At 46.2% G+C, this 60948-nt stretch overlaps 2 protein-coding genes and 3 long non-coding RNA genes across 10 annotated transcripts in view; 3 read left to right on the top strand and 2 right to left on the bottom strand.

Annotated features, from left to right (window-relative positions):
• Positions 1–1914: 1914 nt before the first annotated feature.
• Positions 1915–3702, top strand: LOC144383444 (uncharacterized). Of its 2 annotated transcripts, none has more exons than XR_013450843.1 (2): positions 1915–3060; positions 3137–3702. It is a non-coding gene; the product is annotated as an uncharacterized LOC144383444 (long non-coding RNA). The 2 variants fall into 2 exon arrangements; XR_013450844.1 differs by having other exon boundaries at positions 1915–3082.
• erf (Ets2 repressor factor) lies at positions 2999–31050 on the bottom strand. The gene is made up of 5 exons (XM_040188733.2): positions 30283–31050; positions 14165–14399; positions 7661–7773; positions 5809–6683; positions 2999–5696 (listed from the first exon to the last, which is right to left on the bottom strand). Exons 1-5 carry the CDS (start codon positions 30302–30304, stop codon positions 5076–5078), a joined length of 1866 nt encoding a protein of 621 aa, XP_040044667.2. The 5' UTR covers positions 30305–31050; the 3' UTR covers positions 2999–5075.
• Positions 31039–33367, top strand: LOC144383445 (uncharacterized). Its single transcript, XR_013450845.1, has 2 exons — positions 31039–31099; positions 31495–33367. It is a non-coding gene; the product is annotated as an uncharacterized LOC144383445 (long non-coding RNA).
• Positions 33368–45267: 11900 nt separating this feature from the next.
• Positions 45268–60948, top strand: part of LOC120826863 (H-2 class I histocompatibility antigen, K-D alpha chain) — a 233836-nt gene continuing 218155 nt past the window's right edge. For 3 of the 4 annotated variants that reach the window (XR_013450816.1, XR_013450817.1, XM_078080731.1), the window contains exons 1-4: positions 45269–45427; positions 48084–48350; positions 51110–51388; positions 51863–52159. Coding sequence is in view for 1 of the 4 variants with exons in the window: in XM_078080731.1 (XP_077936857.1) it covers positions 45358–45427; positions 48084–48350; positions 51110–51388; positions 51863–52159 (913 nt within the window). In the remaining 3 variants the exon portion in view is untranslated. Of the gene's footprint in view, positions 45428–48083; positions 48351–51109; positions 51389–51862; positions 52160–60948 lie in introns of all 4 variants that reach the window. The other variant, XR_013450815.1, reaches the window with a different exon arrangement.
• LOC144383439 (uncharacterized) overlaps positions 60240–60948 on the bottom strand; it is a 3889-nt gene continuing 3180 nt past the window's right edge. For both annotated transcript variants that reach the window (XR_013450837.1, XR_013450838.1), the window contains exon 3: positions 60240–60948. This exon is cut by the window's right edge and continues 305 nt beyond it. This is a non-coding gene — a long non-coding RNA (uncharacterized LOC144383439).

The following is a 60948-nucleotide window of genomic DNA, read 5'->3' as shown; positions in this document are numbered from 1 at the left end:
GTCTAATATCAGTGTATTATAAACTAATGATCCTGTGTCTAATATCAGTGTATTATAAACTAATGATCCTGTGTCTAATATCAGTGTATTATAAACTAATGATCCTGTGTCTAATATCAGTGTACTATAAACTAATGATCCTGTGTCTAATATCAGTGTATTATAAACTAATGATCCTGTGTCTAATATCAGTGTATTATAAATTAATGGTGCACTGATCCTGTGTCTCACCCCCTTGTGAACGTTGGAGGTCTCCAGTTTCCACCGTAACCTGAAAGTGAAGGCGGACCCCCAGCAGGAGCCCAGCAACAATGCATGATAATTAGCCCTCTGTTGTGATCTGGTTTCTGTCTCGGCCTCTTTGGACTGTGACCTTTGACCTCGTCCCACAACCAGACAACAATCCCTCTCGGCTGGTGGTCAAACAGCCCGTCAATCAGCCTCCTAATAATATGGCCCGGCCCCTGTTGAGATTAGCAGCTGGTGAATGCTTCAAAAGAGAGGGCAGGGGGAGCGACGCGGGAGGGGGGGAGGAGGGAGGGAGGGGGGAGGAGGGCTGCCGGTTAGAGACATGAAACAAATACTGGAATGATTAACGTGACCGGGAGAACAGTGAGATTGTGAAAGTAAAGGATGCATAGTAAAACGTGTAGGTAGAGGGGGGTCAAATGGCTGCTACATGAATACCTTTTAGCCAGTGAGCAAATGTAACGGAGTACTTTTATGTGAGTACTTCAGTACATCTTCCTTGTAAAATATTGACTGTAAAAGTTGTCAATCAAATGTTGTAGAGAATATTACTAATATTTCCTTCTGAAATGTAGTGAAATGTAACTAAAAAGTGGCTTGAGAAGAACTGACCAAAGTGAATTACAAGAACTAGAGTAAATATACTTTTACAACAATACTGTGGATATATAAAGTTTCTTATTTGAACTTTGCTGCTGCAAAGTAAACTGTTTCAAAGCTGAGCTAACCGCCTGCTAGCTTCATATTTAGCATGTAGTTATTCAAGAAGACAATTCAGCGTCACAGATTGTCGTTTTATCAATAATTGTACAGTAAATTGTGTTAGTCCAAAAATAGATCGTATTATCTTTGTCAATAACATCTTTTTCAGTTGACCAACCAAACTCAGCGGCCTACTTCCACTTTACCTTCCACAACAGACCGGACGGATCAGTCTAGATATATTACTGTGCATTTGTATTTTTATATAAACAAACTTCAGTTAAAATCTCAATCATCAAACAATTCAAGTCTCCAATATCCACGTCGCTCTACTAGAACCTGTCAGCAGGGGGCGCCAGAGGCGAGATACCAGGAGAGAGCTCAGATTATTCCACATGAACATGAACAGTCATGTGCCCACGTCAACTTCTTGGAACTTGGGATGAAAAAGCAGCTTTGATTGCAATCACTACAAAATATCGCATCCATTATCAGTACTTTTAGTAACACGATTAGTCTCATACAGACTCCGTCGGGGTCAACGGAGACGGTTGAATCAGTAGCGGCGTGATGCTGCACTCAGTATCAGCTAAGCAGTTCTAAATGGTACAAAATGTAAAGGGATAGCGAATAAAGTAAACAGATGATTCTAATTTGAGCCTTTACCAAACTACTATAGACTTATTTAAAAAAAAGAGAGCCGCCCAAATACTTTCCTGGGTTTGAAGTCTGTCTCACAAACGTTGCTGTTGAGTCGTTCCCTTTGTGATTATATATTGTTGATTCTGTCACAGCGCAGACAGACATGTGCATCACTCAACTGGGTTCAACTATCATACATGTTGTGCTAATAATGAACAACACTGCATTGTATAGCAAGTCAGCTAATAATAGATAATTAGTGCAATATCAGTATGGCTTTTTGTAAGTACTCTACTGCATTAAGTAACAAAGACACTCGGACATCATCTGTTTTTTATTAACCTTTTTTTAATGAACCCTGATTATTGTTTAATTACAAATGAAGAGGGACAGAGAAGAGAAACTCTAGTACAGGTGGTTCCTCTATGATAAAAACAAAAAATAAAAGTCTCCGTCTCCCCTCTGGAGTGACAGCTCCTTGTTAAGGTCCAAACGAGGGTAGAGACAGGACAGGAGACCGGGGGACACATTTAAAATACAATGCTTAAACAGTACAAAGCTTTTTTTTCTTACACAATCCACCATAAGGGGAAGAAAATATATATGTACAACATCAAATAAAAATGGTTTATTTCCCCCTGCTGTATATCATTTAGGGATTATATGACCCTCTTCTTTTTCATGGTAACGTGGGTATAAAATCAACATAAGTATAAAAAAAGAAGAAATCATTAAAAATAAAATGCACTGAAGCCCACTAAGTTGAAGTTCCTGGGAGAGTGCAAAACAAGAACGGACAGGAAACCAGGAAAAGAGCAGAATAATCAAAAACAGTCACGTTAATAATAGAATTACAAGAGTAACAGTAAATAAGTCAGGAAAAAATACAGAAGAAAATGCCAATGACAAGCGGGGCGCGGCGGGGAACGGTTCTTTCTCACCGCACACTCTGAAGCGGCTACATCGGCCCCTAAAAGTTCATTTGTTGATCTTTTACTGGCACTTGTAGCAATTTGCTGACAGTAAATGACCCTTATTCAACGGTGATAATGTAAAACAACCCAATCAGAAGTAAGAGATGTGTGTGTGTGTGTGTGTGTGTGTTATTCTATGATGGAGGAGCTGAGATGTGAGTGACGGCATAACCATAGAAACCACACATGCAAAAGTGCACGTACACACACACACACACACACACACACACACACACACACACACACACACACACACAGCGAGGAAAATGAGCTGGGTCGGCTTTGGGAAGTCCCTCTTTCTCCAATCTGCAGATGCTTTATGATGCCGTTTCCGTTCCACTGTGTGTGTGTGTGTGTGTGTGTGTGTGTGTGTGGCAGCGATTGTCTGCCTCCTCCTCCAGAGAGACCGTGGGGGCGTGTGATGTCACATGTGATGTCATGTTTCCCTTTATTCTAGGCTCACTGTAACCAGGGTGTGTGTGTGTGTGTGTGTGTGTGTGTGTGTGTGTGTGTGTGTGTGTGTGTGTGTGTGTGTATGTGTGTGTGTGTGTGTGTGTGTGTGTGTGTAGGGTTCAGAGCAGCCCGTGCACACGCCTATCACACAAAGCCGACCCGGCACAGAGTCCAGAGTCCGCGCTTGAAGCAGGGTCCGTTTGCACCGGCAGCAGGCTGTGAGGTGACCGGCCAGCTTTCACCCAATCACAATCACCCGGTCCACTCTGAAGGTGCGTGTCGGCGGCGGCGGCTCACCGCTTCAGGTACTTGGTGAAGCCCCGCCTGTCGGGTAGAACACGCCCACAGAGTGTGACTCGGCTCCCAAGACTCTCCTGGGGGTCAAGTCGCTGATTTGTCCTCGTGCCGTCACGCCCTCCATTGCCTGACTACGCAACAACTACAAACAGTACAATATAAATACAAAACGGATGCCGGCGGCCTTCGGCGCTGCAGCTCAGCGATGGAGAGAAGGCAAGAGTGAGAAGGCAAAGGCTGAATGATGCTGGAAATAATATGCCCGCTGAATACATACATATCTTTAACATTAAAAATAGTAGGATTTTCCTGATTTGTATCAAATGACCATATTGAAATATACTATTTGAATTCAATATATATTTGAATAAAATATATATGTGTAGTTTTACTTTTTCTGCATCTCTCTTTTACAAAAAACAGAAGGCATGGTGGTGCTGTGTGTGTGTGTGTGTGTGTGTGTGTGTGTGTTAAAACATGCTGGGGGCAACGTGACAAAACTCTTGTTGGCTCGTAAAAAGGCACAATCTTATTTGGAATTGTTCGCTAAAATGGGAAATGGTTGTTTTTCCACTTAAAAAAAAAAGAAAAGAAGAACTTCTTTCTTTCTGATGTCTCAGCGAAAGTTGGCCTGAGTTGAACTCGACGTGGGGGGCACCCCCCCCCCTCCCCGAGGGGCAAACCGGTTCGCTCCGAACGAGTCCTCGGATCACTGCGAATGCCCTAAAATACTGTCCCGTGTCAGCGAGAGGCACAAAGAATACTTTAAAACGCTCAAACTAAATAAATGGTGCCACAGAGCGCTGTTGATCCGTCAGAGGGAGCAAAACAAACCACGGCGCCACGCACACGGGATCAAGTGGGACTAAGAGAAGGAGGGGGGGGGGGGTTCGTCCTGGTGACGTAGGACTCCTCCGTCGCCTTGTGTCTTTGTACACTGTAGTGAACGATCGCTTGGTGTCCCAGCGGTTTCCTGGTGGTGGGGGGGGGGGGGGGGGCTCCTTCTAGTCACCCCCTCGTTCTTTGTTTTCTCCACCCTCACCGCCCTCCACCATGTAAACGGCTGCTTGGCGATGCTCGCAGGTTGAGGGGTAAAAGTTTTTCAGGATCTGTTAGTCTGTTGCTGCTGAGCAGAAATGTTTGGGGAGCAGTACCGATGTGGAGGGGCACTGGTGGGATTAAACAGGGACTAATGATCCTGTGTACAGGGGCGTTTCCATGGTAAAGATTTGTTATCTCTTAATGTTGTCGGTCACAGGAGAAATACTGCTGAGTTGGCGTTTGATGGGCCTGACGGGCCGAGCCTTGTAGACCACCAGAGGAACATCTATGTTCTTCTGCTTCTGCCGGCTCTGATGCCTCACGGCGGCGTGCTGACAGACCTGATCATGGGAGGGGGGATAATGGCGTAATCTCGTTCTGCGCTACATTGTGGACCTGTGTGGGGTGGGGGTGGGGGGGGGGGGGTATTTGGCGTCCCGTGGAGTCCTTTGAGGAGCCTGCGAGGTCAGTGTAAAATACCCTGCTCCTTTACATGATGCTCCTTTACATTTCCTACATATGAAACATGTTCTGACATCAAAAGTGTGCTTACATTACTTTTCACTTACTGCAGCTAAAGCACACAGAACCCCCCATGTACACAAGTCGCAAGGCATTATGGTCTAAAACGATTACGTTTGTAGACACGACTCGGAGCCTTTTGTTTCCAAGCAGAATGTGTGTGTGTGTGTGAGTGTGTGTGTGCGCATGTGATGCTCAGCAGCCAGTGTTCTCCAGAGACAGCTGCGCTGTGGCCCTCTGCAGCTCAGAGCTCGCTCTGCGCTGGGTGGGGGGCGGCGGCAGCATCAAGCCCAGAATGACCCCTGCCGCTGCTCCTCCTCCTCCGCCGCTCGCCACCTCTCCCGCCCCCCCTTTCCTCCCCTGACGCTCCTCCCCCTCAGCCCGGACTTTCTTGTCCTCGGCCTCTTCCCGCTCGCCGTCCGCCTCCATCCTTTGGTCCTCGCTCCAGCGGCGCTTGAATCGCAGTTTGAGCGGGATGCAGAGCGTGCCCCCGGGGCTGATGGGAGCCGCCTGACCCGGCTCGCTCTTCAGGTTGACTGGCGGGAGGAGGAGGGCGGGGCCGACGGCAGGGGTGGCGGGGGTCTTGAAGACCTCCTCGTCGTCGTCGAGGTCATCTTCGGGGTTACCGTGGGGCGGGGCGGAGAGGCTGCTCCCGCTCCCGTTGCCTTGGTGATGGCTGTTGAGCAGATGGTGATAGTGGCGAGCTGATGGGCTGAAGATGTCGTCATCCCGGTCGTTCTGATTGAGCTCATCTTCCTCACTGATGTCAGTCACCTCCACCTCTTCCTCTGACTCGATGTCAGATATGGGCTCCACCTGCAGAGGAGGAAGATTTGACGGGATGTTAAAATGTTTTAGGGGCATTTCAGAAACCCCTGAACCATCACATGCAGTGTGTGTGTGCGTGTGTGTGTGTGTGTGTCCTCACCTTGATCTTAGGGGGCCCAGCAGAGCTGATTATCTGGCTGGACCCTAAGTATGAGGAGGACTGGCTTGAGGAGGAGGCGGACGCCAATGAGCTCCCAGAATCCCTCTGCTTGCGCCCGAGCGGCGGCGGCTGCAGCTTGAACTTGAACGGCGACGGGTGCAGCGGCCCGTCCTCCCCGCCCCCTTGCTGGTGGCCGAGCGAGTGAGCGAGCGGCAGGGGCGGGCCGTGGAGGTGGTGGGCGGCCGGCTTCTCGAGGGTGGGGCGGTGGGGCTGGGGGATGATGATGTTGGGGTAGTGGAAGAAGGCCCGGGGACTGAGGTGGTAGTTGTAGACGGACTGGGTGTGGGCCTGCAGGTAGTGCTTCATGTCCTCCGGGTTGAAGGAGAAATGGGAGCCCAGCATGGGGGAGGACATAGAGGGAGACGGTGTGTAGGGCATGTGCGGGGTGGGGGTCATGGACAGGGCCGGGGACAAAGTAGGGCCCAGAAGCCCCCCGGGGCCCGGCAGCGGGGAGACGGGGAACGGAGACAGAGACTCCGGGTGGTGCCTGGGGCCGTGTCTGCCCAGCCCCGGGTTGGGGTAGATCCTGAAGAGGGAGTCGTGCGTCAGACGCGGAGGGAGCAAGCCCCTGTAGGCCCGGTCGGGCCCCGCGCCCCGCTCGTCGGCCCCCACGGCCTCCTCCAGCTCCGAGTTGGTGGAGGTGCCGTCGCTGCAGTCGCTCACGGAGCCGCGGGCCATGCGGCGCGCCACGCTGCTGAACATGCCCGGACTACGCAGCTCCTCGCTGGAGGAGAGGACATCCGACGGCGTGGAGGGGGGGAAGCGGAAGTGGCTGCCGCCGGTTGGCACCGGGGGGGCGCTCTGAGGGACGCGGCCTGTGAGGAGGAGAAGATCCACGATGTAAATTAGCAGTAAAAAGATGAGGACGACAGGAGAAAGCAGGCAAAGCGGCCGTTTAAAGTGAGGAGAAAAGGGGAAAGTGGGCAATGAGTGGGTCACATGTCTCCCATAACTCAGACACAGAAAGAAAACACTGGGTTACTCAAAGCCACAAGTTCCCTTCTCTTTCTAACCCCCCCCCCCCCCTCTTTCTTCTGCCAGAGAGACTGTGGGACGGCAATAAATTCTTGGCATCCGCGCACGTGCCAGAATTAAATATTGGAAAAGTTGCTCTTACTGCCATCACAAACATGGGTTGGGCTCCTAGATTTTTTCCAGTACCGCCGAGTGTCTCACAGCCATGTGTGTTAGCGACGATGAGAAGTGTGTGTGCGTCGGTCTGTGAGCCCATCGATCCAGATTGACGTGGGCATGTGACCGTCGTACCAAACCATCGTATCACAACATGTCATGTGTGTGGGCCACATCACACGCAGGCTATAATTAAAGTTTCGTGCCGCACTTATGTCACCCAGTATCCAACGCTCCCAGATGGGCCTTGTTTACACTGGGTGGCCGAGACCAGAACGGGAGTCGGCTTTACAGGGGGGAGGAGAGGGATAATCTGGGACGTGGCACACTGATGTCTTAGAAGGCAGATACACGCACGCACATTGCACCCAGGATTTGTGTACGTGATTTGTACTTCTATCATGATCTTATCGGATTGTGGTAAAGGTTTAACTTTCTGTATATGAATATAAAGTATATAGAGTATAGAGTATAAAACTCTAGATAGACTTTTTACTCCTTGATCTGCGGTTATTGCTTTTCACGTCTCCCAATTTTGTTTACATTTTAAAAATCATAAAAGTGTTTCATTTGTGAAATATTTGTCATTGGCTACAGAAATGTGTGTGTGTGTGTGTGTGTGTGTGTGTGTGTGTGTGTGTGTGTGTGCGTGTGTGCGTACCGGAGCCCATGTCGATGAAGGGGTAGTTGACCAGCACTAGTTTGTTGAAGTTGAACTTGTAGGTGAACCTCTTCCCTTTGGTCTTGTGGAGGATCCTCTTGTTGTAGTAGTATCTAAAAGGGCAAAGGGCAAAGGTCAAAGGACAGGTAAGAGCATTATCTCCCAGCGAGTTACCGGCTGTAAATACGGATCTCATCAGCAGCGGGCCGGATAACACCAGATCCACCGCACTGTATCATGCAGACTATGGACTGAAGTGACAGAACAACTCACAGTTCATCAATCAAAATCACCAAAGTCCACTATTTTTCCCCAAACCGGAATGAGCTGTGATACGGGGGCTCGTGTGGTGACAATTATGGCGCGTTTCCACCGAGCGGTACGGTACGGGTCCCTTTTATTTGTGTCTCCACTGCCAAAAGTTGAGAATGGTATCAGAAATCCGAACCGTACCACTTTTTGGGTACCCTTCCGTTGGGGTACCTGGCACAGTTGTTTGGTACTAAAGGGCGGAGCTAGACTCACTGCAGAGCGTCGATTGGTTGAAAGAGTGTCGTCATTTGCGCGTGCAGCAAGGGGAAAGACAACACACGAGGCGCCATTTTTAAACAACAACACCGTCGCACCGTTCCCGAATTCGCCTGTATTTTTCCGCTGTGTTTTTCCTTGCAGCGTGTAGCCTTTGCTCAAACAAAGATGGTCGTCTCCTTGTGACAAACAGCCACATATCGAGAAGCAAGAACAGGATCGGCTGTCTGTCCTCCATTATTGTTTGCGGTTAGCTTTCAGTTTTCGCGCGATCGAATGACGTCAATCTACTTTCCGTCATACACCACGCCTATCAAGTAAGGGTACTGTTGGCGGTGGAAACGCTCGCCAAATCATGGTTAACAGACCCGACCCGTACCGATCCGTACCATACCGTACCGCTCGGTGGAAACGCGCCATTAGCACCGTTGGCCACAGCTTTTATGTCTGTCAGTCAGACAGGCAATCAATCCCGCGGCACTTTCCTGTATTAGATAAACGTCATGAAATGTAACGGACCCGTCCCAACCGCTAAGTACTTTTTAACAGATATCCATTTTTTCCCCTAAAAATGCTTTTTTTAAATTCTTATTTGTGAATCTTCATCACTTTCTGCAAACTTCCTCTAGTTGATATCTTTTGGAAAAGCTTCCTTGAAACACGTGACAAAAAATATTGGGCCCTGCAGACCAATTGGGGCTATGTTTATTTTTTCCACACGAAAAGCCAGTTAAATGTGAGCAGGTGGACATTTCATCATCCGGGAGAAAAGGGAAACGGGTCGATAACAAAGGAATTAAAATGAATATAAAACAAAAAGGGCAATGACGTAGCACAGGGCGACAGTAAGTGAGCTAGTAAGTAGACGCTGAGGGCCAACAGGGAGAACGTCTCCTGAACAGGATAGAAAGGATATGGGACAGAGTGCAAACAGAAAAGACTTCAGGTATGCTACATTATTTTATGCACATGTACCAGAGCCAGATGTTTGGCCCCTCTTCTTGGCTGGTAGTTCATGAATGTTCTGCGCTGTGGAAACATGGCGCATTGTTCCAGGGATGAGAGTCGGACCTCCAGTGTGTCGTAACACTGGAGGTCCATCCGCTCCATTCGGAAGCTCACAGGTGCTCGTTCCACGTCAACTGCCAACGCATAGCTCAGCAATTTAGATATCCGAAGCTGCAAAGTCAGCACATTTCGGAGTGAACTCAAATGCAAAGTGCGTCCGGTTTATCAGCGAAGCGCGCGGTCTAGAACACAGCGGTGGAGACTTGGTTTTGTCAGCGTTTGGCAACGCGTGACCCAAGTTTCCTCGCTGCATCCGAGTCTCTCACAGGCACAGCTTGGCTGGGAAAGAACTCACTGCATCATTCATGTGTGTGATCACACCCCTCCGTCCCTGAGGATGGAGATTTAGCGTAGTGAGATACTCGGCTATAAAGGACAGCTCATATTGCCACGTCGCAGCCCGGATCTCTGTGCTGTACAGGCTGGCAGGTTCAGCACTTTCCCACAACTTATCCGCCGCGCCTCTGTGTGACGGGACACATGGCCGTGCTCCGAATCAAAGAGTAGACAAGAGTTTGACAGGTCTGGTCTAGACCCATTGAGACACTAATGGCACTGGGCTTGGGGGGGGGCTCCTGGAAACACCACAGGGTTCGCCCAAAATGAAAGTTTAATGAATAAGTGGTGGGAGTGGTGAGATTGTTGATGTGAATGCTGATGAATCAGCAGATAGAAACACTGCAGTCGCACTGCCTGCATGCTGCTCAGCATCACCCAGTGAACCGGGCTCATCCGCCAACAAGCCGCTCCCAATGTGAACACGTGGCTGGATTCAAAATCTCCCAGTGGTTCCTTAAGGAAGCGAGACAGGCGCTCCCGCCCGGGCGGCTCCATTAGTGGGGGCCGCATTAGTCAGGGGAGACACACGGAGCGGCATCGAGGAGTGGGGAGCGAGCCGCCGACAGCTCACCCGCAACATAAAATGGCACCCATTCAACCGCATTCATACTTCTGTACAGAAAAACTCAAACCAGCGTGTCTCATTCAGCGGAAACTGGTCACTTCCTTCTGGGAACCGAGATGCGTCCAAGTCCTCTAGGGCTTCGGGACAGTGGTTTCATTTGTGCGTAGATGTATGGATTCACTCGGACGTTGAATGTGAACAGGTCTTGTTTATTGGTTACAATAAAGCTGCTCTCTTATTTTGGCTACATAGATAAAACTACAGTAATGGAATACAAAGTTACATATCTGTAAAGTGGAGTAATGTTCATACAATAATATGATGTGTGATGAAACTAATTCAAGTGAAAACTGTGCTGACTGTAAATCCTCTATCTACTGTTGCATAGAGCTGCAAACAGCGTGGAAGACTTGGGCGGCAAAGGGACAGAACCTTTCCGAATGTTTCCATGAGAAGTTAAGCTGGGGAATTTTTACCTTTTTCTTCATTAAACCAAGCAGGGAACTTAAAGGTAGTTGAGAAGGAGACTAGTCCAGCCCAGCTGGACCCTGCTGCAGCTCACCGTTTGCCAGAAACTGAACATAAAACCTTGTGTTGCTTTTAACGTCTTTGTCTTTACCGAGCGCATTGACAAAGTGGTAAACTGAAGACATCTTCATTTGAATACAAGTTTATTTGTATACAGCAGGCCAACGTTTTACAGCAGTGAGGGTAGGATGCATGTATGCCCACACAAAACTACACCATCACCTGCAGTGTCCCTACCATTCAATGGGGGGGGGGGGTCCCGTCCCCCCACACGGCACCGCCCCGCCTCCCCAAGGAAGTCTTTTCACATTATCCACTGATCTCTGTGCACGGGGGAGTTCTGTCCCAATGGGCACAAACAGACGCGTCCACACTCACTAAAACCAGAAGTTCTTTACATTTAGAAGTGAAGGGGTGGGGGAGATTATCAAAGGGAATATACTTTTTTATTTAGTGTTCATGTTTTTGTAATAAAGTTCTACAAATGGACTAAGCCAAACATGTGCATTAAAATGTTTGCATATGACAAGGTGAATACAGTTAAATTACCAACATTTCCAGTTAATTCCTATTCATTTCCATGGAAAGACTCTTTTCTGGAATTTTGCCACCTTATGGATGACACATGAATCTAAACTGTGTGCAGCATAAGCCTCACCCTAAAAAGATGGAAATAAGATAAGATTGTTGCAGCAAGGTAAATTATTAGTTTAATCTCATCAGTCACACTTGTAATGAAACGCAACCTATATAACGTTTGTCATTCTGACGAGCCCCTGCTCCTCTGGGAGTATGACTGCCAGTCATACTCCCATACTCCTCATACTCCCCTCACTGGAGATCTGTGCAATGCAGAACAAAGGGAAATGTGTGGGAAGTTGAGCAAATATACAATACTATAGTGCTCCATTGAAAAGAGGAATGTGTGCAATTTATCTTCTGGGAGACTGTTGACGTTAAGGATGTATGGAAAATATGACAAGCGCTTAATCTGCGCTGAGGTGAAGTTCTTTCAGACTTTGTTCAGGTTGAAATTAACACGTACGTGGCAAACGCACATACACGGAAAATCACACAGCGGGCACAAAAAAAACAGTTTGGTAGAAACACGCTGCAGGCAGTCAACGGCAGTGTTGGTGAGCAGGTGTTAACAAAAGTTGTGGGCCTGCGTGTGCCGAATAAAAAGAGGGCTGCGAGAACATAATGTTCACAGCTCTGTGTGTATAGATGGACGGCACTTTGAACGAGGGGGGAGTGCACACACACACACACAATCACACACACACAGTGCTGAGTCAATATAGGAAAGCTGGTCTCACATGGCGACCACAGGCCTCGTCGGGCCTCCTGCTTTTTCAACATCATTTGAATTTTCTCCAAAAAATAAATAAATAAATAAATAGACTCACAGTATAGAACCTCTACGTGTTGTGCACATGCGAGTGTGTGTGTGTGTGTGTGTGTGTGTGTGTTTGGGATCAAAACCCACCAATGTTGAAGCATGAAAGACCCCCCACATGTGCACTACAAAGACAGAAGCATCAATCGGAGACTTAACAACCAACACGGGGACAACTGCAATATGAATTACCAGCCGTTGTTCATATAAAAAAGGTCCACAAACCACAGAAAAGAGGTTTGCAACAAGGTTCGGCTCTCCAGCTGCTACTAACAGAGAAAGTAGCTCCCCCTAAATGGGGGTTTACTTTGAAAACTGTGGGCTCAATTCCCTGTTAAATGGAAACATTTGCCACCTCTTATGCGGTTTGTCCAATCAGCATTGATGCTTGATGCAGTGAGTTGGAGCAACAGATTGCTCAGCTGTGTGTGGGTGTGCTGTATGGAACCCGAGAGCAGAGTTTGTGGCTCTGGACGTGACGGCGCCGTAGTTTGATGCGAGGGACAAACTACAGGCTGCCATTTTCATATTGGATTCGCAGTCTGTGGATGAGGCTCAAACCCTCGCTCTCCCCGCTTGTATTGCAAACTGCAAGAATGGCCATCCCAAAATATGGGTGAGGAGGGTGTTAAGCGCCCGGATACGTTGTACGTTAACAAGTTCCGCCATGTGCGTTGGAGTTTAGGACCGGAGTTATGCAGACATCCGGTGCAAGCATCTCACATAGCTGTCTCAGTCACTCTCATCTGACGGTTGCAGCCCTTGTTGAGCCTGCATCAGCAATTTGTCAATTTGAAATATGCGTTTTACTTTGAAAGATACTTCCATTGAGTGATATTAATCGCATCAACGTTTTGCACGACTACAACGTAAAGGAAATATTAGCCATTACATCCCTCTGAAACCACGTTTATCTGGACGGTGCCTTTTAAAAAAGGCAAAAATCGATTTGTTACGTCACGGGTTGTTACCATACATCTTTAAACATGCAGTCACATGAAGTCAAAGACAAAACAAGGTTGAAGCAACAAACAAGACACAGATGGGCTGGAGGAGGGCTGACATATAACAAGGTGTTAAGTGTACGCGCGTGTGTGTGTGTGTGTGTGTGTGTGTGTGTGTGTGTGTGTGTGTGTGTGTGTGTGTGTGTGTGTGGTGATGAGGCAGTGTAACTAGTCATCACCATGGCAAACTATAACCCACACCAACCTACAAAACAGGAGGCGACATTGATGACTAGCAGTGTGTGTGTGTGTGAGTACAGACTGGCAGCTAAATAAAGCTCTGCAGCATCCCACATGTGCTCCACGGAGGGTGGAGGTTTGTTGCTTGTTGCTCAAGTTTCAGCACGAAGCGCAGGAGCTCATTCACGACTCAACACAAGCGCCTTTTCCTTCCCCAACACTCAAGATGTTACTTAAGATTCAATTCATCAGAGGAAAAAGAGAGGAGCACAAGGCAGAGTTCAAAGGTCTCCTATATTCACTGTGTCTGGGCTCTTTGCCATTAATCAGACTCCTCTGGTATCAACGACACATGACCTCTCTCTCATACGTGTATGTATATATATATATATATAAATAATGGGAGACACCGTTCTGACTGTCTCTTTCAAGCAAGAGCTGCTGTGGGAAGTGACGCTGTGATCAGAAAAGTCTAACGGGGGGGGGCCCACACCTGTTTGGCTGGCGAGCTACTTTTCAATCAACCAATCAGTCACGGCAATTTGCAATTGTTTTCTTTCTGTAATTCCTACAATAGCAAAGTCAGCGCGGGCCGCACTGGAGCTGCTCTTCTTCCATAGCAAGGTCCCACTAGTAGAGCTAACTTATAGTGGCAAACTATTTCTGGGTCACAATAGAGTCTCTGAAGCATTCCCAATCGTAACACGGCGACAGTCTGCAGGGAACCGACCTTCTCCGCCTGGACATGTGTCGTTTGTTGGCATGTAAAGTCCACATGGATTCCCACAGACATCAGTAGAATTGAACCAACTTGGACCCTTGCCGCCATGTGGCGTTGAAAAATACAATTGAATTGCGACATCGTGCTTCTTTTCCATCCGCTTCAGTCTCACCTGAGAGCTCGGCTGAGCTTGTCGTAGTTCATCTGCGGTTTACACTTCCGGGCCCCCCACAGACGGGCCACCTCATCGGGGTCCTTGATGACAAACTCCCCGTAGTCTCCCTGCCAGGCGATGACGTCGTGGTACTCCTCTTTCCTCAGCAGCTCCAGGATGAAGTGCCACAGCTGGATCTGTCTGGAGCCCGGGCTCGACTCAGGCTTGTAGGCCCAATCCGGAAAGGCAAACCCTGGGGGGGGCGGACAGGAGAGAAGGGGGCGTCAGAGCGGAATGATCATCAACGGCAGCGAAAGACCGGTTAGGCACAAGAAGGGCTGGCAAGACACCAAAATGATGACTTGAGTATCTGCCATAAACACTATGATACGATACCAGAATTCAACACAATACCACAAATAAGGTATGATAACACAACATTAGGTACAACAGCTGGTTAATTCCAGCCCTTTAATCACGTCTAGTCTTGAAAGCCGTTGGAATATAAAATGCAGGAGAACGCTGGGTGGTTTCTTCTGACTCCAGGTCAATTCTGATCATGGGTTAGGACGGGAATATCTATGACTGGCCTCTACCCTTCAAATGGTCCTGGTCAAAATCATTGCGATTCAAGATATTATGGCGATAATCTACCAAATCTGCTTTAAACTCTGCGTTGACTCTAAACTTAACCGCATTAACAGCTAACAGTCCGGGCCGTGCACTGTTTGTTTGAGACCAGCCGCCCTGGTTCTGAAAGACAAAGATGACGTTACACTTTAAGTGATTTAAAGGTAGAAGCACTTTGAGCAAGACGTGAACAAAGTGATGTGTCCCGCTAATATATACATATCAAACGTTGCTGCCGAACCTCTTTCAACCAATATAATGGAACATTGTGTTTGATCTATTTAAAAAAAAAAAGGTAGACATTGAAAAGGCAACACGGGAATTTTGGCAATGGCAGAGGATGAAAAGCGAATCCTCGTTACTTTTCTGTCTGTGGCTTTGTTGCCGAGTGGAACCAGCGAATTTGGACTAAATCTGTTCCCAGAGGCCACAGTCCCATAGGAACTCCACGGCTACCTGCATCAAAGCTGCAAAATCAGCGCTGTTATAAGAGATTAAGAGGCCTTGAGATATGTGCAGACAAAACAAGCTGCGCTTTTATAACTACTATCAGGACGCACACTCACACAAGCACACCATTATCTAACAGTTAAAAGTATAGGCTTGGAGTTGTAAAGCAGTGGGTGGCAATAAAAAGACTCAACACCACTTTAACACAAGGCCAGGCTGAGAGGCTGCATAGCAAAGGCAAAGTGACACACACACACACACACACACACACACACACACACACACACACACACACACACACACACACACACACACACACACACACACACACACACACACACACACACACACACACACACACACACACACACACACACACACACACACACACACTCCTCATTAGGACCAGATGTGTCTTGGCAATCAGGCTGAGAAAGCACAGGGTGGGAAACATGTGGGCACAATATAACAATGCAGAATTTTGTGTGTGCGTGTTTATGCAAGTGTAAAGAAACACAGTACCCTAAATACCAAGGTTACAATCAGTTTCCCACACTCCACCGCTTTAACAATGACACGCAGTGACGGACTGGGACACCGGTTCTTGCCTCCAGGTCTAAAAACACCAGGAGCTGTAAAAAAAACAAACTGTCTGTAGTATCAGAATGTCGACTTTTTGCCATCATTCTGGAAACATCCATATGGGAGTCAGAATCATGAACCCTACGTCATGAAAACAGCAGAACTAGAGGTGGAAAAATGATACAGCTGCCAACTAAATCCAGAGTTGAGTTGATCTGAACATGTCCAGATGGTAATTAAACCAATTATGAATTTTCAATTGACAAAATATTGGCTCTCAACTGCTTTCTGCATGCTTATATGGAAATAGTAAAATACATGTAACAAAAGTGGAGGTGTGATGTCTAACCCTCCTCACAACTCGTGGTGCCCATCGGCCTTTTTTGGAACTCCAATGTCAGTCAGGACATTACTAACGACACGCATGCTGCTTTGTCGAAAGAAAAAGAAAAAAGTGGAGTCTGAATTGAGGAACGGCCGACTTTGCAGACTCTGACAGCAGTGGTCTGAGCGTTTACAGCAGGCCTTCACATGTGGTCGTCCTTATCCGTGGATGGCATTTTAATAGCAGGTGTAAATGGATGACTCATGGAAAAACCAACCAAGACGGAGGAAACCAAAGTCCCTGTCAGGTGTGCAAAGAGCAACTGGAAAACTCGTAGTAGTATTAGTAGTAGCAGTAGCAGCACTGCGGGCAGATTTATTATGGCTGCCCATATTGTCAGAGGAGGTTAAAGTTCAGGAACAACCTCACTAGCATTGCATGAGTGACGGCACGGAGGTCCCCATCTGGCTAAACAACAGAGACACACAACACTGCAATCTGTTTTTCCCCTTAGGATGGGGGGGTAGAGATGCATCAACAGACACCAAATCTTGCAAGCTTTCCAACAGGGCCACTTTCTCTCCCATTATTCCCATTGATAAGGGCAAACAATCAATCGCAGTGTACTATCAGCTCTGACACAACGGAGGAGCTTGCTCATAGTAGCATTAAGAAGGACAGACTCCCGTCCTGGTGACTAATAAACCGCATGCTGCCATCGGATCTCCTGTGGTGCCCTGGGAGCGAGCCAAGAGGCGGGCGAGCTGGCTGTGATGGTGGCGAATAGTCATTTGAAGGCAGTTTACTGACGCGTAGTGCATGATTCATCGCGCAGACACGGCCGCCGGGGACAGGGTTCGTTGTTGTGACGGACGAAGCACGCCACTCAACAACACGCGCGCGCACAAGGTGACACATAACAGCAGGGGTGGATTAAATCAGAGTGGGTGAGCTAATATCCCCCCCCACAGGTAGGTGGGTTCATGCGTGGGTGCGCACAGCACACAGACAAAGGAGGCAAGAATAGAAACCGTGCCCGTAGCACACACATGTGTGTGTGTGCGTGCGTTCTGCAGATGTCCCTGCTGACTCATCGCTTTGTGCGTTCGCCGCACAGATTCTGCCTCAACGCCGCTGCCACCCCTTTCTTAGCCTCCTCTCTTTCCTCCCCTCCGCCATTCCGTCCCTCCCGCACTCAGCCTCTCCTCAGACTCGCCGTCTCCTAGCAACGAAAAGCTTTCAGCTCTAAAAATAAATGGCCGAGTCACGACGGACGAGACAAAATGTGATTAATTTAAAGAATCCTGCAAAAAGAAGTTTAGGGTCGGGGCGGCGCTCCAGAGTGACCACAGTGTGAGAGGTCCTTCTGAGAACTGCAGTCACAGCGCCGCCCCCCCCCATCCCAGACAAGTTCCCTCATCCATCCCAATCTAGTTGAGCCTCCAAATTGCTTTAAAGTAAGAACATTTGCATCTGGAATCCATCCATCCATCATCCATCCAGTCAGGTGGATTTCTCGTCCTGGGTGCGGAGGACCGGAACAGAAAATGTCACAATGTGTGAAAAAAGATGTTGCTGAGGCACATCTGCTACAGCGGGTGGTTGATTTTTCCGCGTGTGAGACAGAAAAAGAGGAACGTGACTGAATAACTGTTGCGAACAAACTACGATCCCTAGAAGAACGTCAGTCCTCCTACAAGGACAAACACACTGCGAGCTAAATGTCACGAGCAGGAAGCAGGTCACCACGCTGTTCTTTTCTGTTGCTGTTCCTGCTAAACAGCTTTACAATTAGATTAGAGCACTTTAACTAGTTCTTCCAGCTTCTTGTATTACGTGTGCATGAAGAAAAAACACACATGTAAAATAGCACAAAACTACAACAACCTTTGGAGTGATTTCATTGGCATTGTGGTTTCATTGGCAAGTTTTATTGAGGGTACTTCATGTTTAAAAATAATAATCTTATTACTCTGTAAATCCTGTATTTTTCAATCTCTGTGGCCCTTTAACCCTTTAACTGCCTGCTTGACATTTTGATTATTAGAATAATAATTGGTTGCTGCCCTGATGAGCGTTGACACACTAGAGTGCGAACTAATTTGTCCTCATCAGTAACCAGGGAATCGCTGGTCGGCCGTGCTGGACAGCACAACGCATCCGGACGCAGAACAAACCAGAAGCTCTGCCGCCGACAGGAAGAACTTCGGATAGTCGGAGGGGAGGCCAAACACGCCATTTCAGGCCTTATTGGAATCTATACATAGCAGAGAGCGCTAGGATAACTAATTTACCATTAGTATGCCGTCCCAGGCCACCTGCGCTCTCCTCTCCACGAGAAACATGGGATCACTCACCACCACGGAAACAACCCCCTACCCTACATCTGGGTATTGTCCAGAAAACGGCCTCCTCTACGTGCTCTCCCCCCTGACAAATTTCTTTAACATGCTGTTCCATTTATCCCCCCGTTTCTTTATTACCTCCCTTCCACCTATTCTTCAGTGGGTCTATATTTAGCTGCTGCTAAAGGTCGCTGTGTGTCTTTCTGCATGGGGCAGAGAGCGACGCATAGAGGCCGGGGGGCTGTCCGACTGCTGAAGTGGGCTTTTATCTGGGATGGGATCTGGATAACACAGAAAGGCAGGAAATAAACGGGTAGCGAGCAGGAAAAAGGGGAATCTCCGCTGGGCGTGTGCACGGGGTGCAAAAACACTCGTGCAAAAACAAATGGAAAGAATTATCTGAAAAGGTTCCAACCCAAATCCAAATCAGTCCAGCGGGTTCTGGGAGGGGTTGTGGGGGGCGTGGCTACACCTTTTTACAGGGTACCATTGTGAACAAAGTGTTGGAGCCGTCTGATGTCACTCTCTGCATTAAAAGGATGAAACCTCCCAAATATTAGTAGAATACGTAAAACCAAGGCTGGGCAATTTAAGGCGTTACCGCATTAATTCTTTGATCGACTGCAAATGATTTTTTTCATTGTTATTATTTAGAAAGTTGGTTGCTCACTGGCTCTGGATGCACACAGACATCCAGGAGTCACGGGGAAAGCGTTACGTGATAACATTTTAAATTTAATTAAGTGCAGAGGGATCCACACACATATGCCGACCGAAGTATTTACACATTGGAATAAAAGAAAAAGATTTCAGAGGGATTTTGTTATTAGAAAGATGGAAACCATTAAACGAGAGTCACTTTAAAGGGAGAAAAGCTTGTTGTCAATATATTTATCATTTACTTTGTCTACTTACCTTCACGCTGAATTTCAAAATACACTTGTATGTGACCAGGGAACACAAAGTAGTTTATATAAAAGTCACTGGACATTCACTAAATTTGTCCATTATTGCCGGCTGAGATCTTTCCACCATCTGTTTACACTGCAAGGTGATGAACTATTGACTGTCTGGGTTTCCCTTCTCAACCGGTCTAAAACCATCTAACACAGACACACACGCTTCACCGAGGCGTCCTGAGCCTCAAACCACCGTTTAAACAGCCTGCGCTCCTCATTAGGCTGATCTCATAATTACACTGCAGCGGGGTGAGCGCAGATTGGAGGAGCCGGCGGCTTAGAGCCCGGGAGGAGCCGCAGAGACACGAGGAGGAAGTCGGGTGGAAAGACGGAAGGAGCCATGCAGGATTCCAGCCGAGATCAAAGGGAGAGGAGGACAGCTGCCTGCAGGTGCGCGGCGTGAACCCCGACCTCGGCCCTCACATGATCCCTCCGCTGTTACATAAGGCTCACGAAGACAGAGACACGGCAGGAAGAAGGAGACGCGTGGTGAGAGAGACACACGAAACGCACACAGAAATGAGCGCTTTCCGACAGTCGGCAAAGAAAAAGAGAAAGTGTCACACAGAGACGGCGAATGGGGCCGACCAGAAAACGGGCCGTGAGAACGGGGAAGTGAGAAGTGTGAGAGGAGGCAGACAGGAACTACCGCTGCTCGAATCCGCTTAAAGATGAATACCATCAAGAATCCCTTCTGTTGGGAGTGTGTTCAGTTCAGAATGGTTCAAGGCTAAAGAACTACACGCTGCAAAGGAACAATTAGTTCATCATGGTTCGCACCAAGATGGAGCTTCATCAGCAGAACAGACCTTTGTACACAAACTCCAACAGGAAACTTTTGCATTTGTAAAATAGATTTTTTTGCTGCACTATTCCGCAGTCAAGTATTCATTGTTTACTGTAACGTACCACCATATGGCCCACTCATACGTGGCGTTTTATCAGGTTCCCCGCGGAAATATGGATTCTGTTGTTCGTAATGGGTGGATCCCGGGTAGAAAGTACGAGTCTCACTGTTTGCCACAGCGCCTCATTGACTGAGTGCACATTCTGCATCGTCACAGGAAAACGAGCAGCGCTGCTGTAATGGAGAAACTAAATAAACAACCGGTGACGGTCTCAGAGCTAAAATGTCGATCTCCTAATCTTCAGCAACCTATGGATGGAGGCCTAAATTCCCAGAGAGGGAGGGCCACGTGTACGTGCACGTTCACGGGCTGTGAAACTCGTTGGAGCGTGCTTTTCCTTTCGGAAAATGACACTCCTGTAAAACATTTAGCTGTAATGAGCTCCTGGCCACCCGACAGCCTCGCTGGAGATCTCTTTCAGGGCAGAATTTAGCTTGAAGGACACTAGTGTGTGTGTGTATGCGTGTGTGAGACATAACTGTCTGCAGCAGAGATGCAAAAAGGAAAAGCAAAAATAAGTCTTAAGAAGTAAAAATGAAACAACAAAGCGTGGTTTATATTTGCTACTAGCGTAATAATTGATTGAAGTATTGATTCTACAAAGACATGTTTTGCAGCGATGCGCTACAGGAGCTCCGATTAGGGTTATCTGACAACGCCTCAGATTGCACAGCTCTGTCGTACATGTGCACGTACACAATCACATCGAACTTGTGTGTGTCTGGGAAACAACATGCTGATATGCTGATGAAGGAACTGAGGAAACAAGCGCCCTCGCTGCACCTCCTGGAAGAGGAACTCACCGAGTTGTGACCACAGGGACCAAAGTCTTTCAGGGTGGGGGTTTGCATGGATGACCGTCACACACACACAGCGCGCGGCTTTCTTGGGAAAACAAGGAAACAAGGAAACCCAGACAACGAGTGCTCCCTGGGCTCCCTGGGCTCCCGCGGTCTTCTTGATGGAAACGCAGCTCTTGCCTCGGTGGAAAGCGAGAGACGTGTGAATGTGGGAAGAGGAACTAGGATCCAAAGTGAAACGGTTTTCATGAGAAAGGATCTAAACAAACTCTGAATCTGGCAAACACAGACAAGCTTTATTGACGACAAGTTGTCACAAACTGATGGAGGCCGCTCTGAAAGCGCAGGGCTTTGCAGAGCTGCAGAGACTTCAGAGCGCCGGGAGAGAAGATAAATATCAGCCTTTAAATCTGGCTCCTTGGTTGTGGTTCGGTTGCCAGACAACTTTCATTTTCCTTCAGCGTACGCAAACACACATGAGAGAGAGAATCTGGTGACTTCAGCTGCCGGGCCGAGCCGTGTAAACGCTCCGTTTGCTCGCCGCATTCGAACAAACGGGCGCGCGGACGTCACCGCGGCCCAGAATAGGCCGGTTGCTGCAAATCCAGGGAGCTGAGTGAGTGACTCATCCCCGTGCTCCCTGCCAATCAAGTTTGATCCCCCCCCCCCCCCCCCCCCGCCTCCCCCTGCCTCCGCCAAACCTCCTCCCTCCTCCTCCTCCTCCCCCAAGAATGCCGCTTTCCCTTTCAGCATCTTTCCGCGCAGACAAAGAGGCTCCACTGCTGATTGAGACGAGTTGGGACAACAGCAACAGCTTTCAGGGAGGCGATGTGACAAAACATGGAACTGGAAAAATGTACTTTTTGAATCTAAATTCAATCCTGAGGTCAACAAAACTTCAGCCGTAGCCAGCGGAGAATGTCAAGAGCAAATATCAAGACAGGAATGCGCATATTTGTGAAGTGATAAACTATTTTATTGACTCACACACCGTTTACGCTTTGCTGCCTCACGGAATCAGCAGTGGCTCCAATACATAAAAGGAGAAAGAGAAGAGTTGTCAAACCTTTTCGTTTACACTCGCTGGTTTCATTTAAAGAAGGGAACGCTGGCTCTGGGACGGTCACGCTAACACAGACATGGCGCTGTCAGCGAACGCATCTCACACAGGAAACCCCCGACGGGGTAAAGCCACCCAGTCTGCCCACTAGAAAGTGCTCTGAGCACTTCATTAGTAAAGATAAGTTCAACGCCTTCCCACTTTGCTGGGACACTCAAACCGGAAGTAGTCCAAAGCTGCTCCTGAACATCTGCCCTCGCTGAATAGACTTTAATTCACGTCTGAGATACACACGAGTATGTGTTATTCCTGCCAGAAGCCTGTGCTTCCTCAACACGGGCCTCAGAGTGTTGTTGACGTTGGTGCAGCGACAGCGCTGCGCTGCGGATGACTGTGTCGAATGTAAAACAGACCCTCCACATGTGTGATGTCTGGCTGCGTTAGTCAGCCTTTCCGCGCTCTTAATTCCCCGCTCTGTGGCATTAAAGCTGGCTGGTTTCGGCCTCCAGACTGAGTGGCTCGCTCGCCGCGTTAAGACATTAAAAGGCCGAGGCGCGGCGGCGTCACCGCAGGGAGACGGCAGCGCCGGAGTGAGCGACGCCGAGCTCGCTAGCGAGAAAATTAAAAGAGTGTGTCTACGGAGGAGTGTTAATGCGAGACAGACGTCCCCCCCCCCCCTTCTTTTTTTTCCGTGGCGTGTGGGGGGGCGGGGGCTCCTAATAAAACGTGTGGTGGGATGAGTGGGTGTTTGAAGGGACCGGCTCATTGATCGGAGCTGCCGGGGGCAGCGAATGGGTCACAGAGCTGCTTCTCATGGGGGCAACTAATGAACCAGAGCGGCCTTAAACTCAATTAAGTCAACGAGTCAAGAGATCGCCCTGTTCAACGGCCAAGCGTTCAGCATTCTTCCTCACTGGGACCAGTAGATTAACTCACTGGTCATATTACTCCGGTGTACATGAAGCATTTGGGTTCCAAAGCTTATTTAAAGAATTCAACTTCCAGTTGAGGTTGTGAAGAAGAACTGATAACAGAACGCCACAGACGAGTGAAGGGAAACTTAATGGCGGGCTGGTGGTTTCTTATCACTAATCACTGGTTTATGGGCCACCTTTGAAGCGGCCACGGGACTACGCCCCCCCGCACCAGTCCCCCTTTTCAGAATCGTTTGGGAAGCCCTTTGAGGTTATTGTCACCTTCAGAAGTGTGAATCGATACGAACAGACTCGGCGCCCCCCAATTGTACGTCACCAGCACCCCATTTAGTTCTGGGCTGGAGATGCTGCTGGAGGAGACCATGTGACTGGCATGATGGGAAGACTTCCCTCGCTGCAGTTGGTCCAGCAGTGTTGCCCCTACCATTGTATAGGGAGCCGGTCCGTCCGCCCCCCCCCCCCAAAGCTGTAAACACACACAGGCTCCAAAAAAAAGAAACTGATAAGGAGGAGCGAGCTCTGTGAACCCACCTCTCTCTCTCTGGCTTTTCTCCTCTCTGAAGGTCCCAGACAAGAGAAATTCCTCCTTCAGCTCGTTTGGACTTATTCTAGTCAAAACACCACATCATTTGCTTTGATTCCAGACATTTAAACTGCAAAAAGAGTAAATAGGCAAGCAGCTCAACACTGCGTGCTGTTAAAGGCATCGTCCTTTATCCACAGCAACGAGCGGACATGTTTCACCTGCCTGACAGCCAAATGTGGGCTTCTTAAAAGAATCATTGAAATCAAGTGGGAGTTGAAAGAAATATTTGAATTATTAACGCGAAACGCACAATTAGTGTGCTAAAGTAAGTGATATGTGATAGTAAGTGATAATAAGTGAATGAAATAGGAAATTGATATCAGAACATTACAGACTGTGGTTGCTTTTGACAGATTCTTGGCCTTAGTATTCTTAATTCTGTAATATTGACCGATTAGCGCTATTCTAGTTGAACAGGTCACAACACCTTTGCCTGAGGCAGGACTTGACTAGCAGCTAATGCTAACTAGCTCAACACGGATTTACTGTTCATAGTGAAGCATTATTGAAGATCCGTCACTAGAAAGCACCAATCTGCTTATTGCATATCGTTACTAAATGAGGTTTTGCTTCAGAAAGATTACATTACATTAGGTGGAAAAGGGTAATGTGATCACAGCTCAAAAAGAATATATTTTTAGTGGGCTTAGCCACGTATGGCCGTGCACGCACACACCGCGAGAGCGTGCACGAATCAATAAAAATACCCCCCCGGGGGGGGGGGGGGGGGGGGGATCTGGGGGAAACACTTGGCAGCACAACTGCCTGGCAACATGCCGCGGCCTCCTGGGCTCATTGGGATACTTTCATATGGAGGAACTAAGCCCAGATGCCTGGGCTTAGAAATACAAGGGCACGTTAACAAGCAGTGATCCTCACGGCCTGCAGACTGCTGCCACACGGACGCGGTCTTCGTCGTGCGTTCTTTTTAGACCTCCTTTAAGTGCGTCCATGGTCAGTAACGCAGGTTACCTCGGGCAGAAATCGGCTGCGGCCGGAATCAAATGAAACTTGTTGCCGGCACAGAGGCCGTACTATCGAACCCCCGCAAAGCGCCGCACGGAGCGGAGAGAGCGTGAATCACTTGATGATAATGTCTGTCAAGGTTTAAATGCTGCTCTCAACGACGCTCTTAGCTCAGCTTACCCCCGTCAGTTCGTGCAGGTTGAAGTGGCAACGTGTCCGATGGAGTGTTCTTTGTAACACATACTCTCCGGAGAAGTACGCTGATTTATATCTACGAGTACATGAACTGAAGCTGGACGTCTCACGTTTTCAATCAGGCAGTGTGGGCTCGAGAAATGCAGGTGCAGCGCCAGCAAGTGTACTGGGCAGGAAACCGTCTGGGTTGGATCAACTCTGTCCAAACAACCACAAAACAGCCAAAATGTTTTCCTCCCTGCCACTTGTTGGCAGCCGTTTTGTCCCTCGGCGGCTCCTGAGGTGGTCCCTTCTAGAGAACACACATCCAATTTATTTTACATCATGTTACAACCGGTTTTAAGTCAACAGATGTGTTTGGGACTGAAGACTTTCCGACGGGGTCGCGGTGAACTGCTGACGATAGGCACAGTTGGATTTTAGAGTCTGTGCTCCCATTTCATTCATTAAAAAAACATAGCCCCCGACCGGAGCTCCCTGACACGACGTGGCAGAGCACGTCTCGCCTCTCCTCGGGGCTGAAACGGACTCCCTAAAAACCTGCCAGTGGCTGGAGTAATGTGGGCGGCATTATGCAGAGCCACCCAGGACCACAGCTAGTCTGCCCCCCCCCCCCAAAACCGACCCACCCATTCTCCACGAGCCACAGGTGACAGCCATAACACACATCGCACCTCTTTGAGTCTGGATGACTCCAGTCAAAACAGCCACAGACAGAGCACGGCCGGCCCTCCACACCTCCAGCCGCTTGGTCCCACTCAGAAGCCTTCAGAAGAGCCCGAGGGCCCACGCAGCTCGCCATGAGCCGTGGCTTCATAGCCTCACTCTCACTGGACAGTACTTTATTCCATTAATCAGCCATAACACCCACACCATGTCCAGCTTTGTTTAGCCTCTGGCTCTAACGATTGTCATGGCGGCTGATTAAAGCGGGCTATTTTTAAGTTACTGAAGCAGGAAAAGCCGGCATCCTGTCAGGTGTTTCAGTGATGTCCGTCTGGCTGCAGAAGCCATCCTTATCTGCTCCGTGGAGCAACGGGTCGGTTCCACTTGACCGGTTCTGTCCTCTTCATCTGCCCTGCTGTGTCTGTGTCTGTGTGTGTGTGGAGGGGGGTTCAGATTCAGTCAGTCATCTATAGCGCTTATCCTTTAGAGGGCTGCGGGGGGCTGGAGTCAAGCCCCTAACACAGGTTCATTCAATCGTAAATGCCTACAGATAGCAAAGCAAGCCGGGCGGCTGCCTGAGACATTGAAGCACATGCAGACGTTCTTTAGAAGGTTCGCAGTGCTGCTGCAAGTACTTGTGATGGTGTCGAGATAAACAAAGAGCACTTTTTCTAAGTCAGGCCTGTATTGATGCTTATGAGAGCTTCACAACAGAGTTGCATAACAAAGATTGCACGTAAAGACCAGAAATGCCCTTTTGCTGGAAAGAGGGAAAAGTGCTAATGACCAAACAAATAATGTGGCCAAACAACAAAGTAGGACTCAGCTAACTAAAGAATGAACAAGATCAATGTTGGTGTGAATTTCGTAGAAAAACCAAATCACACAGATGAAACGCACTAGATCGACCCCACTTTGCAGTACGATAGGTTATCCTGGTTAACCTGGTTAACCTGGCAACCGGTGGATCCACAAACATGGATTTATCCATCAAACAGGGACAAAGGAGAGTAATTGTTTGTCCCAGAGACAGATGAGTGTAGCAGGACGCGTGGATGTAAAGATTACCACTTCTTCAAAACAATACGTAGGAAATATAGATAATAATATAGCCCTAAAATGTAGATATTTACTGTGCTTTGCCAAAATAAAAACACCGTACATTTGTTTTTGTACTTGAGTAACAGTGGAACACTGCAGCACAAAAATGCACCTTTTGAAGGACAACCAGCGCACAACTCCTCCTCCGCGTCGGTATCTCCGATAGATCAACACGTAGCTGCGCGTCTATCACTGCGCCGCCAGGCCTTCCTGTGCGTCAGGCCTCGTGTTTGTTTGGCCAGCATGTCCGAGCCCGTGCGAGCTGCTGTCTCCGCGCGGGTCACCGTGCGCACGCTTCCAGGAAAAAGGGAACTGCTGTGGCGACGCGCGGGGCTCGTTAGCCGCGCTGACCCGGGCCACCTCTTCACAGCGCACCAAAGAGGCGCCAACGTCACGCGGCGCGCCGCCCGCCCCGGGGCCCGGCGGAGTAGTAATTTAGCGCCGGGATGGGGTCAACCTTTCGCTTTGACCCAATGACTCACAGTAACCACATGACAGGAGGGAAACCAGGGACACGGTACGTCCAGTGACCGACACTGGCATTTAGGGGCTTTTTTGGGCTGTGGAGTTTTCCTCCAGAAATGGATTCTGTTGTGATTTATTATCTATTGGCAAGACCTGAAACATGGTCCATACCATCATATTTATGGCCTGACCAGTTTGGTACTGCGAAAGAAGAGACACCCGAGGTCTAGTTGCACTTATTCCCATTTAAAAAATGAAATATTAACTTTTCGTCTGTACGAAGATCTACTTCTTTCTAGTCGGGGTCCTCCGTCATGACAGGTCAAGAGTACTGTGCGTAGTTTTAGGGGGGGGGGGGGGCGGGCTTCAGGCCTCCCATATGACGTCCACAGTGAGCAGCACAACCAACGCTTCTTCACTCACTCAGAGGCCGAATGCAAACTGGAGAATTCCACCGGCATGACGGTGACTCGCACCCAGAGAAAGACATGAAACAAACTCACGTCACAAATAACGTTACTGCCAGAGGATGATACTGTACCTTATTCTTCATAAGTAGAACTATTAATAACTATCTGTACGATGGTTAAATGATCATTTATGTCTGTTACAGTGGAGCTTCCAATATAAGGCTGGATGGTTTAACAGTAATGCATCACATTTTAATATGAATCTAAATCTGCAAATAACAAAGAACATTTCCAAAGTAGTACAATGTTTTCCTCTAATGTATAAGTACACAGTAAGCAGTAAAAAGGTGGAGTCACATACTATTAACTCCCCCAGAGACAAGCATCTTGCCCTGGGGTTGAACCTCTGTCGAGCCGTCTCCACTGATGGTGCCGGAGGCAATATTCGGTGTAATGGTGAGACAGCAACAGAGTCCTTCCCAAAGGAAGCTGCCACAAACACGCCTGTGGACCATTAGCTTTTGGTCTAACCGGCGTTATGAGAGCCAGTTCAATCTGCATTAAAAAGACATTTTGTTGTTCTTTCTGTGTTTACAACAGGCTGACTCAACTCGCCCACAAACCAAATGGTCTTCCTTTAGAGGCAATTTGGTCTCTCTGGTAAAAGTCAAACACTCACTTTGTTGTGACCACATCAATGTCAGGTAACGCTGCACATTGACACGACATACGGGGTGTGCATGTGCGCACGCACACACACACACTCACACTGACAAACAGTCATAAACAGCAGCATAGCCCAAACCAGTCTTAACACCAGTTAATTGCTCATGTATGGCTCCTTTCAGTACTCTCGCTCACACACACACTCACACACACACACGGCTTGCCGGGCGCCTACAGCTGTGACGTCTAACATGTGGTGCCGTGTTGATATAAGAAGCAACACAAGTGGAAAATTGGTGCTGGTGGGGCCAGACTGCTGACTTCCTGATAGGAAGAGTGGAGGGTTGACCCATATATACATGAAATGGTCAACAGGCTGCTGCACCAAGGGAAATACAGACAAAGGGTCTGTGTGGCTGGATGCCGATCCGGGTTACCCAATGGGATCCTTTTAGGCAACACGGGCCTTCTTACAAAAAAAGGAAAGTAAAAGAAAAAAAATCACAACACATCAATGTCCCATGAAACACGGCTTATTTTCGGAGTTTATTTATCGCCCAAAGATTCAAGGGGAAGTTTGCATAAATCACAAAACAACTTAAATGGGTACTACTGAAAACACTCACAGGCCTGACTGGCCTTCATTCAACAGACATTAAAACAGCAATTTCAGCCGTGCGTAAGCAAACCAGAAAACCAATCATAAATAGACAAACAGGAGCGATACTCTAGAGGACACATGGCTGGATCGAAGCGGTCTACTTTTTAACAAAAAGTCCACGCGCAGCATTAACCTTGCTGATCCGATCCTCTGGATGATGGGAGGCAAAAGGGGATAATACAACATCGAACTATTGCAAGCGACCGCAGTGGCAAGCAAGCCGACGGCTGCTCGGAAAAAAATCTAACAAATAATACTAAGTATGTTGCTTTTGATGCAAGACGTTTCTTCTCTCCAATGCACATCTGGGATGTGTAGTTATCGTATCTTTCTACATGGAGCTTGTTGGGTTCATATTTTTTAAAGGGGAGTTCCATGTGTTGTGACACTCAGCAGTGACTCGTGATGATCAGACTAAAATAATTGAAAATACACCAGAAAAAATCTGCCCGGAGCCATTTAAACTTCATATCACTTGGATACAATTGTCACATCTAACACGGGTCGAGCGTGATTGATGCAAAGCGCCACACAGGAAGCAAAGAAGACAGAACTTTTGTAAACAAAGGGAAGCAATGTGTGTCCTGATTGAATTTTAAAATCCCACAGCAGGGAATGAGTGCAGCGTGCTATCTAGGATCTCAGATAACCTCTGCTTCACCCTCACACGTACCAGCGCTTATCCCATCAGCCACTTTCCACCGGGCGCAATGCACAGCGGGCTGCGATCAAGCGATACCGCGGAATGCAAAACATATTAAAAATACACGTGAAAACAAATCAAACAAATATCTGGCAAATAGCCCCCCCCCCCACACACGTCATATAATTTCTCCTCTCCTCGTGCTTTGCGATTGTTTTAATCAGTTTCCTTCTCTTTCTTCCTCCTCAAGATGTAACGCGGGTCTTTAATTGGACCTCAGCCTCTCACTGGCTGCACGGTGCTGCGGGATAGACGCTAAACTGAGTGCGAGTCGCCGGAGACGAACTGGGACATACAGCAGGTCTTAAATGGAGCGACCCGCTGCACTTTGGCCTCCGACTGCTCGCCGCTGATCCGGAAAACGATGCTAACGCTCCGATGTCCCACTCGGAACAGCGCGGAGACGCTTCCAGTCAACGTTACACATCGTGGAAATGAGTTTAAACTTTACATGTCTGGCCGCATCGACCCGCTCACAACACGCGTGCCCGTGAGTAAAATTAATAAACACGCATTCATTAACTTTTGCTGGAACAATAACAAGCGGCTCGGACGGATCCACCCCAGCGCCATAATTGTGTCACACTTTCCCCCGGAGCGCAGAGTTCGCTCGGCGTGCTAGCCCGCTAGCCGCTGAAGCTAGCCGCCGTTTGCTTCGCTCGGAGAACAACGGCGGCGGCGCCGGAGAAGTTGGGAGTGAATAAGCGGGAACCGTCAACTCACCGGGGTCCGCCGGGGTCTTCATCTCCGCGGGCGTCTTCGGCGCGCTGCTTCGGTCACTTTCCCCGTTGACTCGTAACTTTTAGCGTTTAGCCGAGTCGGCTAGCAGAGTTAGCAACGACACCCCACTCCTTCCTCCGGTGTTGTTCTCGCGAGTGGCTCGTTGGAGAACAACCTGCCCCCGGTAAACGTTACTCGGTTTAAAGTTGTAAAAACGGAGGCAGCGAACTTCACAAGCACTTCTGCGTTTTATCTCGAGCCATCGGCGTCTGGTGAAAAAGTTTTGTGCCGGAATATTTTAACGCAGCGTCTGATGCCAAAAAAAGTTGCCCGAGCCTCCGCTGTGTGTGTGTGTGTGTGTGTGTGTGTGTGTGTGTGTGTGTGAGGGGGGGTTCCAGTCGTCCGGGTCTGAATGGCGCAGGTCGAAGTTTGGAGGAGTCGTGCTGCCGTTGATCGTGCCGGAGTAGCGGAATGCGACGAGTCTAAATGTTCACCCCGTCTGTTGAAACGGTGTCGCGTGGTCGATTCCTCCTCCGCGTCATCATCTTCACCGACGGTCTGAACGGCGGCGCTTCACAAAGGTACTAAAACAAAAAAAAAACGGAGCCGACTCTGTTCTCTCTCTCAGCTCCTCTCTTTCCTCGGCAGACTTTTTCTTTTCCACTGCACTCACTTCGTGTTCTCTCAACCCCCCCTTCTTCTGATGGGTGTCGTGTTTCGCTCTCCTCCTGCCACACGGGGCCGCCCACGCTGACCTACAGAGGGAGCGACGGGGTGAGGAACCGAACGCCCACTTGTTGCCAAAGATCGTATATGAACGGTGAATGTTGACGGTGGCTTTACATTTCCTTTCTGCCCAACAGCAGAAAAAAACAAGGAGTTGATGGTATGATCGTATGGTAGTATACGTATCAAACAACAAACACACTTGCACCAAAATCAAACTGTATTATAATTGAATCCATAAAAAAACATATCAAATCGTATACGGATTTGTCAAGATCAACTCCCTAAATCCTTGTCTCAGTTTACTAAAGTCATACAGTTTGATATCACATAAGATGATTAATGGATTAGCGAGACAGCTTCTGATTGATCTTAGTTTAAGTTGGATAATCAATTACACTAATGGACTAAACATTCGTGTTGCAATTCGGTTGAAGTTCGAGGTCAAATAAGATCGCTTTTGTATTCGTTTGATTTATTCGGAGTAAGGCATCCTCTAACAGACGATCTTCGATGAGGACCAGTCGCTGCTCTGCTGCCCGGAGTTGCCGCCGCGCTGCCTCCAGTCTATCGCCCCGCTCGCTCCCGGTGCGCGCGTCACACGGCGTTGCTGTGGAGACGCGCTGCAGCCGCGGGTGATGGGAGAGGCAACTTGTTTACCTGTAAACTGCCACAGCGAGGCTGCCAGGGAGCCGCCGCGCACATGCGGGGGGGAGAAAGGAAAGGAGAGGGCCAATCAACAGGTGGTCTGTGTCCCGCCGGAACGGACGGTGGCCGGTGAGACAGACGTTTGCATACACTGTAATTATGAGAGGACCCTGTAGCAATCGGGCCCTGTGGGCTCATCACGCATCACACACACACACACACACACACACACACACACACACACACACACACACACTTTCTCTCTCTCTAATGAAGGGGCCCTCAGCACTTGCATCCGCTCTGAAGAGGCAGGAGGGAGAGGATCTGGCCGAGCTGGAGAGCATAGAAGGGAAATGAAGTGGAGGAAAATAAGTGTGGCTTGTAGGCCCTTTCTCCTTCATTCTTACCCAATGACTCATAACACTTTTATTTCCCCCCCCCACACCCTCCTCTGCTCGTTTACTTTGAGTGGCAGTGTGTGGGAGGTGAACGCCAGCCGATGTGTGAAGTGTTTCATGCGATTGTCACATCGACGCACACACGCAGACAAGCAATAACAAAACAACGGGAAAAAATGGACCCTCTTCCTGCTGTCTGTCCTTTGCCTCCTCATCTCCTCCACTTTCTCTCCTCCTTGCCCCCACACACAACCCTCCCACTGCTTGTTCAGTCCTCTGCTCTGCGTGGATCCTTCATCCTCCACAGTTTTTCAACTTCACCTCCTACTTCCCTTTTACCTCACGTCCTCCCCTCCTCACTGCTATGATGCTTTGTTAACACCTTCACCACAACACCTCTGATGAGCAGTCCACAAGTGTGCGTGTGTGTGTTTTGTTTATGGGTGATTCATCTGTTGATTGAAGATTCGAGGAACAGTTTGACATTTTGGGAAATATGCCATTTCTGTTTGTTTTTTGCGTGCCAAGAGTTAGATAAGAAGATTAATGCTGCTCGCCTGTCTGGAAATAATACAGGCCTTCCAACTCACTAATTTAACAAGTAAGATTTCATTTCCCAGTATGTCCCCCTTTTCCAGGCTTTGTGCTAAGCTAAGCTAACCGGCTGCTGGCTCGGGCTTCATGTGGAACAGACCTCTGTCTGGTGTCGAGTGGCTTCTCTCCCAACCCTCTGCCATGATTCCAATGAACACGTTTCCTAAAATGTCAAACTTCTTTGTCGGACAAAGGTCCAATTATATGTTTGGTGTCAAAATAAGAGTACAAGCAAATATTCACGTATGAGAGGTGGAATGTTAAATAAAAAAGGCACAGACACACTGTCGCAGTAATTATAGTACACGTATATAACAGAATTATAATGGCTGAATTCCATTTAGCTGCTTCGGCTCAGCAGATAACGGGCCACGTGAACAACTCCCTGTTTCCGCGATATTACAAAATTGAAAATGTGTGTTGTCCCCTCTCTCCTCTCTGCGGTGCCGCTGACCTTTTGCTCCACCCGAGGACACGTCGGGACAAACACCTGGAGGAAGTGAGGTGTGAACGACCCGCTCGAGTCTGCTGTGCTGCTCAGCGCGTTGACATCAGCCGGTTTCACCTCCACCAAGAGGAAGATTCAGCCGTTAGAGAGATTTTACATATTTATACACGTGTAGTTGTGTAGGTGAGGAGACGTCGCCCAGAATCATATATAAATCTAAACACGTCTTCACACCAGACCTGCATTTAAAAAATATATATATATATATATATTTATTATTTGTTTGTTTGTTTTTTTACAGCAAAGAAAATCATTTCTATAAAAAAATACGTATAATAAAAAATCCAATCAAAATGAATACTGGAGAACTGTACATGTACATGTACTAATCAAAAGGATATATAAGTAAAAAACACACAAATAATGAAAACAACCATACAACATACCAACAACATTGTCAGTCCTTCAAATCGATTGTAAATTCAGTGCAACAAACTTACATAATATTACATAACATGGGTTCCACACACAGCGTTTCCTTCAACTTGAAAACATGGGGAAGTATCCTGGTTGAAGAGAGATAATGATCATGTACAGCAAACTAAAGCCTCCACGGCACACTGGAGGGGCTGAAGGCAGATCTTCCAGACTGGTTTAAATGCATAAATCACACTTAAAAGATTAATAAAGCATGAACAACTAGAAGAATAGCTACAAATGATATAGGTAGATAATAAGGACAATCATTGTCTGCCTCCTTTAATGAGTATTTCAGTTTGTGTTCGTTTGAATTTGTCTGAAGACGTTTGTCCAAAGAGACACCGTGTCCACTGCCTTTTTATTTGTTTCAAGAAATCTGAAAAAGTAATAGAAAGACAACGGAACACAGATTTAGAAATGAAAAGTGTGATGATAGTGGGAATAACTTCCCTTTCAGTCCCAATCTTTCTTGGCAAATTCCCTCTTTCACAACACGGCGACTTGAAGCCGTGTCCTCGCTGACCCGTGTTGGAAGTGAGAATCATACTTTGTTGATGCAGCAGGAGGCTGGCGGAGCAGGCGGTGACGCAGACACCCGGCCGCATGCGAAAGCCACGGCAACAAAGGCTCCGCGGGGCGGCTGAGGGCCGCATACGTGTGAGCCGGCGGGGTGATCTGGACTAACGGATCACCAGAGTGGCCTCGGGTTCACGACTGAGGTGCTAATGCCCCTCATCAGCAAACAGCAAGCCAACATCACATCCTGGCTGATTGCTGCATGATGAGATTGAGAAGAGGTGAAGGAGTTAATGAATGGGGACATTCTTAAAGACGTGTGATCAGTGACTCATTTTGGTTTCAGTCTTGGATCAATACATAAGCCAATCAGTAAGCTTTCTGACACGGTTCCACTATTGTTATTATGTATTGGCTTATTTATCCAAACTAAGCTTTACATTAAACTGTCAACAATTCATAGATTTTTTACAAAAGTGTTTGTAAATTAGATTTACAATCAGTACCAAATACAAAGGGATGTGCGTTTTAACAGAGGTTGAGTGGATTATAACATTTCATAACCATAAAAACACAACGCCAACTACGACCCGCTGCTTTGAGTGTGTTTTTCTACCGTGGGGAAGTAAAGCCTGATTCCGCCTGTTGATCCTCACCTTGTGATTTTTAAAAATACACTGAAATGTCATTTTTCTTTGTTTTTTTAGGGGGATTCGGGCACATTCTTTGTTTTTTCTTCTTCTACAGGTCAAGTGTTTTCTGTCCCCGGAAATCTGCCGTGTTTTTAAAATGGTAAAACGGCCCAACGAGGGAGGAGGGAGGGCCGGGAGGACGGGGGGGGGGGGGGGGGGGGGCAGAGGCACTCACTGTTGTAAATAAAACGGTGATGGGAGAGGCCCATCACACCAGCCCATCTGTATGCGTAAGAAAACACTCTCACACGCACACGCACACGCACACACAGCTTAGTCAACAGGCGCTCGTGAGTTCGTGACAGCAGAACGCGCCGCAGCGGCCAGAGGGGAAAGTTCCTGCCGGCGTCCGAGTGATGAAGACATTTTCCATGTTGTGTTCCTCGGCTCTGAACCGTGAGCTTATGTTGGGGGAATAAGGAGGCCCTTGTGTGTGTGTTCCTGTCTGCCTGCTGCCTGGTCAGATGATGTCTGCCTGTCTGTCTCGCTGCTGCTCCCGTCTTACACGGGAAGCAGCAGTCCTCTGAAGACAGGGAAGAGACACGTGTGAGAGGTTTTTTGAAAGAAGGAAAAGGACCAGGAGATCAGGAGAGGAGAGTAGGGGAGATTCTGCAGAGGATCAGTAGAGGGGGGAGGGGAGGGGAGGGAAGAAAGAGAGTGGGTGAGGGAGAGAGTGAATGGGCCCTTTGTGATCAAAAGGCTTGTTTATTTTCTTGGCGCTTGAACTCCTCAGGAGCCACATTGGGCCTGTCTGCACTGTCTAGCTCGGGTCCTCGTCGCCCTCCCTCACATCCCAACGAGGGGCCCCAATCTCCAAGAGGAGCCGGGTCACTTCAGAACCAACACACAGCTCTAAACATGCGCAATTTAAAGCGGGTTGTAACTGGTACGCTGGTACGCTGACCTCCTGTCCGCGAGGACGTAGTCAGGATGAGCAAAACCAGAGATCCTCACTGAACTCAAGTAAAAATAAATAGGACTTGGGTCGTCCTCTGGAGCGTGAAAACCCTCTCTCTTCATCTCTCTCCTCATCTCATCTCTTCATCTCTCTTCATCTCTCCTCATCTATCTCCTCATCTCTCTTCATCACTCCTCATCTCTCCTCATCTCTCTCTTCATCTCTCTTATGATCTCCTCATCTCTCTTCATCTCTCCTCATCTCTCTCCTCATCTCTCTCCTCATCTCTCTCTTCATCTCTCTCCTCATCTCTCTCTTCATCTCTCTCATCATCTCCTCATCTCTCTCCTCATCTCTCTCTTCATCTCTCTTATGATCTCCTCATCTCTCTTCATCTCTCCTCATCTCTCTCCTCATCTCTCTCCTCATCTCATCTCTCTTCATCTCTCTCCTCATCTCTCTCCTCATCTCATCTCTCTCATCATCTCTCTTCATCTCTCCTCATCTATCTCCTCATCTTTCTTCATCACTCCTCATCTCTCCTCATCTTTCTCCTCATCTCATCTCTCTTCATCTCTCTTCATCTCTCTCCTCATCTCATCTCTCTTCATCTCTCTTCATCTCTCCTCATCTATCTCCTCATCTCTCCTCATCTCTCTCTTCATCTCTCCTCATCTCCTCATCTCTCTCTTCATCTTTCTCTTCATCTCTCTCTTCATCTTTCTCCTCATCTCTCTCCCCAGCTATTCGCACACGTGTGATGGGATTAACTGTGCCGGCAGGAGAGAGACAGAGAGGGGAGGAAAGAGGGGAGGATGAGGCAATGGAAGAAATGGGGGTGAGAGAGAGAGGGGGGGGGGGAGCTGGGTTCCTGAAAAGGAAAACAAATGTATAGGGGAGAGAAAGTGGGCCGGCAGAGCCGTTTCCATTAGCTTGTTACTGGGCCGCGGGAGGTCACAGGTCACCTCAGGCTCATCTGAATGACGGGGAGGAGGACGGCCTCCAAGCTGCTCCATCTGCATACAGGCAGGTCACCTGCCGTTATCTGTAAATAGCACCATAAAAGCTGTCAATGGTCTTGTGTTGGTGAATACAGAGTTATTCTATTCGACTCAGCTACTGAGAAGCTGACATTCACTTTTTAAGGGACGCCACTTTTCAACTCATCTTTGTTTTCAAAGGTTTTGCTCCTATTTTCTCAGGAAAATTACGATTTAAGTTTAGGAGGAGATCGTGAAATATTAGTTATCTGTAAGGAACTAAACTACCTCGCTAGGGTTAGATATCCGTTTGGGGGAAGTTGGACAAATAAATCAGTCTCTTATCACGCAGCAACCGTGGTCCCCTGATAAAAGACGTTTGTTGGGCCCATCCATCTCCCTTCCCCCCGCCATGTTTGTGAGTATGTGTTTTTATACTTCCTGGTTCACGATTGGGACACATTAAGTTGCATTATTGTCTGTAGGTATAGCTATTAATGCTCCCACATTGATACCGGATCAGGTTATTATAAAACCTTGCTTGTCTTTTATTTGTCTAAATCATTAGTAGTTATAAAACACTTTTTCTAATTAAACTGCGTTTCATATCCTCTCCTCAACATAACGTTGTATACAAGAAGAATTCAAACGAGCAAATCACAAAACAGAAACTATCCAGACTGGCTTGTGATATGATTGACTTGAACCGAACCATCAATCCAGTCTGACAGGTGAGAACGTCCGACCGCAATGGATCCCTGTGAAGGGGGGCAGCCGGGAGCATCGGGACAGTTGTGTTTGAACTTTATTTGCAGCTGTGTGCCAAGTCTCAGAGCAGAAGGAAGAACATCAGCAGGACAAACCAGAGAGGAGTACACAGCCGAGAGGAACCGCTACGTGTGAAGGGGGGCGGAGGTGGGGGGCCGTAGTGGAGCAGCCAGTCAGTCAGACTGGAGGTATGTGTGGAACGGTGTCAGCCTATATAGAGCTGTTTGTGTATGCGTTAGTCTATCTATGGAGGAACATCCCTCTTCCTATTGGCACCACGAACACGCTTCCTCCCGTAACACAGGGTCGGCGCCTCGAGGGGACGGAGTGCAGGATTGAGTGACATCTAACAGTGTAGTAACATGACGATGTAACATGCAGGACTCCCTCAGTAGATGTGAAGGGCTCCTTCTTAGCTAACAAAAACACAGCAACTCTTAGTTTTACTGACGATTTCAACTAATAGATCCCCTAAATGCTGCACGCCGGCCCTACAGATGACCTCGTCCTTTTCCAGGATTACTTACAAGCAAGTTATATGGGGAAGGAACCCTGTTGAGATAAAGCTGGTTCGATTGTTAACACGATGCTTATTTAAATCTATTTCTGGCCGGTGGGAGTTAGAAACATTCCCTCTTAAACATTCTGCTGACATGTGGCAGTGCGAGTGTCTCGTGTCTTCCTGGCCCGATGAATGTACACGCACAGATTGTGTGTCCACATCGACATATGAAACGATCTACTACGTGTTTACACTATCGACATGTTGGAGTCCTTTGTCTTCCACGTAAAGAAATCCAAAATCTCTTGTTTTAGTAACATCTCTGTGTTCAGCTGCTGACCAGCTATGATCAGATCTTGTAAAAACAGCGATGGATCGATGAACTAGAGTCTCTCTTTTAGAGGATTCGCCATGTTTGTGTGTCCATGTGGCTGATCTGTATTGAAGCCAGCACACGATAAACAAGCTCTATGTAATCGTTTGGGAAAACTTGTCAACGGCTCAGATTGTTATTAGAAGCGCCTGACAGCGAGATGGAAAAAGAAGCCTACAGAGAAATAAAACCTTTATGTTCCACAAACGGCTGATCCGCTCACTTTGTTATTGTGTATCTTGCTGGGAGAATTCAGAGATTCCACACTGTGGAAATCAGCGACATATTCTTCATTAGTCACTGGCACACAAAAAACACAGGAAATAGGGGCCTGGAACAAACAGCATTGAAAAAAACCTTCCCTTTAAATTCACCAGAGCATCTCCTCTACAAAAACCTGGACTATTGTCCCTTCCTCTCCCATCAGAAACGCTTCCTGTGCAGGACGCTTCGCCTGCGTTCTCCCCCAGCGCTCTGAACCCGGGGCCTCAACTCAGGGAGACGTGACCGTCGCCACAATCTCACGGTGCCTCATTCATGCGGATTACAGCCTGCTGACGCCAGAGACAGAACAGAGAGTCGCCAGCGACGGTCGCCGGGGTTTTGGTTGCGGTGATGCCGTACAAGTCGGCGGCTCGGATGCGAAGGTCCCTACCGTCATAATCCCCTCGGCTTGTTTCCTCCCTTCCCTTTCCTCCTTTTCTCCTGCGGATCCTGCTCTTTGTCATCCTCCGCTCTGCTTCCTATGAGACAAAGACCTCATCCCCCCGTTTTTATTGTTTGAATATAATGTATATATTGGGACTGACGTGTATAGTCTACAGTCTTGTGTCGAGGCACGCGAGGCCCCTGTTGTACGTTGACACCACGGTGCCTCAGAGATGAGTTATTGTCACCGTACTGATGGATTAAGGGGACGCTGACTGCTTTTTTAAAGCTTTTCTAAGTGTTTAGTTGGCCAGTTCCACAGCTGGGACTGTGCTGTCCCTCTGAACCTGAACTAAAAACTTTGAAAACATAGACGGGTTTTGGCTGCTTAGTTTTCCCTTCTTAGTTTCCCCTCTGCTCAAAGACGAAGAAAGCTCTCTGTCATTTTCCAGTTATTTGAATTATTGTCTTTTGCACTGTACTTGTGATTCATAGTGTTGGCTCTTCGCTCTCCACAGACTGTGTGCAGTGGTTTGTGGTTCAGACTCCAGTTTAAAGTCTTTGATTGACAGACAAGTCAGCTGCTGACATGATCAAAAGGTGCTTGACCTTTTCAGATAGCAGACGCCGCCCTCCACCCGCGAGGGCGATACTGCCACTTAGAATTATGATGATTTCTTCCACTGTTTGCAGTTCTCTCGGGGAGAGTGTTGGCTAAATGACGTCTCCAGTATTAAATATCAAATGGCGGGTAGGGGCAGGGTGCAGTGCGGTGGGTTTGGCAGCGCACGCTCAACGCTCGGAGGGCTTTGGACGGAGGCGCAGCGCGTCTGGGTCGGGTTGAGCTGGCTGGCGCCGTGTTTGCGCAGGTCTGGTCGGGCCTGCAGCCCCAGAAATACGCAAAGAGTCCCGTTCCTCTTGGCTGGAGACGAGAGCGCGACGGCAACAGACATCACACCCCCGGGCGGCTGCGATCAGCCAGCGAGGCAACCCGCCATGCGGCCAGCCGGCCGCAAGCAGCCCGGGCCACCTACCGCACGCCACTGGGCGCACACTGTCTGATTCTATAGCTACAGGGGGGGGGGGGGGGCGGCCTGCAACTCCACAGTTACCGGGGGTTTGGGGGGGGGGGGGGCGTTGTGTCTGGATGGTGGGAGACCGCCGAGCGTCACGGCCAGGTGGCGTGTTGCGTTGGTTGGCGTGTTTACGCTAGAGGCGTGCAGCTTCTCCCCGAGTCCATGCTGACGGTCAGGAGGGGAAACCCCGGGCCGAGGGAGCAGGGACACACACATCAGTTCAGATCGCTAAAAGATGTAGTAAAGAAGTTAGAACTGGCTTCATGCATCAGCATTAATCATTCACGTTGGGTACATTGATTAGTACTTGAAACCATTGTGACATCTTTGTACTGGTTTAACAACAAAGAGTTTTAATTATTGAGACAGAGTTTACATGAAATGCAGAAAAAACCAACAACTCGCTCTTCGGAGCGTCTCATTTCCATAGTTATAAGAGGGACGGACGGCACGTGGAGGGACCACCTTCAGCTTTTGAAAACTTGTGTTCCTTTTAGAGGCCTCTGCCCAATGCTCTTAAACACCTGCAATGAATGGAAGAAGTGAAGATGTGTTCATGTAACGTATTTTTCTTAGTTCTCAGAAGCTGGAGACTTGGAATTGCTGATTTTCTGTGATACACTTTAACTTTTGGTTTTCTATTGAAAAGAACGTTGCTTTACATGGTCACGCTTTTTCATTCTCTCAGCTTTCCGATGAAAGATGAAGATGAAGCCTCATTTTGTGGTTTCTCACTGAAACCAAATGATTAGATGTGAAAACAGAAAGCCTGTTTGTCCATTCTCAAGTATATTATGTACATCTGAATGTGTACTCCAAGTCTTCAATGACACAGTAAAGAGAAAGGCCTCAGAAGTCGCATGAAACCAATGGCTCAGGGTGCAGATACTGAGTACTCAGACTGATGGAAAGGTTTAGTAGAAAAGATTATAAACGAAGATCACATTTAACTGTATTTACACAGAGACTAAGTCACCATGATCAGAGCTTCCTTTGCACCACTAGATAACTAACAGAACAAACAAGTGAGGGTTCATGATCCCATCAAAGTCTCGTTCCACTACATGATCTTTTTCCGGTGAACAGGCGCCATCTGGTGGTGCGCAGCCCAAACTGCAGCTCAACGTGCAACCTGCAAGGAAAATAGAAATGAGGCAACTTGACAACCAGTCTGGTTCAAAACAGAGGCCATGGAATCTCAAACAAAGAATGAAGAATGGAAATGATGGAACGATGCGGCTTCTTTTGGTTATTTTGTCTCCCATATAGTCCTTTAAAAAATACTTTAAAAGAGTGTTATATGTTTAATACAAATGTTTGATAATAAAGTAGTTTATTGTAGAAATGACGGCAATCACTTCTGTATAAATGCAGTTTATTGAGTTGTTTAGTTAAAAAAAACATAATATTTAAGAAACATAAATCATATTTTAGTATCCTGTCTTCTTCTACTGCTGCTGAAACAGATATCCTGTGAAACGTCTTTTTACACATAAATGAAAAGCTTTCTTTTCTTAATAAATCCCAGAGATCCCAAAGCAGACTAAGCTGAACTAACTTACTGATCTCTACACTTCTGTGTGTCCCCACTGATTCCTGGGCGGCCTCACACCTGCACGGCCTTTGCCTTTCTTTGGTTCCTGAAACATTTGGCTGGATCACATCTGGCGCGCAGAGAGGTGCAAACAGAGGAGACGTATAGAGACAGAGCTTGTCTCCACGCAGCAGGAGAAGTTACTCCTGAGGGACCTGTGGGTTCTACGACATGTTAGTTCCCAGACAGAGACTGGGACTGACTGGAAACACACACACGCCGGGCCACCCAGATCTGAACCACCCAACTGTATACTACACCACAGAACTACACATCGTCCGTTTCACTCAGAAGCCTCGTATCTTCCTTTGATTTCACCACAGCGGGAAAGCTGCTGCCAGAACACAATCCACACAACTGGTGAAACAACTGAGGCTCGACGTTGGGAAAAGAAGAAAGTATCAAATTTAAAACGTAAATGACAGCGCTGACTCCTTATTTCAGGCCTCAGATGTGTTTTCCAGGTTACCGGGTTACTGGTGAGAGTGTGAACAATCCAGTGGGTTCGACTCGACGGGTCTGTGGCCACACATTTGTTGGAAGGGGAGCTGAGGCAGCTAATTTGCACCGCGCGTGTCTATGTGTGTGTGTGTGTGTGTGGGGTTGGATCCACAGAGGGGGGGTTACTGGAGATGGGAGGAGGCGCGGGGGGATTTTTCGGTTTGGCTGATGTGTGACTTTACAGAGCATGCCAACCACCCTGGATCCCATCGCATGAAAGAGAGCGAGGAGAAGAGGGAGGCGAGGGCGAGGGCAGGCATGTCAAAGCCGGGTGAGAAGAGGTAGTCCTTTTGTGTGGGGGGGGGGAAACAAGTTGGATTTCCTCTCCCTAAACCACGTGGCTGGGGTACGGTGCTGCATGAATAAGTTGTAAATGCAGCTCCACAACTCATTAAATATATAATCCCTGTCCTGCTGCAGGCCCCCTGAATCATTGAGGGGCCATGAAACACAACAAGCACGACTGATCACAGCAGCTTGCAGTCTGACTTTCAGTCAGAACAACTGAACGTTCTCAGTCAAACAAAGATCCTTCGTTGTATATGATTGTGATATTTTACTGTGCACTCACTCTGAGCGGTCTGATGTAAATAACAGCAGCATTAGTCTCAGGTTTTATAATAATGTTACACTTTACACATGTGTAGGGTTGTATTTTTATGCCACATTGTTGTGAGGTGGGGAACGTCTCTGCTCGCGCTCGAAGGTGTTTTCTACGCGCTCGCTGTTTTTCTTTTTGACAGTAAGGGGGCGGAGCCAGTCACCATGGTCTCTACACCTGATTGGTTACAAACCGCGTCTTTGGATTGGCTGGAGTGATGCGTTCACACAACTATAGAAGCCCATTTCCGCACTAAAGAAAGGGGATAGAAAGTCGAAATTATGAGAAAAAACAAACGTCCCCCTTCGGTAATCGTAGTGGACCCTAGATGACAACCAGCTACAACCATCATTTACCATCATTACCGGCACATAAGAGCAATGCGTCCAGCTCGCAGACCGCTCCGTCAGTCTGAATCTGAATATATAATAACTTTACTGAACTATGGAGGAGCCTGCGCATATCTTACCTCATTATTTTGAGTTTCCAAAAAGTTGATCCGTATTGAAAGTTGGCAAGATATTCACAGATTTTGACTTTTTCCGGTATTTTACAAATACGGACCGGTCTGAGACTAAGAGCAGCTTTTTCTTCATTTAAAAGAAAAAAGAATCTGTTTAATATGTTTTTTACATAGGCTACTTCCATATTGCATTGAAATGCAAGCTGCGTTGGTTCTTGCATTGTTAATAGAAAATCATATTTGTGACAAAGATTTTTTTTCTCTTATAAAAAATTAGAGAAGGTAATTCATCTGTTGATTTTCTTTAATTATCAAATAAAGTAGGAAGTGATTAGCAACCTCTGAGTAGCAAAACTCAGATTTGAGAAAATCAGTTTAGTCAGTAATTTAATCAGTTTAATCGGTTTGGATTCGAATCGTTGACCTCGGAATCGGAATCGAATCGTGAGGTGCCAAGAGATTCCCACCCCTAGTCATGATACATTATTTTAATGCAGGAATTTATCTTACCCCCCCCCCCCGAAAGGGTTCGGGCTTGTCGGTTTGATACAGTCAAAGTCAGTGTTGTTGTAGCAGTTGTAGCAAAGCACAAATTTACAATGGAAGCTGTGGCAAAGAGAGGTCGCTCCGAGATGTGGGAGCACTTCAATTTGATTTCCTCTAACACGGTTGGCAACAGGCAGGCAAAGTCTGTCATTTGTATTGTGTAATTATGGATGTTTATTTTTATTGTGGAGACCACCAGATATTTGGCTGAACCAAACATTCCACGGAGTGAAGACACTAAAATATTGGGTGAAACACAAACATGTACCCACATCTATTTGTATTAGCACGTAATCTTATGAGCATTCCTGCCTCATCGTGTCGTGTGAGCGCGTTCTTTCTAAGGCGGGGGAAACAGTATTTACAAAAAGAAACCGACTTTGAATTGTGTTTCTCAATAAATATCAATAATCATTTCATGCCCCATCCCATGTGTCCACAAGCACCTCAATATCCTGTCATAAGAAACCTGTCCGAAAGCACAATCACTGTCTCACTGACCTTTCCTCTGCAAATCACTTCCCACATTCAAACAATTCACATAAGTCCCTGTGACTGCCATGAACTGCACATGCAGTAGGAAGCACTTGCTGGTATTTTAAATTATATTGCTTACATGTAACTAATATATATGTATGTATGTCTATATATATTCTAATATATATATATATATATATATATATATATATATATATATATATATATACATACTATTAATTCTTCTGCTAGTATGATCACAAACATACATGCACAAAGGTGCAGAAAGACATAGATACGTTTTTGTTCCACTTCTTTCCAATGTACAGAGAATTGAAACACACAAACAAGGACACAATTCAAACCTGAAAAACAATAGTTTTATTCATATAGGAATCCATGTATTTATTAGATGATTTATCGGTTCAACTTTTCATTATCAGAGACTGGGCCAAAATATATTGGTAGGCTCGAAACATTTGCACTATAGGTTTTCAACAGCAGAGATCATCAGAGTTTGCGATGCATTGAATGAACCTTTTTCCGATACAATTGGCTGGAAAGCTTCCCTGGTTCAGAAAGCTTCACTTTGCCATCACTACCTTCCCTTCTCCAGAACTCAGGTAGAGCACATCGGGATCTCGCCCGACAGGATTTAACAAAACAACGTCTTTGACAGGCTACAAAAACACAAGCCTTCTCTCTCCTTTGGCCACCGGCTCGTTAGCTGATTAGTCTCTTGGGTCTTCAGTGGCCACGCCTCCTCGCCAACAGCCAACCAGCACCGCGCACCTGTAAATCAGGAGCACTTTCCCCCACTCACACAGTTAAAGGGGCGGAACAAAACATGGGGACATGTAACACACATTACAGTTAAAACACGTCATGATGTAAATAATATGTGAATAAGGATTGTGTGCCGCATCTCTCTTGTTCTGTGTTCAGTCTGAATTAAGTGTTCACTTCCTACAACAACCTGTTTTCTTTGATTCCACCTAGTTACTGATGACGTAGAGCAAATGCTGGATTGTGATTGGTCAGAATCGAGCTGTAGAAGCACATTGAAGTCAGCGGTCCTCCCTCTTCTCCCTCAGTAGGCGCGTGATCCTTGAAGAGAAAGTGAAACCTTAAAAACAGGCGGAAGTTAAAATGCGACTTGTCGGGGCGGAGATCTCGGTTCTGTCTCTCCTGATGATGAGCCTTCACGGCGCTGCAGCACGTGAGTTGACGCTTTGTTTAATGAGGTGTTTGAATGTAGAAGAAGAGACGCTTCGTGTCTTCATAGGCCGCAGACATCAGCTGAAGTGTCTCTGATGTCTCTGATGTTTAGCTCAGGACTCTCTCGATGACGACAGACAAAGTTGTAAAAAGTAACACATGTCAGAGCTCTCAACTTTTCAAAAACCTTGGAGTGAGATTTGGTGGGGGGTGACCATATTAGACATTTATATATGTCTACGATACGGCCGACAGGGAAGTTGAACAGAGACCGACGCGGAGATATTTGATGTGTGGCGGAAGTGCGCTCAATGCGTGACACTAGAGAGGCCTGATTGTTGTCAAAGTGCGCGCGTGTTTCCTCTCGTGAGTTTGTGTGAAGGACAGAAGCGTGTTTGTCTCACTCTGCTGTCTCTGTCTTCGGGACATTAAATCGCTCTTGAAGCGGACATGGCAGCATGACGTAACGCGGCACACGAGTACGGACCAGAAACATGACGTCACAACAATATCTAGCGCACTTTAATATTTCAAGTTTTAACTTGTTCATGTTGGAAATAAAGACATGTGCTGCGGTTCATTTAGTGCAATACGTACGAGGAAATCATGTCAATGTGGTACGAGTTATTTTCATTGAATTCATATTCAAACAGTCAGTCACTACATTTCATCTGTTCAGGCTGCTGTGAAGCTTCTAGACTTTTACTTTGAAACAACAAGTTCGTTGATGGTTGTTGATGCTTTGTTGGTACAATATTTATAATATTGTTCACTAATTACTGACACTTAATACATTCCCCATGAATTATCTTTATTTTCCAATCACTTGAGTTGACAGTCCTTAAACAAAACCTGAAGTGTAATCTGTAACTAAATCTTGATTTAGAGAATCATATGCACAATCATATGCACTCAGTAAACACACATCATTCATGAGAACCTGCTGAACATCATTATGAAGTTCATATCAGGAATCAGGAAACATTTATTGCCATAATATGTCAGACGTACAAGGAATTTGACTTGGCGGTTGGTGCGTGACAGCAGACAGTACGACAATGGAGGACAAGACAACAGTGCACGAGGAATAAAATTAAATATAATGCTATGGGTTAGTAGTATAAGGCTATGGGTTAGTTTAAAATAAAGGAATAAAAGTTAGTGAAAGTGACAAGTGAAAGTGAGTGAGAAAGAAAGTGACCGGTGGAATGTCAGAGTCAGTCAGTGGACCGGCTCTGTTGATGAGCCCGACTGCTGACGGGAAGAAGCTGTTGGTGTGGCGGGAGATCTTAGTCCTTGGCTGTGGCTGCAGCGTACCAGACGGTGATGGAGGAGCAGAGGATGGACTCGATGATGGCCGTGTAGAAGTGGACCATCATCGTCTTTGGCAGGTTGAGTTTCTTCAGCTGCCTCAGGAAGAACAACCTCTGCTGAGCCTTCTTGGTGATGGAGCTGATGTTCAGCTCCCACTTGAGGTCCTGGGTGATGATGGAGCCCAGGAAACGGAAGGAATCCACAATAGTGACGGGGGAGTCACACGGGGTGATGGGGGAGGGTGGGGCTCTGTTCCGCCGGAAATCCACAACCATCTCCACTGTCTTTAATAATATTCTAATCTTTTTGGATTCTATTCATCCACCTGATACCGATAGAAAGTAAAATAGATCGGGAACATTTATTGCCAAAATATGTTAGGACATACAAGGAATTTGACACGGCGTTTGGTGCATAACAATAGACAGTAAGACAATGAGACAATAGACAACAAGACAACATGGCATGTTTAGTTTACAAATTTACAATTCAATTCGGCAGTATAAAGTTGAAGGCTATAGGCTCTTAGGATATAGAATAAAAAAATAAAAAGAAAAGCTGAAAAGAAAATTTAAATCGAAAAATAAATAGTTAAGTGCCCAGGCGAACCGATTACTATACTGTGAATGTGGCACGTGAAGGGAGTGACCAGTGAAATAAGGGATGTCAGAGTCAGTCAGATATCACTGAGGAGACGTTTCTGAAATATAAATCTGTGTCCATCTGTTCATACTTTAGGTTTTACTGAAGATATTTTACAGTTAAACTTAAAAATAGAGATACACGAGAAGCTGATCAGATTAGTTTCTAGTTTTATGGTTGAATCAAAAAAAGAGAACAGAGAGAGTAAATTTGTTATTTGAATATAAAAAATGTAAACAGCAATTAAACGATCAAATAAATGACCTTTTGAACTCGATTGTGCTTCCACTTCACTTCAAGAAACTCAAAGTTCAAAATGTATTGTTTAAAACCTCGTCTGAGCTCACAATACATAAAATATTTTAATGTATACGATCAAATCAAATGTCAATATAAGGAACATTATACAATAATAAGACATCTGGTTTTACAAACTGATTTATGCGTGAAAGTCAGAAACACAAAATTATTATCTGAATATGTGAATTTAATATTTCATTTCAGAATATGATACATATAATGTATTATATGTAATGTAAATATTAAATTAAACATTTATTGAGTTGTTAACATCTGCTGTGTTTATCAGGGTGTCTTTGATGTTCTGTGTTTCTTTTTATTCTGTGTGCAGGAAAACATCATAATTATTGATTAATTAAAGTGTGACATCAGAACTGATGATGATTCCTTTTTGGTTTCAGTGACTCACTCGCTGAAGTATTTCCTCACTGCGTCCTCTGGACTCCCAAACTTCCCAGAGTTTGTGATTGTTGGGCTGCTGGATGAAGTTGAGCTGTTTCACTATGACAGTAACACCAGGAGAGCAGAAGTCAGACAGGACTGGATGATCAGAGTCAGAGGGGATGATCCTCGGTACTTGAAGAGGGGGACTGAGGTCCTTATGGACGCCCAGCAGGTCTTCAAAGTCAACATTGAAATAGCAAAACAACGCTTCAACCAAACTGGAGGTTTGTTTATTTTTTAAATTTTGTTTATATTTGCATCATTTATGTTAGTGCGCACACACACACACACACACACACACACACACACACACACACACACGCAGATTAAACAGTCTGAGATCTTTTCTTGACTGAAACATGTTCTGCTTCCAGTTCCTAAATATAAGTATATAAACACAATGAATACTTTTCCGTGTTGTTCAGGATGAAGAAGATTTCCTCTCATCCTGATTAGAACTCCAGCTTAGATTAGATGAGCTTTACTTGAGCTCAGGGAGTCGATGCTTCAGTATTTCATTCCAGGTTTTATCAGATGACGTCCAACATGTTCTAGTTGAGGTTCCTCACTGAGACGACTTCTTCCTCTTGTCTGTTTGAAATGGTGATGAATGAAATACTGCTCAGTGTTGTTCACACTGAAGAAGCACTTCCAAGGTTTCATCAGCCTCTCTGACGTTTTACAGTGTGAACAATTCATGGATTCATTAGAAATAGTTATTACATCATCTGCAAAGACAAGAATAATTAGTTTGAACCCAAAATCTGGAGTATGATACAGATGAGAGTTAATGAACTAAAGTGGACTGCAGTGAGTTTAGAACAAACATTCAGGATATTTAGTGTTGAAACATTGAATCAATTAGTTGATGAACAGAAAATGAATCAACATGAATGTTGATAATCAGATAATGACTGAAGTCTTTTATCAAGCAAATATGTTTCTCTCTCTCTCTCTCTCTGAGTGAACGGAGCGTGAGGTGAATTGTTTGACAGCGTTTTCTATCTGTTATTTCGTTTACTTTCGGTGTGGTTTCTGGTGTGTGTTGTGGTGTGAATGCGTGTTGGTGTGTATGTGTGATTTTCTTTTCTTTCTATGTGTTTTTGTCCGTATTTGTAGCCGTTGTTACACCCCTACTGGTTTTTCCACCTACTGGTTTCCCTACGCGTGCGTGTTTGTGTTCACTCCACAGCTGCAGATGTGTCCGCCTCAGTTCCCTGATTCGTCACACATTCACAAACATATTGCTGAAAATCTTCAAAACGCATCACAAATCCATTGCAGCGTTTACGATTGTATAAGTGAGCACCACATCACGGCCACGTATGAAAACATTTATATAAAAAAATATATTAAAGGAAAGATCGGCACAACCTGGATTCGAACCCGGGGGATCAAAACATCAAAATAGTAACCTGTTGGCCGCTCTTAGCAGTGCGCCACGGAGACACACAGCAAATTACTGACCCTTAGTATAATTTATTCATTTTGTTGACGTAGATAAGCATGGAGGAAACCTTTTGGTGTCGTGGATTTAAAACAACTGGTTACCTTGGGCGTGTCTTGGAACGCTTCAGGACATGTGCAACGCTACTTCTTCACGAGGCTGCAGCCTTGCAGCGACACATTTTGATAAAGAAAGGATATTGTTTTCTTACAGCCATCGCGTGACGTAAACCACAGACACGAACAAAACAAAGTTTAGAAAATATATTAAAAGATCGAACCGACCAGGTTGCGAACCCATGCAGCAAAATACAAACGTATCAAACTGCTGCTAGCGCTATGCGCTGCGCCACGAGGCAGTTCGCAGGGTTTGGTCTTAATATATTAGTAGATGGTGATTGGCGTGGAGGAAACCTTCTGGTGGAGGGGATCTAAAACAACCAAACGTTCCGCCGTTCGTCCCTGGCGGAGTGCTGCTGGAGGAGCTGGTCAAACACGGGAAGGTGGTGAAGGTGGCTCCGCTGGATGAGGGGGTGAGTGTGGCGACTAGTGAGGTCCAGCTGGTCGGTCAGGTGGGTGAGGGGTCAGAGGGGATGAATGTCGGAGTGGATGGGGGGTTGAATGCAGCCCAGTGGGCAGGTGTGTGTGTGACATAGTGAAAGAGGGGATGGGGGCACTCGGTAGTGGGGGAGCTGTTCGAGGTGGAACCTCTGACAGCGAGGAACATATGGAAGAGGGGGGATGGACTTTAAGGCTCCCCACCTGAAGGGCAAAGGGGGGGGGGGGCGGCGAGCAGAGCAGAGCAGAAGGGAGGTGTGGAGTCAGAGTCCTCTTCAGGGTGGGCCTCTGAAAACAGCGTCTCCTCAGGGGGGACGGTCACCAGCAGGCACGGGGTGGGGCAGATGAAATCGTTCCTGCTGGCCACCAAGAACCAGAGAGGAGTGGAGCTGGAGGACTACTTCTCCGACTTGGAGAAGTTCGCTCGCTCCGTTCAACATGGCTGCACGAAGAAGGGTGCAGCAGACTACACCCACCGGGAGGTCTTCCGACTACGGAAGATTAACCTCAAGATCACCAGGGAAGGAGGAAATGGGGCTGAGTGAGGCGTCTGACCGGCGGGGGAGGATCCTGAGCGGGAAGACGGGCCAATGAAGGAGATGCTGGAGAACGGCGGAGTCCAGATCGACCGATTTACTATAGATGTTTGATATTATACACCTGATATAGTGTCTAATTATTGAAATTGATTTTATGTAAAATAAAGGTTTTCTAAAAATCAAATCTCGATTTCAGGTTTTTCAAAAGTATGAACAACGTAGATGAGTTCATTGGAAAGTGGTGCTTCAAAGAGGCAATTTGCTGTGTTAGTGGAGATGACCTAATCTTTAGGCCACCTTTCTAGCTCATTTTGAGGAGACATCGCTTCGTTTGGTTATGTTTTATGGTCATGGAAAAATGGCAAATGTTTTATGTATTGTGTGTCCTTGATTTTATATAAATAAAGGTTTTTCAAAAATCTAAAATCTCTCTCTCTCAGGTGTCCACATTTTCCAGAGGATGGTCGGCTGTGAATGGGATAATGAGACCAATGAGGTCAAGGGTTATGATCAGTTTGGTTATGATGGAGAAGACTTCATATCATTTGACCTGCAGACAGAGCAATGTATCGCTGCAAAACAGCAGGCTGTCATCACCAAACAGAAGTGGGATCAGGACAGAGCTCTGAAAGCACACAAGAAGAACTCCCTGACTCATGTGTGTCCTGAGTCGCTGAAGACGCTCTTGAGCTACGGGAGGAGCTCTCTGATGAGAACCGGTAGGATCACATGACCTGATGTCCTTCCATGGACACGATGCTCATAAACCTTCTGTTGTTTCATAGCAACATGTCAGAGACACACAGAGACCCACTGTGTCTCCCACATTTCTCCCCCCTCACCTCCTTCTCTCCTTCACTGCACTCCCTCCCTCACTCCCCCCTCACACCTGTCCCCACTCTGTCCCTCCATCCTCTTTGTCTCTGCTGTGTTTCTGTCTGTCTCACTGTCTCTTTACTCTCTCTCACACACTGTCCTCCTCCCCTTCCAATCCGTCTCCCCCCTCTTCATCTGTTTGTCTCCCTTCTTTAATCAATGAAACTTTAAAGACATTTCATTCTTTTAGTAAACTTAAATACACATAGTTGAGTGTTAAAGAGGCATTTTAAATACATCAAAGATGAATGATATTAATACACTAAATATCATTGATAATAATAAAGATGTAACCTGTCCCTCTCTTCTGTCTCCAGAGCGTCCCTCGGTGTCTCTCCTCCAGAAGACTCCCTCCTCTCCAGTCAGCTGCCACGCTACAGGTTTCTACCCCGACAGAGCCGCCCTCTTCTGGAGGAAAGATGGAGAGGAGCTCCATGAGGACGTGGACCTCGGAGAGATCCTCCCCAACCACGACGGGACCTTCCAGATGAGGGTTGACCTGAAACTGTCCTCCGTCCCTGCTGAAGACTGGAGGAGGTACGACTGTGTGTTCCAGCTGTCTGGTGTGGACGAGGACATCGTCACCAAACTGGACAAGACCAGGACCAACACGGGTAGGTCTGAGACCCGGAGCGGTGAAGGAGGGAAGCAAACATCCACTTTGTCCACTTTGTGTGTTTTAGATTTGGGAAGTTTTGTTTTCTTACATTTCTAGTCTAGTTTTTATTTGTAGTCATTTTAAGACGTTGTAGAATCTGCATTCACACAACTACTGGTCACTTAAAGATGAGTAGACAGAATGATTAAACACGTGTATTAATACATGTATCCATCAGTGAATCAGACAGAGTAAAGTTCAGGAAGGAGGTTGAATATGTGTCTCAGTCATCATGTGCAGACGGCATAAAGAAATGACGTCACATGGTGTGTGTGTTCAGGTCTGCTGGATAAGTGGATCTTCTTCTCTTCTGACCTGCTTCATCTGTTCAGCTTGAGACTCTTTGATTGTTTTGTGCTCCACAGAGAAGCCTGCTGGCTCCACCTTCATCATCATCATCATCATCATCATCATTGCTGTGGCTGTTCTTGTCGTCATCATCGTTGCTGTGGTTGGATTCAAGGTTTACAGAAAGAGGAACGGTGAGAGAGACGATCAGAGACACAGTGTTGAGGAGCATTTGATTTTAGGCTTTGAGTTGATGCTTTTATCCAGAATGAGACACTGAAGCAACTTTCACCAGTCACACTTATAAAACCATATTTGCTTTTATTCTGCATTTATTGTTTAGTGCCATTTCATTTTTAGACAATTCTGTGATTGTTTTGCACTTGAGACACTTAAACGCAGTTGTTTCTACACATTCTTCAGGCTGTTGTTGAAAGTAATTTTAACTTTTAGTGGAAGAAATAGGTTAAAAAACTGAGATTGTATCTGCTGGGAGGAAGCTGTTAGAACACTAAACACTAAAATTCTCTTTGCTTTCTATTTCAGCCCAACGCTCTTCTTCTTCTTCTTCTTCTACTGACGGCTCTGAGGTCTCTGAGGAAGTGAATCCTAACCCTTGAAGTCGGCGTCCTGCACACAGTGAGTAGCTCCACGTGGACATGAACTATTCACAGCTGCTGTTCCACAAAGCTGCCCTCAGTATGAGCACAAGGAGCTTCTCATGTAAAGAAGTCTTTGACTTTTTCTACAACAAAGGTGCAGTTTGGTTCGTGAGACGTGAGATTATTAAGAGAAAGACACAGAAAGCTTCACATCAGCTCCTCAGATAAAGTCTGATATTCAAAGCTCTTACATTAACTTCTAGGAAATCACTAACACATGTTTATCAAAATGGAGTCAAAGTAGTTTGTGGTAAATGATTTAGTTTTCTCTTTTATGTATTTGTTTCTCTCTTTAGGTTTATGGGTGAATATTGCTCTGGATCAACAAGCGATGCTCCACATTCTTCTCCATAAACTGGCAATTTATGGCTCATTCATCTTTTATTTAAACGTCTGAATCAGGGTTGGTGAACATCTGGAAACTGTGAGGAAACATCAATAGTCACATTTAATTATTTGGATAGTTTGGTTTTACTAAAAAGGTTGAAATGAAATAAAACGAGGATGATTATTTCAGGAGACGTTAAAATCAATGAAAGTATCAAAGTGCTCACAGACTAGTGTGTTCGTCTCAAACAAATCCACCATATTTACTCTTTGATACTTCTGCTGTTTGGGTTGAATCATTGTTGGTAACAAACATGTAAATGAGGCTAGCTGGCGTCAGGCCAGAGCATCAATGAAGCTGGTGTGAGTTTAAAAGCCATTTGAGGACCGTTTTGCTCCAGACGTACAATCCTCCAAACTGCCCACGTCAGCATCTTGGTGACCATCAGGTTGACCCCGACACATGTTGGGTTCCATCTCTGGGGGAACCACTGCAAAGACATCAGCAACATGCAGACACACACTCTGTGACCTGGACACCCCAATTGTCTCGTAGGGGTCGGTGTGATGGTTGTCTGTGTAAATGTCTGATTTAAATTGCAATTCTCCTACAAAATATTCTATTCATGCGTTAACAAGGTCCGTTCTGCTTTTATTTTGAAAAGCGCCGTTTTCTTCTTCTTATGTTTTTTGTGACGCTCACTTCCTGTTACTTACCATTTGCAACGTGGAAGTCACGCATCGTCGTAGCAAGGGTAAAACTTGTAAACTTATTATGTATAGTGTTAAATACATTCGAATAATGTAAAGAAAGAGTATAAATCGTAATTTATTTCATTATTTTGTGTTGTTCGTACCTGTCATTTCAAAAAGCTCCTAATTATGAGCGTGTGCCGAGATGCTAGCAGGTGGAGGAAATTCCTTTGATTAGCGCCCTTGGAGAGCGGATTGAGGTATGAAGGATGCATGTGTTGTTTTATTTGTCATAGCGTTTTAAACGTATTTCATTTCACTTTGGCTAGTATTTCAAATGATTTGTATCCAGTGTAAACATTATTTTGTATAAGTTAATTTTTGAAACTACATAGAAGCATTGTGTATTTCTTCTGTTTCTGTAGTGTTCACGGTGTTCAAGATGTTCACGACGTCATGGTGCTTATGGTGCTGGTCGAGAGAAACAAAATAAATCAACACCCGTTTGAAACACTCTGCGTCTTGATCAATCAATCCGAGGGGCCGCTACAGTCTGTATGTCTGTCTGTCTCCTTGTCTGTCTTTTTATCTCTATCTGTGTCTCATGCTGGTGACTAACTGGCTTCCATCTCTCTCCCAGTGTGGACGGGGAGGGAGTCCATCCCCGTCCACACTCATCAGGATGAATCATGTTGACGCTCCAACACACACAATATAGACATTAGAACATTTATTTTCCGGTTGTGTAAATAGTTTGCTTGTGTTTTTCTTTACCGTAGATTGAATTTAACAGGCTAGAGAAAATAATTTGTCTTTCAGGGTGTTTTGAATAAATCAAGAGTATGCTTATTGGTTCATAACGTCTTTTGATCCGTTTTAATGTATCATATTATTTAAATTTGGGTTTGAATAATCCGAGCACACTTATTGAAATGTTATTGACTATTTCTTGCTGCTGTTTTGGATGAAGGGATGTTTTCCTTCTTGGTTTCGTGGGAGTTGAACAGTGATGCTCTGAATCACTTCTTGTTTTGTAGATGAAGGTGGAATGAAGTTGCTCCATTTCCCCTTTTTGTACCTTTGTCCTGCTGTTCAATAAATGCTCCAGATGTTTGTGTGTTGTTGTGATTCCATGTGCTTCCCCTCTGTGACTGCAGCCACAATCACATGCATGTTGTTTCCCTTTGGACTCTAAACGTCGTGTTCTTCACTTCACTGGTTTAAAGCATGCTGGGAGTTGCTGCAAATGGAAGACTCACATCGCCTGAGATCATTTTATCGTAACAACATAACATTTGTAAATCCTGCGTCTTATCAGCACATGTTGTGGTCGTAGTATCTACAATGATCTGAATATTCAGTGTTCTCTGTTGTCTTTGAGGATAAATGGACGAGTCTTTGACCTGCAGACGTCCAACAAAAGAGCAAGAAGAGTGAACATTTTAGGGGCAAAGCAGTGATTCTTCACAGATATCTGAAGAGGGTTTTACTTTTCATAAGACAAGAAACCATGAGACTCATTAAGACCGTCCTAAACAACACGTGTGTAAAATCGTTGAACAGGACATTTATTAAAGAACACTAGCAAGTAGGAGCAGAGTTGAAACAAGTCGTGTGTTGAGTTGCTGCTCGGAGGTCTGCGTCTCAGCCCTCTGATTTATATACTTGAGATAACACACACACGTTATGCTTGAAGGTGGAAGGTCTGCGTCTTAGTCTCCCAATTCATGACGTGTACACACGAGACATGCGTCAAGGCTTCTCCGAGGTCTGTGTCTCCGTCTGGTTGAGATAACACACACTAGTTACTCATCCAGGCTTCTCTGCTGGGAGGTCACACACTCTGTGGCGTTCTAAAGCAACAATGCTTCAGCTACTGTGACTTAAGACCAAACATTATTTAAGTTTTCCCAACGCGCTCTCTCTCCTGTATGATTTGCTGCTTTGTCAAGTAAGAATATAGATTTGTGTTCCCTATAACTAGTAAGTGTGTGTGGTGGCGGGCGCGGTTTGGCTCGGCTGCAGGGGGGACGGAGAGGGGAGTGGTTCAGGGAACGGTGCCGGGGGAGGCAATTGGCCTCAGCTGAGATTAATCAGTGTGTCTGTGTGTTCTACCTTTAAGTGGGAGAAATCCAGCGACAGCGAGAGAGTGCTGAGCGAGGCTGGAGCCGGCTGTCTATTATTATGTATGAACATTAAAATAAAGAGTGTAACATGGAACAGGCCGCTGCATTCTCGTCATTCCGGGACCCCCGTAGGACGAACCTGCCACAACCCATTATCTTCATCGAAGTAGTAGATCTATCGAAGTAGTAGATCTCTAAAGTTGGTTTAAAACTTTAGAGATCCGAATTTTTTTTCGGAATAAAAAAAAAAAGAAAGTCTATTCATCGTTCATTTTGCTCCCTCGCGTAGCGTGAACTTCCTCGCTCGCGAGGTTAGTCTCTGCTCGCGCTCGAAGGTGTTTTCTACGCGCTCGCTGTTTTTCTTTTTGACAGTAAGGGGGCGGAGCCAGTCACCATGGTCTCTACACCTGATTGGTTACAAACCGCGTCTTTGGATTGGCTGGAGTGATGCGTTCACACACCTATAGAAGCCCATTTCCGCACTAAAGAAAGGGGATAGAAAGTCGAAATTATGAGAAAAAACAAAGCCCCCCTTCGGTAATCGTAGTGGACCGTATATGACAACCAGCTGCAACCAGGGCTGTAGTGGAGGGTAAACGCACGTAAACGCCGTTTACGCACCTCTGGAATTTTGGAAATAGCGTTTACGCACCTATAAATAGCGTTTACGCACCTCAGCATGCAAGCTGCAGCCCTTCAACATTCCTACAGTTTAGATAGATGAATAAATAAATATGATAAAAAACGGATCAGACAAATGTGTGTTAACTGCTCCCAAAATGACAAATTCTAAATATTCTAATAGGATAATTTACTCACTCCAATGTTAATGGTAACTTGATCTCAACCATCTTTAGTGACTAAAATCAGCAAACGAATCAGAAGGTTTGTTCTCGGGGTTGATGTTCAAGACAATCATTAACACATCTAGTTGTCCTTTTTTATTTGTTATGTTCTATTACTAAATACTAAATTAATGTATTAATTAATATGTTTTACCGTTGAGGGGGCATGAAGTTAAATGGTTAGTCACCATACAAGTAACAATGATTATATAGTGATAAACTATATAATATAACCAGGGCTGTAGTGGAGGGTAAACGCACGTAAACGCATGTTACATATAAACGCCGTAGTCTGAATCATGTTCATCAGCGCCGTATTACGGTCTGTGACCATCCAATCAGCGCCTTGCGGCTGCAGCAGCGACACCAGTCAGGATCCAGGAGGTGTGTAAACACACGTTGTGGATCAGCCCAGTGGTCCCCAACCTTTCTTACTCCACGGACCGGTTTCATGTCAGACAATATTTCGCGGACCGGTCGAGAAGGTCCGACGGGGGGGGGTAGTAGTCGCGCGCTCTGTGTTCGCAGGTCGTGCACGGCAAAAGAAAAACGCCTGGTGACGCGTAGATTAGAAAACAAGTCAGTTCTCAATGTGAAAAAAAAATGCTGTAGCTATTTATGATGACATAGGTAGTACATGAGTGTTCCTTTAACTTATGTTGTCAGTGTAATTGACAGGCTGCTTAACTGGTTAACTCTTAAATTCAACATATTTTTTCAGGCAGTGATAGGACAGGCAATGATGCAGAGAGCACAGGGAGAGGAGAAACACCAGGTCCAATAGAGAGAGAAGCACAGAGGAGCCATGAACCCCAGAACACGCGTTCTGGGGTTCATGGCTCCTCTGTGCAAGGCAGGACCTGACATGGAGGACAAGGAGGCCCTCTGGGCACTACTGTGAAAAGGAGACTCCGTATGTAGATAGTTCTTAATCTGCAATTGTGTTGTTGTGTTGTGTTGACATACTTTTCTTCACTGTTTTCATAGATTTAATGAACTACAAACTACTAACACATTTATTCATTGTCATTGATTGTATATGACTTTTACTGATAAAATAATGCAATATAGCCAGGACAGCCTTACAGAGTCGCAACGCTTTGTGTTGCGTTGCTTCGCATCGCGTCGAGGTCTGTATGATCACAAAATTCAGAGATTACCCACCTCTAATTTTACCACTACAGCACTGCCTATATGTGATGTCTCAGTAGTGTTTGTGACTAGCAGGTGCACTGAATGAACTGATTAGGTGAGTGACAGGTGGAGGAGACAGGGTAGAAAGTGACGGAGCTGTGGCGAGGCTTATTTTTTTTGTTTTCATCCTAAAACTATCTGTACTGGTAGTAATTTACCACTAAACGACGTCGGGGGATTTCACAAACACCGTCATCACCTGTGTGTCAGCACTGCACGAGCACTAGGCGGAGGGGGAGGAGGAGGAGGAAGGAGCGCGGCTTGTGGGCGCCGCGGAGCAGTTCGGTGAAATTCTCACAAGAACTCAAATAAATGCCCCGTCGAATGTCAAAACACATTTGGGGGGATTTGATGACAGTGCGAGTAATAGTTATTCTAAAATTTTGATGAATGAAGAAACAATTGTGCTCCAGCAGAAGGGGCACTTTTCTCATCTAGGGCTTAAACAGCCTCCAATAAACGAAGTGCCAAAGACTACACCACGCCCAGCTGTTTTGGTAACGAATGAGAGTTAAATAGATATTGTTCGTTGAATTTGAGCTATTCCAAACCTTTACTTAGCAATAGTTGATTTGACCACTCTCATGTAGGATTATGTACCGAGCACCGGTGCCATATTGGTGAAATGAAATGACAAAAATGACACAAATGACTATATGAACATCTATTTATTGAACTTTAACAAAACTGAAAAGTGCAAATGTAAAACAAATATTTTTTGTGGGATTTAGTCCAGCGCTTCTTTAATGTGTCTTGTCCATATATTGAAGCAATAATGATAACAAATAAACAAATAATAAATAGTAAATGCTTTATATAGCCACATATTAAAATAAGAAAAGCTTCCGAAGCATCACGGCCGAGGCGAAAACATGGGTATTTTCTTTTAGTTCGTCCGTAAACTTACATTTACGTTTCGGCATGGCTGCAGATGTCATGTGCTGTAAATAACGCAACTAGTGGAGCCGGCAAAGCAAAGTGCTCAGTGTTGCCAGATTGGAAATGGTGAAGTATCGTACCAAAGGCTCAAAATGGTCGTATTTGGAGGATAATTATCGTGTATCTGGCAACATTGAGATCGGTTGACCAATATCTGTTCTCTCTACAGTCAGAGCTCGCGAAAGAAGGTGGAACGTAAGGGAGACACCATTTCCAAAACTGGTAAGGGCGTAATAACTAGTTTGTGAAAGACCCAGAGAAACACAAATGTACGACGAAGCAAAATCCCGGACGTTTTAGAATCTCTGCCGGACGCATTTTTTAGGTCTCAAAAAGAGGACGTTTGGTCACCCTAATGAAACAGTCTGATAACTCTGTCCTCGCAGCAGCTAACGACGGCTCACCGCTTGTGTAGCTACAGCAGCTAGCTAGCCATCTACCTTCTATTCGTATTTATTTCTCTACACAATAGAAAAGCGATGTGCTCTCGTGCCTCATGCAGCTCTTCTTTGTTGCACGTCAATACTTTGAGACAAACAAGGAGCGTCAATCTAACGTAAATGCTTTTCAATAAATGTCTTTAGTTCCTGCACAATGAACATGAATCTCAAATTAAATGATTAATATGCCCCAAATTCCAATTAACTACACTTCCGCTGTTACAGAGGGGAAACACTGTAATCATACTGTAAACTTTCAAAAGTTCATATATTGTGCATAGTTTGAAGTGAAAAAAACCCTTTCTCCAATTGTGTTTGGGTTCAGGCTCTGTTTAGGATCGGTATCAAAAAACCCAAACGATACTCATCCCTACTCTCATGTGACATGTCTGCGCGCTCAACGTGAAGCTAAAGCCAGCCGCTGGTTAGCTTAGCATGAAGACTGGAGACAAGAGGGCTCGAAAGGGATGTTTAAAAATCCGGATTCAACAGTTTACAAATTTCCGACTTGATGAAACAATGGACAAAAATCGTTCTTTATTTATTCTTAAAGTGTTTGCTTTCAAGATCAAGATGGGGTCATATAAAAAAACAAGTAGAGCAAAGTGTTTTATGCACCATGTCAAGTGGATGAGCTCCATCAATACAAATACACCGTCCACACACACACATTTACTCTAAAGGCTCATTTGCATATTGTAGATACCTTCACTGTAACCATAGAGACGTTACATCATGATGGAACCTTTCTCCATGTTCCATGTTCTATGCTTCGTTCACCACAGCATAAGAACACAGTCTGTTGCACATCCAGTCAGTCAGTTTCAAACCTCGCATCTACACACTGAAGTTTTCCGGACCTACACTTGCAGAAAGCAACCATGTAACGCCTCAGGAGTCTGTAGAGGGGACGAAGACGCGTTCTGCTGCACTTAACAGAGCTCAAGGTAAGTGAGGAATCCAGACAGACTGCAGCCTTACTGCTGTGAATGATGTATTGGTCTATCGGGTGGAGAAGGCTGTGATTTAGAGCTAATACCTTGAGATAAACCTCTGATTCCTGCTGTTGTCATGTAGATGTACACAGAGACGCATTAACATATAAAAGTACTTACACAGAGACGCACTAACATATAAAGGTTATTTGAGGAAATTGCACTTCTGAGTTTGTACCCTATTGTTGAATGCACTTATTGTAAGTCGCTTTGAAAAAAAACGTCAGCTAAATGAA

The sequence above is a fragment of the Gasterosteus aculeatus genome, chromosome 10, assembly GCF_964276395.1.
Source record: "Gasterosteus aculeatus chromosome 10, fGasAcu3.hap1.1, whole genome shotgun sequence".
In the NCBI taxonomy this organism is placed as follows: domain Eukaryota; kingdom Metazoa; phylum Chordata; class Actinopteri; order Perciformes; family Gasterosteidae; genus Gasterosteus; species Gasterosteus aculeatus.
The sequence above is the reverse complement of the archived record's forward strand: the minus strand, read 5'-3'. Positions and strand labels throughout refer to the sequence as shown.

What these genes read in the sequence shown, in the direction of transcription:
- erf (XM_040188733.2), bottom strand. Translation starts at nt 30,304, where the DNA reads ATGAAGACCCCGGCGGACCCCG. An exon ending in AAGCTCAGCCGAGCTCTCAG is followed by an intron (nt 7,774 to 14,164) that starts GTGAGACTGAAG and finishes TTGCCCTTTTAG; the next exon opens with ATACTACTACAACAAGAGGA. An exon ending in CTGGGCCCCCTAAGATCAAG is followed by an intron (nt 5,697 to 5,808) that starts GTGAGGACACAC and finishes CCTCCTCTGCAG; the next exon opens with GTGGAGCCCATATCTGACAT.